The following is a 72089-nucleotide window of genomic DNA, read 5'->3' on the forward strand; positions in this document are numbered from 1 at the left end:
TATCATACTAAATATTAAAATGCTATAGGAGGGGAGGAGCCAACATGGCAGAACAGCATGGAAGTTTTTTGTGTGTCTCACATCCATGAAATACAGCCAGACCAACACTAAACCATCCTGCACACCTAGAAAACTGATTGGGGGATTAACACAACAATCTGCACAACCTGAACGACAGAATTCAGCAGGTATGTGGCATGGAGAAGTGAACTTGGGGAGCGAGAAGCCACGGCGGGCATGGAGGTTCTTTTGCTGGCGGAGAGAGGATGGAGATGGGGGGAGGGGAGAACACAAGTCTCACCACCTGCTTAGTTTCTGGACTATGAAGCGCTTCGTAGTCTGACTTCTAGGGGAAAACGAAATAATTTCAGTCCTATTTCAATCTGTTAGTAGGTCCATCTATTCAATTTTCTTTTTTTTCTCTTTTTCACTTCATTTCTTTTTCTTTATCCAGAAAGAGAAAAACGTTCATTTTTATTTTTAATTTTTATTAAAATGTTTTTCTTTAATTTTTATACTATATTTTTTACTTTTGTGTAAATTTTTTCAAATTCTATTTTACTTCCATCATTTTACTTTAGTCTACTTCAGTGCATTCAATTTTTCAAATTTTCAAATGATTTCCTTTTTTTCTTTTTCTTTTTTCTCTTTTTCATTTCTTTTCTTTTTCTTGAATGCAGAAAGAGAAAGCTTCATTTTTACTTTCAATTTATATTAAAAATATTTTTATTAAAATTTTTTACTATATTTTTTATTTTTATGTAAATTTATTCAAATTCTATTTTACTTCCATCATTTGATTTTAGTCTACTACAGTGTATTCACTTTTTCAAATTTTTAAACGATTTCCTTTTTTTTCTCTTTTTTCTCTTTTTCATTTTTCTTTTTCTTGAATACAGAAATAGAAAAACTTAGTTTTTATTTTTAATTTTTATTAAAAATATTTTTCTTTAATTTTTACTACTATATTCTTTACTTTTGTGTAAATTATTTCAAATTCTATTTTACTCACATCATCTCATTTTAGTCTACTTCAGTGTATTGATTTTTTCAAATTCTCAAATGATTTCCTTTCCCCCCCTTTTTTTCTCTAATGTGTCAAACGACTTTCAACACCAAGACCAAAACACACCTAGGATCTAGCATCATTTATTCTATTTGTGTGTGTGTGTTTAATTTTTTAATTTTAATATTTTTTATTTTAATTTTTTTAATTTTCATTTTTCTACCTAATTAATTCCTTTTCTCCCTTCAAAATGACAAAATGAAGGAATTCACCCCAAAAGAAAGAGCACGGAGAAATGACAGCCAGGGATTTAACCAACACAGATACAAGCAAGATGTCTGAATTAGGATTTAGACTCACGATAATAAGAATATTAGCTGGAGTCAAAAATAGATTAGAATCCCTTTCTGCAGAGATAAAAGAAGTAAAAACTAGTCAGAATGAAATAAAAAATGCTATAACTGAGCTGCAATCGTGGATGGATGCCACGGCGACAAGGATGGATGAGGCAGAACAGAGAATCAGCAATATACAGGACAAACTAATAGAGAATAATGAAGCAGTAAAAAAGAGGGAGATTAAGGCAAAAGAGCACGATTTGAGAATTAGAGAAATCAGTGACTCATTAAAAAGGAACATCAGAATCATAGGGATCCCAGAAGAGGAAGAGAGAGGGGGGTAGAAGGGTTATGTGAGCAAATCATAGCAGAAAACTTTCCTAACCTGGGGAAAGACACAGACATCAAAATCCAGGAAGAACAGAGGACCCCCATTAGATTTAACAAAAACCGGCCATCAACAAGGCATATCATAGTGAAATTCACAAAATACTCAGGCAAGGAGAGAATCATGAAAGCAGCAAGGGAAAAAAAGCCCCTAACCTACAAGGGAAGACAGATCATGTTTGCAGCAGACCTAGCCACAGAAACTTGTCAGGCCAGAAAAGAGTGGCAGGATATATTCAATGTGATGAATCAGAAAAATATGCAGCCAAGAATTCTTTATCCATCAAGGCTGTCATTCAAAATAAAAGGAGAGATAAAAAGTTTCCCAGAAAAACAAAAATTAAAGGAGTTTGTGACCAATAAACCAGCCCTGCAAGAAATTTTAAGGGGGACTCTCTGAGGAGAGAAAAGATGAAAAAAAATACCAAAGCAACAAAGACTAGAAAGGACCAGAGAATAGCACCAGAAACTCCAACTCTACAAGAATCATAATGACAATAAATTCATATCTTTCAGTACTCACTATAAACATCAATGGACTCAATGCTCCAATCAAAAGAGATAGGGTAACAGAATGGATAAGAAAACAGGATCCATTTATATGCTGTTTACAAGAGACCCACTTTAGACCTAAAGACACCTTCAGATTGAAAATAAGGGGATGGAGAACCATCTATCATGCTAATGGTCAACAAAAGAAAGCCAGAGTAGCCGTACTTATATCAGACAATCTATACTTTAAAATAAAGACTGTATCAAGAGATGTAAAAGGGCATTATATCATAATCAAGGGGTCTATCCACCAAGAAGACCTAACAATTGTAAACATTTATGTGCCAAATGTGGATGCACCCAAATATATAAATCAATTAATCACAACCATAAAGAAACTCACCGATAGTAATACCATAATAGTAGGAGACTTCAACACCCCACTCACAGCAATGGACAGATCATCTAATCAAAAAATCAACAAGTAAACAATGGCTTTAAATGACACAGTGGAACAGATGGGCTCAACAGATATATTCAGAACATTTCATCCTAAAGCAGCAGAATATACATTCTTTTCCAGTGCACATGGAACATTCTCCAGAATAGAGCATATACTGTGACAAAAATCAGCCCTAAGAAGGTACAAAAAGATCAAGATCATACTATGCATATTTTCAGACCACAATGCTATGAAACTCGAAATCAACCACAAGAAAAAATTTGGAAAGGTAACAAATACTTGGATTCTGAAGAACATCCTACTGAAGAATGAATGGGCTCACCAAGAAGTTAAAGAGGAAATTAAAACATATATGGAAGCCAATGAAAATGATAACACCACAACCCAAAACATCTGGGATGCAGCAAAGGCGGTGATAAGAGGAAAGTATATAGCAATCCAGGCCTTCCTAAAGAAGGAAGAAAGATCTCAGATATACAACCTAACCTTATGCCTTAAGGAGCTGGAAAAAGAACAGCAAACAAAACCCAAAAGCAGAAGACAAGAAATAATAAAGATTAGAGGAGAAATTAATGCTATTGAAACCAAAATAACAGTACAACAGATCAATGAAACCAGAAGCTGGTTCTTTGAAACAATTAACAAAATTAATAAACCACTAGCCAGTTTGATCAAAAAGAAAAAGGAAAGGACCCAAATAAGTAAAAAAAGGAATGAAAGAGGAGAGATCACAACCAACACAGAAGAAATAAAAACAATAATAAGAGAATTTTATGAGCAATTATACACCAATAAAATGGGTAATTGGGAGGAAATGGACAAATTCCTAGAAACATACACAAATTCCTAGAAACTGAAACAGGAAGAAATAGCAAATTTGAACAGACCCATAACCAGTAAGGCAATCGAATTAGTAATCAAAAATGTGCCAAAAACCAAGAGTCCAGGGTCAGATGGCTTTCCATGGGAATTCTACCAAACATTTAAGGAAGAGTTAACACCTATTTTCTTGAAGGTGTTCCAAAAAATAGAAATGGAAGGACAATTTCCAAACACTTTCTATGTAGCCAGCATTACCTTGATTCCAAAATCAGACAGAGACCCCACTAAAAAGGAGAACTACAGGGGCACCTGGGTGGCTCAGTCGGTTGAACATCCGACTTCAGCTCAGGTCATGATGTCATGGTTCATGGGTTCAAGCCCCGCTTCAGGCTCTGTTCTGACAGTTCAAATCCCGGAGCCTGCTTCAGATTCTGTGTCTCTCTGCCCCTCCCCCGCTCATCCTCTCTCTCTCTCTCTCTCTCTCTCTCTCTCTCTCTCTCTCAAAAATAAATAAATGTAAAAAATTTTAAAAAGTTTTTAAAAAATAAGTAAAAAGGAGAACTATAGACCAATTTCCCTGATGAACATGGATGCAAAAATCTTCAACAAGATATTAGCCAACTGGATCCAACAATACATTAAAAAAATTATTCACCATGACCAAGTGGGATTTATACCTGGGATGCAGGGCTGGTTCAATATCCACAAAACAATTAACGTGATTCATCACATCAATAAAAGAAAGGACAAGAACCATATGATCCTCTCAATAGATGCAGAGAAAGCATATGACAAAATACAGCATCCTTTCTTAATAAAAACCCTCCAGAAAGTAGCGATAGAAGGAGCATACCTCAAGATCATAAAAGCCATATATGAGCAACCCAATGCTAATATCCTCCTCAATGGGGAAAAACTGAGAGCTTTCCCCCTAAGGTCAGGAACAAGACAGGGATGTCCACTCTCACCACTGTTATTCAACATAGTATTAGAAGTCTTAGCCTCAGCAATCAGAGAACACAAAGAAATAAAAGGCATACAAATGGGCCAGGAGGAGGTCGAACTTTCAGTTTTTGCAGATGACATGACACTCTATATGGAAAACCCAAAAGATTCCACCAAAAAACTGCTAGAACTGATTCATGAATTCAGCAAAGTTGCAGCATATAAAATCAACACACAGAAATCGGTTGCATTCCTATACACCAACAGTGAAGCAACAGAAAGAGAAATCAAGGAATCAATCCCATTTACAGTTGCACCAAAAACCATAAAATACCTAGGAATAAAATTAACCAAAGAGGTGAAAACCCTATACACTGAAAAGTATAGAAAGCTTATGAAAGAAATTGAATAAGACAAAAAAAAATGGAAAAAGGTTCCATGATCCTGGATAGGAAGAACAAATATTGTTAAAATGTCAATACTACCCAAGGCAATCTACATATTCAATGAAGTCCCTATCAAAATAACACCAGCATTCTTCACAGAGTTAGAACAAATAATCCTAAAATTTGTATTTTACCAGAAAAGACACCGAATAGCCAAAGCAATCTTGAAAAAGAAAACCAAAGCAGGAGGCATCACAATCCCAGACTTCAAGCTATACTACAAAGCTGTAACCATCAAGACAGTATGGTACTGGCACAAGAACAGACACTCAGATCAATGGAACAGAACAGAGAACCCAGAAATGGACCCACAAACGTATGGCCAACTAATCTTTGACAAAGCAGGAAAGAATATCCAATGGAATAGAGACAGTCTCTTCAGCAAGTGGTGCTGGGAAAACTGGACAGCGACATGCAAAAAAATGAACCTGGACCACTTTCTTACACCATACACAAAAATAAACTCAAAATGGATGAAAGACCTAAATGTAAGACAGGAAACCATCAAAATCTTCAAGGAGAAAGCAGGCAAAAACCTCTTTGATCTTGGCCACAGCAACTTCTTACTCAACACGTCTCCAGAGGCAAGGGAAACAAAAGCAAAAATGAACTACTGGGACTTCATCAAAATAAAAAGCTTCTGCACAGTGAAGGAAACAATCAGAAAAACTAAAAGGCAACCGACAGAAAGGGAGAAGATATTTGCAAATGACATATCAGATAAAGGGTTAGTATCCAAAATCTACAAAGAACTTATCAAACTCAACACCCAAAAAAACAAATAATCCAGTGAAGAAATGGGCAAAAGACATGAATAGACACTTCTCCAAAGAAGACATCCAGATGGTCAACCGATACATGAGAAAATGCTCAACATCACTCATCATCAGGGAAATACAAGCCAAAACCACAATGAGATACCACCTCACACCTGTCAGAATAGCTAACATTCACAACTCAGGCAACAACAGATGTTGACGAGGATGTGGAGAAAGAGGATCTCTTTTGCATCGTTGGTGGGAATGCAAGCTGGTTCAGCCACTCTGCAAAACAGTATGGAGGTTCCTCAAAAAACTAAAAATAGAACTACCCTATGACTCAGCAATTGCACTACTAGGCATTTATCAAGGGATATAGGGGTGCTGTTTCAAAGGGACACATGCATCCCAATGTTTATAGCAGCACTATCAATAATAGCCAAAATATGGAAAGAGCCCAAATGTCCATCGAAGGATGAATGGAGAATGAAGATGTGGTATATATACAATGGAGTACTACTCAGCAATAAAAAATAATGAAATCTTGCCATTTGCAGCTATGTGGATGGAACTGGAGGGTATTATGGTAAGTGAAATTAATCAGTCAGAGAAAGACAAAAATCATATGACTTCACTCAAATGAGGACTTTAAGAGAAAAACAGATGAACACCAGGGAAGGGAAACAAAAATAATATAAAAACAGGGAGGGGGACAAAACACAAGAGACTCATAAATATGGAGAACAAACTGAGGGTTACTGGAGGGGGTGTGGGAGTGGGGATGGACTAAATGGATAAGGGGCAGTAAGGAATCTACTCCTGAAATCATTGTTGCACTTTATGCTAACTAATTTGGACATAAATTTTTTAAAAATCAAAAATTAAATTAAAAAAAATAAATTAAGAATATCCAAGGTCTTAAAAAAATGCTATAGGAATTCCCTTCAAAGATCAGGGCATCCATTAAAGCCCTTATTATTCTAATTGTTCTGAAAGTATTAACTAACACAGTAAGCCAAAGAAAAATATGAGATTGAAATGTCAAAAATGAAGTTTAATTTATTGTTTGCAGATGATATACCCATGCAATACAAGAAATATACCCATGTAATACAAGAGACAACTATAGATTTAAAAGAACTAAGTAGGAACTTCATTGTGTTCATCAGATAAAAATGAAATATGCAAAATTCAAAACATTCCTATTTCAAATACAAATATGTAGTAAAAATAAATGAGAAAATGTAATGGCAAAAGGATACCATTCACATACACAGACATACACACATTTTAAATACAGAGTAATAAATTTAACTATAATTATGCAAGATCCATATGTAGAAAGCTTGAAATTTTACCAAAGGACACAAAATAATACCTACATAATTGGAGAGATATACCTTGTTCCTGGATGGGATGTGAAGCGAGAGAACTTTCATGCGCTAAATTACTAAATTACTATAACTTCTTTGAAAAACTGACAAGTATGCACTAAATTTTAACATATGCATATCCTTATCACTCAGAAGTTCCACTCTTAGATGTATATACAACAGAAACAAAATATATTTACAAGAATGCTCCTAGAACAACAATCCAAATGTCCCTCAACATTAGTATGGATAAACTATGGAATACTACACAGTGATGAAAATGAACAAATGAGTGTTCCATGAAACACCATGGATATTGATCCATGAACAATGAGTATTCCATGAAACACCATGAATCTCACAAACATGATATGAAGTGAGAAAAGCCAGACCCAAAAGAATATGTACCATAAGATTCCATTTACATGAAAGTGAAAAAGCAAGTGAATTAATCAATAATTCTAGAAATCAGGATAACATTTACTTTGGGGAGGAAGGAAGGAGTAGTGATAGAGAGGAATACATGAGGGGGGCTTTGGGTGTGCTGGTGATGTTCCATTTCTTAAACAAGTGGGTGGTGGCATAATGATATTTTCACTTTTATAACTCACCAAACTATGTCTGTGACTTGTTCTCTGTTCTGTGCATATATTATAACAAATGTTTATTTTTTTTAATTTTTAAAATGTTTATAACTCACCAAAATATATGCCTATGACTTGTTCTCTGTTCTATGTATATATTATACTATAATAAATGTTTAATTTAAAAACATTTTTTTAAATGTTTATTTTTATAAAATTAAAAAATTTTTTACTTTTGAAATGGTTATCCATGGTGGATAGAGGGAACACAGTAGAGGGAATGGAGACTGAAATTAGACCTTCAAAAATACACCTTTTTGGGGGGGATTTTTAACTCTGGATTTTTGTAATATCATACATAATTATAAAGTTAAATTAAAATTTAAGAAGTTATAAGTATAAAATGAAATAAAATTGAAAGAAATAACCCTGCATATACAGTTTATGCTATAACAATACATACAAGAACTATTTCTAGTTATTTTAAAATGTAATTTGGCTCCTCATTCCTATTCTGGCATATTTTAAGGACTGAATTAATTTTTAAAACCCTTAATATGTTTTTAGTAATCTTACTATTGGTGATAGTTTGGTGTCATTAAGGGATAAAGGAAATATGTGCTTTTATTAGTGTTGTTAAGAAGCAGGACTTCATGTGGATCCTGAGAAACTCAACAGAAACCCATGGAGGAGAAGGAAAAAAAAAAAAAGAGGTTAGAGTGGGAGAGAGCCAAAGCATAAGAGACTCTTAAAAACTGAGAACAAACAGAGGGTTGATGGGGGGTGGAAGGGAGGGGAGGGTGGGTGATGGGTATTGAGGAGGGCACCTTTTGGGATGAGCACTGGGTGTTGTATGGAAACCAATTTGACAAAAAATTTCAGATATTGAAAAAAAAAGATAAAAAAAAATTAAGATATGTGTATATTATATTTTAGCCCATTTAATTTATATCCCATTTATATTCTATTTAAATAGATAACATTTAAGAGATAAAAAAAAAAAGAAGCAGGACTTTTGGCATAGACAAAAGGAGATACAGACATAAGATTGATGATGCCAAGTAAAAACCTTCCAGTCCTGGATTCTGATCTAGAAAGATCCTATAAACCCATGATGGATTTTACATTTAAAAAAATATTTTCTAGTTCTGCTCACTGAAAAAGCCTAGAAACAGTGACCAGCCCAATAGCAATAATATCAATGAGCAGCCTCAGCACTCAGCTTGTCATGTCTAAATACCATTTCCCACTAAAAGGAACCAAGGCTTACAAACTCCCAGTTATAAAATAAATAAGTCACAGGAATAAAAAGTATAGCATAGAGAACACAGTTAATAATATCATAGGGGCACCTGGGTGGCTCAGTTGGTTAAGCATCCAACTTCAATTCAGGTCATGATCTCATGGTTCGTGAGTTCGAGTCCTGCATTGGGCTCTGTGCTGACAGCTCAGAGCCTGGACCCTGCTTCAGATTCTGTCTCTCTCTCTCTCTATGCCCATCTCCCATCCACCACTCATGCTCTGTCTCCCTCTGTGTCTCAAAAATAAATATTTAAAAAAATTTTCAAATAATAGTGTAATAACTCTATATAGTGACAGATGATAACTATACTTATTATAGTGAGCATTTCATAATGTATTTAGTTGCCAAGTCACTATATTGTACACCTGAAATGAATATAATATTGTATGTCAATTATACTTCATTTAATTAATTAATTACCAACCATGTTCTAGAAAAAAGAAAGAAAAAGAAACTAAAGCTCCTTGGAGAAATTACAGATTCTATGTCTGAGACAGGAAATTTTCAAATTGAGCCTGGATCATCTTGTCATACCAGATAGCAAGGAGCTACCCAAAACAAATAGGTCATGTCAAAGGACTCGGGAGTTGATGTGAAGTGATGCCTGGGTAGCTCAGTTGGTTAAGTGTCTGGCTTCGGCTCAGATCATGATCTCATGGTTGGCAAGTTTGAGTTCGAGCCCTACATGGGGCTCTGTGCTGACAGCTCAGAGCCTGGAGTCTGCTTTGGATTCTGTCTCCCTCTCTCTCTGCCCCTCCCCCACCTGCGCTCTCTCTCTCTCTCTGTCTCTCTCTCTCTCTCTCAAAAAAAAATTAATATTTTTTAAAAATTTAAAAAAAGAGTCAATGTGAAGAGGCTCTGACTAGCCAAAGTTTGAACAATTTCATCATCAATAAAAATGATAACTGCAACAGATTGAAACAAATTTATTAAAAATATGAATTCATAATGATAATAAAACAACTCATTGTTGGTGGATGCTAGCATACCAACTAATTATTTTGAAAACTGGTAAATAAAAGAATGGGGCACCTGGGTGGCTTAGTCGGTTGAGCGTCCAGCTTCAGCTCAGGTCATGATCTCACAGTTCATGGGTTTGAGCCCCATGTCAGGCTCTATGCTGACAGCTTGGAGCCTGCTTCAGATTCTGTGCCTCATCCTCTCTTTGCCCCTCCCCTGTGCTCTTTCTCTCTCTCTCTCTCTCCCTCAAAAATAAATAAACATTAAAAAAAAGAATGAAGAATCTACCTTGCTCTTCTTATAAATATATACCTCATTGAAACTGAATAGTTGATGAGGGGAAATTGGTCTTTATGGAGGTATTCCAACTAATAAATGAGAAAGGAATATTAATAGTAATAGGATATCACCATTTCACAACACTTACAGATGTAGGTGATGAGTGTCAGTGGCTGCTGATATCACAAAAAGAGAAGGACATTATATGCTTCCTGATGGAAATTTGTAACCCCACCTATGGGGTATTCTTGTGAAAAGATCAAACCTGATTTTGATCAAATATCTAACTCTAACTACACATTTATAGGAAACAGAGGACAGATAAGTAATTTTAAGAGACACTACTAGGATGCAGTGAGCAAAATCCAGACTAGGAGACTCTACAGAACAAGTGATCTTGCTTCTTAAATAAAGGAATTATAAATGAGAGAGAAAGAGAGAGAGACAAAAAGATTAAATGAGATTTAAGAAACATATCAAATAAATGCAATGTATGGGCCTTCTTTGGATCTTTATTCAAACAGTTGAAAGAAAATTTATAAGAAAATCAAGAAGATTGATACACTGGCTATATTATTTGATGAAAACTGTTAAATTTTTAGATATAATAATGGTACTAAGAATATGATTTTTATAAAGAGCTTATATCTTTTAGAAATATACACTGAAATATTTAAGATGAAATAAGAAGATGTCTTGGACTTGCTTCAAAATAATCCTGGGTAGGAGAGTGGGATTATACAGATGAAACAAAATTGACCATGAACTGATATTTGTTGAACCAGGGTGATGAATTCATGGGAGTTCATTATGTTTTCTATTTTGGTAAATGTTTGAAGTTTTTCATAATGAAAGACATTTTTTAATGGTACAGGGAAAAAAAGTTTATTAAAATTGCCCGATCTCCCCAATTATTCTATAAACCTCAGAGTGCCCAGATACTTAAAGATATAATTAATTACAGTCGTAATAAGTGTTTCTTTTGAAAAATGGAGTTTGATAAGAGCTTATGTCAAGGGGGCTCTTCACTTAGTTATTTATAATATGATTGTTAGTGGATCCATATTTTTCATTTGTTCCATTTCAGTTGGTAATTTTACTTATATCAATTTATTCATTATGGAAAAAATGAGTCAAATGTCTCAATAAAAGGAGACAAACAACAAAGAGAAATAAGTAAAATATATAGTTCATTAGTTTTGCCTTTAAGAGCTGAAGAATAGTTTGTAAGCATCATCTTAAAGGAGCTCTAAGTGATGTTCAATCCCTTTAGATCTCATCTAGAGAGTTATGTTTTGTCTTGGATGCCACATTTTAAGAAAGATATCAACAACCATGGTACAGCTAGAGGAGAATGACCACAACTGTGAGGTGATCTAGAAATCCTGTCAAATCAAAAGACATTGAAGGTACCTGGAATGTTTAACCTGGACAAGAAAAATCTTGAGTGTACGTGCAAATGGCATTCAAATATATGAAATGACAGGCAAGCAGTTGGTGGATAGATTTATGTCACTCAGGAAAGCTAATAATACATTAAAGTTGCAGAATAGTAGGTTTTGTCTCCACTGTAGAGAACTTTCTAACTATGAGAGATATCTAGCAGTGGACTTTGTGCCCTAGATGATATAAAGATGTCCCCAGAGGTGGGCAAACAGACAGGACAACACAACATCCCAGGTCTCTCCCAGACGTAAGGTTCTGAGTTTAAGCTGTTCAACACAAGTCTGCATAAAATCAAATAGGAAGCTTCCTTAGTTTAAAACCAGTTTTCTTTAACCAGACAGGTACATATTTATTCAATAAACACAAATACAGAGGAGATATTTTTGGGTAAAAAATCAATGCTTTTAAAGATAAAACCCATCAATGTTACTTGTGTCAAATGCCTAGAGTAAATTAAGTTTACAACTTCAGCAGGCTGTCATGTGAAAGTGTGGCAGCAACTAACAAATTGAGTTACCATAGTACTATATCACTCACAAAAGTGTTATTGATAGTGACAGAGGGATACTGAATTTAAATTATTCATTTTTATTGATTGAACAGCACATCTTAACTAGGAAACAAGAAGAAAAGAGCTGAGATGTTAGACTTGAATTTTGCCTTCCATTGAGAATGACCCCAAAAATGAATATGTGTATATAAATTTGGGCCCTGTAAAAAGCATCAATTAACTGAAGTTTCCTCAGGATACCCTTGCACAGCTGACTTCTCTACTAATGCCCACCTGAGTGGGGACCTAAATACCCAGAACTCTGTGCTTCAATTTCCCTTCCTTCTTGCATTCCCACCTTATCCTGTTTCCCTGGCACCTTAGTGGCCTGGTTTCATTCCTTATTTCAAAACCATGTACTGAATACTTTTTCTGTGCTAAACGCCATGCTGGGCATCGGGTATGCACCAATGAGTATGGCTTTCCCTCAAGGAAGACACAGTCCAATAAATGGAAAGAGACACATAAAACAGGCTGCAATAAAGTGTTGCCCATTTCTCCCTCACCATTCAAAATCCAGTGTCCTCAGCTCTGTCATCCTTATATCTAAGGAGATTCTTACCCTTTGAGGAATTGTGGGTTCCAACTGAGAATTCTATATAAGCTTTGGACTGTCTAGGAAAAAAATTCATAGACTATATATATATAAATATATATATAGTCTATTAATTATATATATATATGAATATATATAAACATATATAGTCTATGAATTTTATTTCCTATATATATAGTCTATGAATTTTTTTCCTAGAGAGAGAGTCATATATATATGTATGTAATTACTTGGGGGGTGGAGTTCAGAGATCCTTGGAAGCTTAAATGAGAAGCCCTAGAGTTAAAGCCCCTGCCCTAAGATGTTCATGATCATTAAGTACTATTTTCCTAATTCTGGAGCATTTTAATTGTCATGGGGAATTTCTGGAATATAAATTATTGAGGCAAAAGAATTAAGTGACAATGGGAATTTTAGGATTCTTAAAAGGCCAGGAAAAGTGAGGAAACCATTATTATCCCCACCAAATTACTCCTTGCAGGTGGCCTCAATTCAGAGATGTACTGTGCCTAGGTTTTGTTCACTGTTATGAACTGAATGTGTCCCCTCCAAATTCATACACTGAAGCTCTTAATCCCCAGTGTGACTATATTTGGATATGGGCCTTTAAGGAAGTAGTTAAGACTAAATGAGGTCTTAAAGCTGGGGCCCTGATCAGACAGGATTAGTGTCCTTATAAGAAGAAATACCAGAGGGCTTGGCTATACTCTCTTCCTGCCCTCTCCCAAACACACACAAGAAAGAGGTCATGTGAGCACACAGCAAGAAGGCTGCCACCTACAAGACAAGAGTCCTTAGAATGAAACTTACCTTGCTGACACCTTGATCTTGGACTTGCCAGAATCCAGAACTGTGAGAAATAAATGTCTGTTGATTAAGCCACCCAGTCTGTGGTAGACTAGAAGACTAATACATTTACCAAAGAAAAAGTCTTTCATCTAAGTTCTTTGTAGCACTCTCAAGCATCTGTCACCTCCAAAATCTCCCTTGTTTAATTTTTTAATTAAACAAAGACAGGAGCATTATTCCATCCTCCTCAGAAAAACAACAACACAATTTATACCCATGAATTTTATAATTGCAGACATGTCTATCTTAATTGATTTGAGGTCTTTTTTAATTAAAACATGTATGGTTGTTGGTAGAGCTTGAAAATTAAGCAGCTACCATTGGGGCCTCAGGTAAGGAAATTTCTCTGTAGCAGAGGAGCAAGTAGCCCCAAGTAAACAGCAAATCCCTGGCTTGCTATACCCACTACCTTTTTTTAGCTTAAAGCCTTGCTACTCAAAGTGTGGTCGATGGACTTGGAGTACCAGCATCACCTGGGAGTTTGTAAGAAAGCAGAATCCCTGGCCCATCCCAGACCCACTAAATCAGAATTTGCATTTTAACGAGATACCCAGGTGATTCGTGAGCATTAAAGTTTGAAAAGCACTTTCTTAAAGAACAACTTAGCCTTTATTGTAATAGCACTGAGTGGACTCTCAGGTCTATGGGATTTGGACTGTCAGGCAAATGGGTTTAAAGACCCAGGTCCTTCCGCTGGGGTAGTCTCAGCATCCACCAGAGTGCCTGGAGCCTAAGAAACTGCAATAAATATTTGTTCATTGATCCATCAAAAAAAGTATTTGTTGAACATCTATGTGTGAGGCACTATGCAAGGCACTGTAGATACATTATTGAGAAAGTCCTCATAGAGCTTATAATCTAGCACAGTGTTTCTCAAAGAGATGTCAACTTACTATCCCTATCAAAATTATAGGAGTGGGTATATGTTTAAAATAAGCAAATTCCTGGGACCCACCCCACATCAGCTAATCACAATCTGAATGGACATGGCCCCAGCAGTCAGCATTTAACAGGCACCTCAGGTGATTCTTACTCCCACTGATGTCTGAGAACAATTGACTTAATGGATTTTGGAAGATTAATGAATAATTTCATTCATTCAACAATTTATTGAGTCCCTACTATGTACAAGGCACTGTTTTAGATACTAGAGATATAGTAATGAATGAAATCCCCTGTTTTCATGGAGTGCACACTCTAAATGGAGGAGGCAGGGGCGCCTGGGTGGCGCAGTCGGTTAAGCGTCCGACTTCAGCCAGGTCACGATCTCGCGGTCCGTGAGTTCGAGCCCCGCGTCGGGCTCTGGGCTGATGGCTCGGAGCCTGGAGCCTGTTTCCGAGATTCTGTGTCTCCCTCTCTCTCTGCCCCTCCCCTGTTCATGCTCTGTCTCTCTCTGTCCCAAAAATGAATAAACGTTGAAAAAAATTTAAAAAAAAAAAAAATAAAAAAAAAATAAAAAAAAAATAAATGGAGGAGGCAGATAATAAACACATATGTCAATTCGTGATAAGTGCTATGAAGAAAACTAAAGCTAGGGCTAGTTAGTGATGGAAGTGCTATTATATACAGGGTGGTACAGAAAGGTCTCTTTGTAAAGGCAGTAATTCAGTCAAGACTTTAATGAAGTGAGTGAATGAGCCATGCAGATATCTGGGAAAGAGTTTTCCAGGTAGAAGGAATAATGTGGGTAAAGACCCTGTGGTAGGAGTGTGCCTCATATATTCAAAAATAGAAAAGAGACCAGTGAGAAAATTATTGGAGAAGATTCACAGAGGTAATATAGATATGGGAGTATGGACAAGTCCTGTTGGACTTTGTAGGCCATTCTAAGGGTGTTGTTGGCTTTTTATAGTCTGAGAAATAGGGAGCCACTGGAGAGTTTTAAGCAGAGAAGCAAAATGATATGATTTATGTTTTCATAAAATTAACTGTGTTTTATAAAAATTAAATGCTGTGTAGGGGCGCCTGGGTGGCTAAATTGGTTAAGTGTCCAACGTCGGCTCAGGTCATGATCTCACAGTTTGTGAGTTCAAGCCTTGTGTCAGGCTCTGTGCTCACAGCTCCCCACTCATTCTGTCTCTCTCTGTCTTAAAAGTAAATAAAACATTAAAAAATTTTTTTCAAATGCTATGTAGAGAACAGAATATAGGAGGTATATTAGGGTAAAGCTAGGCTACTGTCACAAAGAGATTTAATCTATGGTAGCTTAAAGAACAAAGGAATTTGTTTTTCTCTTACTTATCCCTAATGTAAATGGTTCAGGTCCATAGAGCTAGTCTATTGCTCATGGTAATTCATGGGACCTTTTCAAGTTGTTGCTGTGCCATTACCTAGGGCCTTGTCATGGTCTGCAAGCTCAAAGCCAGATTGTCAAGATATCTAAGTTCCAGCAGACAGAAAAACGAAAATGAGCTCATAGAGGAGACAAGCCTAAATGTCAGAAACCCTTGACTCAGAAATGGAATATGTCATTTCTGACATTCTGTTGATGAGAACTTAGTCATATGGCTACTCCAAACTGCAAGCGATATTGGGATATGTAGTCCAGCAGGACAGCTGTGCAGTCAGTTGTACTCCTGAGGATATATAAAGAGAGTTAAATGGGTTTTGATGGACAGCTAGCAGTGTCTACCATAGAGGACAAGGGCAAAAGAAAGGAGATGTTGCAGTCATCCAAAAAAAGATGATTGTGGCCTGGACTAAGATGGTGGCAGTGGAAGTGCGGAGGAGTGGTTGGCTTATGGATATACTACTTTTTAAAGGATTTGCTGATAGACTGAATATGGGTGTGAAAGTCAAGGATGACTCCAAGCATTTTTATCTGAATAACTTGAAGAAAGGAGTTGAATGAATGATCAGATAAAAAATATTCCACCAATGGGGTACCTGGATGGCTCAGTTGGTTAAACATCTGACTCTGGTTTCAGCTCAGGTTATGATCTCACAGTTTGTGAATTAGAGCCCCGCATGAGGCTTTGTGCTGGTAGTGTGGAGCCTCCTTGGGATTCTCTCATTCCCTCTCTCTCTCTCTCTCTGCTCCTGCCCTGTTCGTGCTCTCTCTCTCTCAAAATAAATAAACATTAAGAAAATATTCCACCTGAGCCAAACATTTCTCTCTTCTCCCCATCTTCCCAAACCCATTATATCTTAGTGTGAATAAGATTCAAGTCCTTCTTTGAAAGCCACATTTGAACTTTCAATTCTACTATTTTCTACGTGTGTGATATTAAGTAAATCATTTCATTCTACTAGGTCTTAGTTTCCTTCTCTATAAAATATAAATAATAATAGCACCTCCCTCATCAATTTAGTATGAATATTAAATAAGATAATGTACATAAAGTACATAGCATAGTGCAGGACACACAGGAAACACTTTGTAAAAAGCAGCCCAAGACTTGTTACAAGAATTAAATGGGACTATGTAAACACGTAACAATTCTTGACACATGGTAAGTACTTAATAAGTGGCAGTTGTTATTATTAAAAAGGTAGAGTTACCAAAGACAAATTTAATGACTTCTCAAATTATTCCAGAGATGTCAGTGAGAAGAGTATGTTCTCTTACCACAGTGCAAAAATTAAATAAGCATGCTGTATAGAGTTGTTGGACTGTTAGAAATATTTCTCTTAGACCCTGGCTTGTAAGTATTGGCCATAGTTTCTCCCTATCTCTGGTATACAGGACACTGACATCCTCCATCTACTAGTGTCAGAGAATAATATAAATGATCTTTATTCAAACCATATGTTGCTGCAGTTTCATTAACTAGTCATAATGTCTGTGCATTCCAGAGGAACAAAGCATCCATCCATTGGAAACTAAATTCAAGCCAGTGTACATGAGTGCCTGCATTTGACAGTATAAAGAGACTTACATAAACCAAACAGAGCAGGGAGAGCTGTGATAGCCACTGGTCTCCTTTTCCTCCTTGGTCCTCAGGGTCATTGAATTCAAGAAAGAAATATATTTCTGATCAGAAATGAGATTTCTGTTATGATCCATCTATTATAATCTGTATATCTAGGTATCATCCTACACAGTTTGCAAAACACTCACATACATTGATACTTTCAACAATTCTACAAGCTATTAACTCTATTTTACAGAGGAAGAAAAATAAAAGTTAATAGGTAAAATAACTTGCCCCCATCCACACAGCTAGCAAGCAATTTAATTATTTTATTACAAGGTAGGGAGCTGTTACAACTTGGATTTAATATCTTTATAGTGAAATTCTAAATTTGCATCAACATACTTATGTTTTCCTACAATTGACAAGGTTTCCTAGTATAGGTGCCAACCCACGCTAGAATCTGTGAATCCTGAGCACCCCCTCCTCATCTTAGTGAGACTTACAGCATTTGAGTTTGTTAGCTTATTTGGGTTTTTTTTTTCCGTGCATTACTAAAAGCTGAGCTATACCTGAGCAAAATGTTTCAGAAGGCAATGTTTGTTCCATACCAACTGACCAGATTGTCTTCTATGGTATACTTGCCTTCTGTTTGACTTGTATTAGAACTGTGAGTTCATGTCTTCTAAGAAACACTGTGCAAATTACTCTTTTCTTCTGAGTCTCAGTTTCCTCAACTGTAAAATTGCGATAATAGTGGCAATCTACTACACAGGGCTGTTGCAGGAAATGAAGTAATGTCTGTAAAACACCAGGTACATACTAGTCACCCAATAAATGATGATGTTGTGATGGGGTAGTAGTGATTATAAGGGTAGTACTAATTATAATTATAGCTTCCAGATCATTCCCCTGCTACTTCCCATAAAAACATTTATCCCAGTTCTCCTCAAAGCCCTATCTGCTTGCCTAAACTACTAACTCACCTCCTAACCTACTGAGGATAATTCAGTGTGTTACTTCCACTAGATAACATATATGCATTTTAACAAAATGCTTGAAAAATACTTGTCATACTTTTCCCAAAAAATAACCAAACCAAAAGTGCTGTACCCCAAAGAAAGCGATTCGGGGGCTAGTTTTAGTTTGGCTCTACCCCCCTTCTGCAGGCAGACCCTTATTCTATCTGGTATAGATCCAGGCCTGACTGGTTGTGTTTGGCTCCCCATGCAAAAGAAAAAGGGAATAAAGCGTTTTGCTAGGTATTCCAGAAATTGACTTTTAAGCCAAGCTATTTGAAAATGCTATTTTGAAAACAAAACAAACAGAAGAATAAAACCAAACAAGGCTTTGTCATTCCAATCTCCCTAGCTCCCTGCCTCCCTGAGTCCTAAGCCCTCTACCCCCCAACAGAAACACACACACACACACACACACACACACACACACGAAACAAATATATAGAGACCCAGGTAAGTTGTGTAAAAGATCATAATGTTCTGTCACAGTGGGGCCAAGGGTAAATGTTGTGCTGCACTGTAGTCAAATGCATTTGTTAAGAAATAATGCACGAGAAGGGGAGCACAGGTGTTGTCAGAAATGTGAAAAAAATACCTCTGTGCTTCTCAAAATTGATAAACATAAAAAGGCTGAATACAGGACAAAATCAGTCAGAACCTTCTTTTTCTGATAATATTTGATTTGCCATAGCCATTTCTGAACACCCTTATGGTGCACAGGAAGTGATAAAATCTTTTAGATGTAAGTTGATCTTTTCCAGAGGAGCAGAATAGCCTGGCTAGGGTATCTGGCTGCTGTGGATTTTTATATTTTAATCCAACATTGATAAAGATTTTTTGTATAAGACAAAGGGCTGTGTCGTATGTTCATCCAAGTGAAATTGACAATACAGAATGCGACCTTATTCCTCAATTTATAATCTCTTTCACTGGGGGAGGTTTTTATCCTTGGTAACTTTTCAATGAACCCAAAGCTGAAGCCTCTTGGCTATGGGGCAGTACAAGTCTTCTAAACAAGAAATGGTTTTATCCAAGATGGAAAATTTCCATGGATCCTGGCTAAAGTCTGCTTTTTAAATCAAAGGTATAAGACAAACAATAGGACAATTAGTTCAGAAAACTTTAAGTACAAACCAGGGTCAGCCTCACTAGAAGTGGCTGTCTATGTTTATAATTCCCCATTAGCCTGGCATGTGGTATTAAAATTCATTCTCTTGGAGTAAAGCACAGAAGTGCTGGTTAAAAGGTATTGCCCCAAAAAAGAAGTATGTATATATTGGTTCATCAAGAAGGAGCCTGATCTTGATAGAGCCACAGCGTTTGAACATTACCAATGGATGTAAGTCTGACAGAGGTCCTGGATTCTGGAGTTTGGGGGTGGGGGAGGTGGAGCAAGTGCTGAAAAGACTTGTGGTATGACATAAAATTACATCATCAATTAAACAATTTTGCCAAGAGTCAGCTCTTTTGGCCTTCCCCATTTCTAAGCATCTTCTTACTTTACATTAGACCCTGAATGACTATGAATGATAACCACTAATTATTACCTTGATAGGGTTTTAATCAGCCTTATCTGATAACTATGGAAAGCAGAGAATACATTTCCTCACTTCTGATGTTGCTTTCCACGACTTCCCCCTCACTTTTTCTCAGGAAGATGGAAGTCATTGAAGTGGTCAGAAAAAGCCTGTTGCATTTGTCCCAGCCCCTTTATCTACTCTTGGTCTTGGGAGTAAGCTATCTACACAGAATGTATGTTCTGTTCTGCCCTTCCATGCAGAAAGTGTTATAGGAACATAAATATGCACAGAGAGGGGAAGGGCAATGTGATGGTCTAGTGCTACCTCTGTGTAAACAAGACTGGGATGCAGTATTAAGAAGCTCACTTATCCACAGATATAAGCACATTTTTAAATATCAGCTTAATTGGGATTAAATGGGTTATTTTCACTTCCCATCTGCCTTTCTATTTTTTTCCTAAGTATCTATTGATTTAGAATTCAAGGTTTTATTCATTGAACTTCCTTCAATCCAAACACCTGACACATTAGACCAAGACCATAGAGAAGTAGACTAGAATTAGAATTAGCAGACTAAAATAACATGAGAAGGATCTCTGGGTGGAGCCAGGGCACATGGTTATAGATCTTGGACTTCAGTATATAGACAAGATATTTTGAAGTTGGCAGTTTGTAGAGGCTTACATTAGGCCAAGAGTCTAGTTTTTATAATTATGCAATTGGATTTTAAATACACAAGGCCAAAATTAACTACTTAGTGAGAAATTTCTCCAAATTGGATTGACGTTCATAGATCATGGACTCCCGATATTTGGGTAGACTGGCACCCCTAGCAAAGCTAAAACCAAGATACCTTCCATCTATTATTTTATTTTCATATAACATTGAGTTCACCACAATATATACCAATTCTGAGTACTAGATATGGACAATATAATTTTGTACAGAATAACTTCTTTAGGTATTAGCCAGTGTATTAGCTATCGCTGCATAACAAATTACCCCAAAACTTAGTGGCTTAAAACGAAAACATTTATCTCACAACCTCTGTACGTCAGGAATCAGATATAGCTTAGCTGGATCTTCGATGTTAGGGTCCTTCACAGGCTCCAAAGTATTTTCCAAGGTTGAAATCACCTCAAGGTTCACCTCAAGGGGGAGGATCCACTTCCAAGCTCACTCACATGGCTGTTGTCAGAATTCAGTTCTTCAGACTGTTGGACTGAGGTCCTCATTCCTTGCCACATGGGCCTCTTCCTAGGGCTGCTCACAACATGGCAGCTATCAGTTCACACAAGTGAAAAGAGCCAGAGAGGGAGAAAGTACTAGAAACATGAAGTCACAGTTTTTTGTAACTTCATTATTAAAGTGATACCCCATCACTATGACATATTCTGTTTGTTGGAAGTAAGACACTAGGTCCAGCCCACATACAAGGAAAAGGATTCCAAAAAGGGTGAATTGTAGGAAGTAGGGATCAATGTGAGCCACAAGGTAGCTATCATAGCTTGTTTTTTAATTGAAAATTATGGGGCCAGTGATATGATTATCTCGTAGGTTCTATTAATTCTTTGAACTCTGTGTAACATCAGAGACTTGGCAATGAACTAATACAAACTTTGGGGCCCAGAAGTGACCATACCCATTCCAGTAAGTAATAGCACAGGCTAAAATTGCTGAAGATCAATCCCAATTGGACACAGGTCTTGGGAACCTTTCTAGTTAGGATTGAGCAGAATGAGGAGATAGGGAGGATACATTTTGGTCCTTAATTTCTTTGAACTTTTACTCATAAGAGCAAGAAAGCTTTATTTTGAACTTTAATTTTTTGGATTTTAAGAAATTTGGACTTTCTCTGGACTTCCACTGAAAAGTGCAAGGGAATTTAATATTTGGACTTAAATGTCCCCTTATAATTGTGATAATCGCAGGCTGTACTCAAATGAGTGGCATCTTACTGTTGCACATTATTATTACAGTGTCTTAATGTTGTCCTTTGATCACACTGTATATCATCTGATAGATGACTTAAGACAATGTAGCTGGACATCATTTGAAAAGGTTAATAGAATAGAGAATGAATTTTTATCATTGGGCATGGCATGATCTTGATATTAATTTAATTAAATATAGTCTTCAGACACATTTCAGAGCCTTCTGAGTGTACTACCATGTACATTCCCCATCAGCAGCAGACCAGTGATTGTTGGAGAAGTAGCTTCATCAAGGTGGGAATAGGACTGTCATAAACTTCTGACCTCCCCACTCTACAGAGATTGCTCAACAGTTAAACTTAGTGAGTTAAGAGAAGAATAAACTGGGTAGTATCAGGGGAGACTCTTCTTCCCACTCCAGATGTTTCTTTCCATATGTTGCGATATACCTATAGGGAGGAGGAGACTGAGAAATAATTTAACTGGTTGTAAAGCCTGGGACAAGGAAATGTGGATGCATAGTTCTGTCCAAACATCTTCTTCTTGGGATATGGAAGACTACAAAGGAGCTGTGATCTGCTCTGTTTTCTGCCAAACAGTGAGAGGGGCCTGGCCCTGTAGAGGGTACTGAAATGGCACAGGCTGTGAGAGAGGGGGTAAGTCTCTCTAACACAGGATCACAGTAATGGAAAGCCCACTTGCTCATAGATCTATATAGGGTGTACTTCACCCTAGACTTTAAGGTGATAATTTAGGTTATCTTTGGATTACTTTTAATTTCTCGTTGTTCAGAACTCAAGTAAAGTACTATAATCTTGACTGGCCTCCCATTTGCTCACAAACAGAAGTGGTCTGTCTATGAAGGGAAATTTGCTTCACAAGATGGCATGGGATGGAGAATTCCAATGGAGAATGGGTGGGAGTACCCTACACAGACAACATGAAAATCTTGGGAGGTTATCACCCAAAGCAAGGAGTAGGACCCTCAAAGGGGCCTTAACCATTTGGCTGAGGGCCAGCTGAGAATAACAGAACTATTCTCAGAACTTTACTTTGGAACTCAAAAATCCCTTTAAGCCCCACAAATTCTTATTTAAAAAAATTCTCCTGATTCAACAAGGTCTGAAGGCTGAAGCAGAATTGAGCAACTGTGATAAATAGCAATATGATCAGTGGCTTATTTGCTCTCACAAATTCCTATTGCCTCTGGGGATTTTCCTGATGCTGGGGGACATGAATTTGCAAATAATGTCTTTCTCTGGGTCTGGAAGAGTTTCTGTCATTTTCTTCATTTTTGTTGACATTTCCCCAATAATTTATGAGCTTCCCTTGATATGTGGAAAGATCGATAGCTATGTGTGTCTTTGTAACTAAGTGACAAAATAATACTAACATGCTCCAGTAAAAAGCACCACATTTCTCTTGTCGTGGCCAATATTTGAAGTTGGCAAAACATAGAGGTGACTCTATCTGTGCATATCTATGTCTCCTCAGATATTCTGAAGCATGGATTCCTTTCTAAATGCCAAGGAGCAGTAGTTTTTCAAAAGAGCTAAGATACAGCATTAGGGGTGTCAAGGAGCTTTCTCAGGAACTGCCATGGAAATGGCAACTCCAACTGTACCCAGGGCATCTTTGTTTTAATCTGTTTTATACATTGAGTTGAAATATTCCATTTAAACACAGAGTCATACAATTTAAAAGAGTTTGAAAATCCAACAGCAAAAATACAAACAACCCAATTAAAATGGGAAAAGGACTTGAATAGACATTTCCTCAAAGAAGATACACAAATAGCCAATAAACACAGGAAAAGATGCTTATCATCACTAATTATTAGGGAAATGCAAGTGAAGACCACAGTGAGATACTATATCAGGATGGATATAAATAAAAAAGTAGAAAATAACAAGTGTTGGTGAGGATGTGGAGAAATTGGTACCCTTGTGTATTACTGGTAGGAATATAAATGGTGCAACTGCTGTGAAAATGATATGGTTGCTCCTGAAAAGAAATTAAACATAAAATTACTACATAATTCAGCAACTCCACTTCTGGATATATACCCAAAAGAATTAGAAGCAGGGGCTCAAACAGATATTTCTACACCCATAGACATAGCAACATTATTCACAATAGCCAATGATAAATGGATAAACAAAATGTAATATATATCTACAATGGAATATTATCCAGCCTTTAAAAGGAAGGAAATTCTGATACCTGCTACAACAGAGATAGACCTTGAAGACATTATACTAAGTAAAATAAGCCAGACACAAAAGGGCAAATACTGTATGATTTTACTTATATGAGATAACTATACTAATCAAATTCATAAAGACAGAAAGTAGAATGGTAGTTGCCAGGGGCTGGTGGGAAAGTGGAATGGGGAAATATTGTTTAATGGGTATGGAATTTTAGTTTGGGAAGATGGAAAAATTCTTGAAATGGATAATTGGTGATGGTTGCACAACAGCGTGAATGTACTTAATGTCACCAAATGATACACTTCAAATGGTTCAAATAGAAAATTTTATCCAACTTTTAAAAGTTTAAAAAATCACTGTTCTATGACACTTTATCAGTTTGTTGATAATGAGAAGAAATCTTTCAAAGTGTATGAGGTAACCTACCTTTCTTCAAATGGTGCCAGTATTCCCTTTAGGATGAAAAAAATTTATGGATATTCTATTCTCTAAATATAAGCACTGCCTGGCATGAATCAAATACAAACACATTGGGAGCTCAGCACAGATTCAAGGATTAAATCCACCCCAGAAGAGAGCTCAGGAAATGGGATACAGAATATGTATGAGTGTAGAGAAAGGCCTAGAGCTTCAAGGGCTGGTTGGTGCCTAGCCACACACTGGGGGTCAAAATTATTGACCTGTGTTTTCAGTAGCTTCCATAATGGCTTACTAAAGGTATACATCAATAGACAAGGTTCTAAGACCAAGTTAGGGGAGAAGAAAAGTTGAAATTTAGGGAATAAAGCAGATTCAATTGGATGCAGTTAAATCCAGATGTCAAAGTTGGACTAAAAGACCTAAAAACTGGGGCACACAAAGAAGATAGTCAACACAGAGAGCAAAGAATGATTGAAATGTAGGCCCAAGTGTAGTGTGGCAAAGTTGGAGTGGTAGGAACAGTAGTCTTGAACCATCATTGACTATCAGGACACAGCACTCCAAACACTATGCCATTAGTGAAGCTTACTTAACCTCTCCCAAAAATTCTGAACCAGGTAAGGTGAGACAGTGACAAGAGAAACTATTCAGAATTTCTTTAAAATACCACCCCTAATGTTGGAGAGAAATACTCAAGGCCCAGAAGACCAGTGGAGAGGAGGGGGAGGTACCATTTCCAAAATAGTCAATTCACATATGGATGATCAAGCATGAAACACAGCACTAAGTTGAGTCATCCATGGGGTTTCAATTGTCATCAAGAACTAGGCATCCACTGGTGTCCACTTTGAAGAAAGTAAGTGCTTACAGGCACACCAGGAATTTCTATGTCAACAATAGCTAAATCATTTTAAAAATCATTTATATATTTTCTTCAAATCTTAGTAACATCCTTGACTTTTCTCTTTCTCTCATACCCCACATCCAGTCTGTCAGCAAACTGCCTTCAAAATAAATGCAGAATTTGTCTCCTCTTCATCTCCTCTACCAAGCCACCATTATCTCTTGCCATGTAAACTCCAACAGCTGGTCTCCCTGCCTCCACTTCCCCTTCCTATGATCTGCTCTAAACAAAGTGACCAGAGGGAGCCATTTAAAATGTAAATCAAATCATTTGCAGATGTACAAAAAGGCAGTACAAAGCAGACTAGGAGTGTAAGTCCAGAGCTAGACTGCCATAATTCAAACTCCAGATCCATAACGTTCTAGCTGTATGACCTTACCAAGAAACTTAATCTCTTTGTATAACTTTCTGTCTTCCTTACAACAAAGGTAATATTAGCAGCTATATGGTAGATTTGTTTGAAGATTATATGAAATTGATACACCCAACACACCTAGCATAGTGCCTGGAACCATAAATATTAGCTATTGTTATGTCACATAACTGCCCAAAACCTTCCAAACAATACCCATCATGCTTAAAATAAAAATCACAAGTCTGTACTATAGCTTAAAAGACCCCATGTGAACCACTAGCCTTTACATACTTCCCTGATTTCACTTTCTATCATTCTTTTCCTTGCTCAACTAATTCTATTCACATTGGCCTCCTTGCTGTTACTAGAACACCCTAGACATTTGTAATTTCATTTGTACATTCAACAAATATTCACAGCGACTACTGTGTAACAGGAACTGCTCTAGGTACTTAAAATACATAATGAACAAAACAGATGAAAATCCATACCCTTTACAAACAAATCTATGCCTTTCTCCACTCCCATCTTTGTCTCCTAAATCCTATTTCCCTAGATAAATCAAACATAAGTGAAAGTTGACCAGGAGAATTGTGGGGCCAGGTAGGAGCAAAAGACAAAAGTGAGAGAGAAGTGGGAGCCTAGTTTATCACATGAGTGTTAGGTTTCCAAACATTGGTTTATTAAGGAGTCCTGAGACCTCAGGGCCAGTCACCTAATAATATCTCTCAGTCCCAAGCCATACCAATCTGCCCAGTAAGCCGGTCCCATCCTCCCTGAGCAAGGCCCATGCACATAAAATTAATTGCACTCATGTCCCCACATGAAATATTGAAGGACTTCAAACCGACATTGTAAGAAAATGACTTGTTTTGCTAACACAATAAATATGGCATGGTCCAATAGGTCATTGTTTAGGTAGATATTTAGGAGATTATTTTAAAACATATGACTAAATTGTTGAGACATGGATAGTGGATTATTTTTATTAATGCATACTGGATGGAAGAAAATCCACAATTTTTTTAGTTTGTTACTAAACTAATTTCTGAGTTTCAAGACTTCTTTGTATTCTGTAAGGTGAACAAGAACACAAATTATTAAGCCAGTCCAACAGGAGACTAGAACACTCCTGGCCCTGACCCAAGGACCTCCTGCACACGGCACAGACTTCCCACTCAAGCTCCTCTGCACAGTGCTTAGCCAATTAGCAGAGTGATAAGGCAAAGTGAGGACACTTCATGAAGTCCCTAGGTTTTCAGGGCCTGTGCATGCTACAGGAGACAGGCTGCAGGACCTAACTACCTGAGGTCTCTGGGTGAAAATAAAAGGTTGGACAGCCAACCCAGCACTGACAAACCTGGTTTAAAAAAGCCCTGATGGTCATATGTCCTAATCATTCCTCTCTCTTTCCTTATTTAGCATTGGGCCTAGCTGGCTACTAGGCCTCATCTCCTACCCTAAGGCAGCAGGGAACAAATCGTTTGTGAGTCAAGGTTGCTGTTTACAGGAATCTGGTAGTAAATCTTTCTTTGAAGCAAAAATGACTGCAAAATTCTTCAGCACATCTGCACTAGGTCTATGGATTTTCTGTTTTCCCACTGTGTATATTTTTAATTCTACAGATACCACATGGATACATTCTTGTAAAAATGTAATTGGTACACATAAAGTTAAAGGTCCCCTTGACCACCGCCTCCCTATTCTATTCCCCTACCTAGAGACAACCACTATGATCAATTTGCTCTATATCACTCAAAGCCTTTTCCTATTCATCTTTGTTCTTGTATATATCTTAATTTACAAAGTTGTTTTGAGGGATTTTTCTTTGAAAGAAATAGTGCCAAACTATTATAGTGTATTTTCTGCTTGTTTTATCTCCTTAACAATATGCCTTAGAGATTTTCCCTGTTAGTAGGTACAGAGTTATCATATTCTTTTTAACTGTTTACATAATATTCCATAATAAGGTGGTACCATTGTTTATTTAATCAGTTACCTTTGAGGCAGCTCCCATGCTTTCTTTATTTGGGCTACTCTTAAAATTTCTGAAAGATGTCTGCTATAGAGGGAATGTTTGTGTCCCCCCAAAATTCATATGTTGAAATCCATCTCCCAATGTGGGGCCTTTGCAAGGTGATTAGATCCTGAAGGTAGAGCCTCCGTGAATGGAATTAATGCCCTTGTACAAAAGACACCAGAGAGCTCCCTTGCCTCTTAGACCACATGAAGACACAGTGAGAAGACACCTATCTATAAACCAGGCAGTGGGCCCTCACTAGACACTGAGTCTGCCAGTGCTGTACCTTGGATTTCTCAGCCTCTAGAACTGTGAAAAATAAATATCTGTTGTTTATAAGCCACCCAGTGTATGGTATTCTTTTATAGTAGCCTGGATGGACTAAGACAATGTCCCATTGCAGAAAATAACATATTTTCCTTTGTTGTGTAACCACTTTAACTTGTTTTATTTTACTTTTCACTTTTCCCCTACTAATTCCCTATTTGGGAGACTGTTGCTTTGCCTTAGACTGAGGAACTATGAAATAGATTGCTCTTATTTTCCCTTTCACCAGAATGGTAAACTTTTTCTATCCCTGCCATAACAATATGATTTATTCACAGCCACTTCTTACTCCATTTCCTGTTTACTCTCCAAAGCCTAAGTCAGTCTATTTCCCCTTCCTGAAGTTTCTAAGACAACTTATTTCCAGAAGCAATTACCTAGAACTTCTAAAAAATATACCACCTTCCAGGAATGTTATTCAAAATATTTAGCAACCAAATGAACTAGGCACAGACCAATCTTCCTGGATGCCTGAACAGGGCAAACACTACTAGTCTTGGTGTCATGCTGACACCAAATGGCTGAATGCCAGGCTTTCTTGCAACTCCTTTATGAGATTGTCTCCCAAACCATGTCTCTGCCTCCAAATCACATTTTTGTTCCCCAAACTTCACTCATCCATTCGATACACATTTATCAAGATGCTACCGTATTCCTTGTATTTAGGCATTGTATTAGAGTAGGGTTTCTCAACCCCAGAACTATTAATATTTCAGGCAGTATAGTGGTTGTGGGAGACTATCCTGTGCCTTGTAAGATGTTTGGCAAAATTCCTGGCCTCTATCCACTAGATTCCAGGAGCAACTGCCTTCTCCTCAGTTGTGACAACCAAAAATGACTGCAGACATTGCCAAGTGTCCCCTGGGGGTACAAAATCACTCATGGTTGAGAACCATTATATTAGATGTGGAGGAGATATAAGACAAAAAGACAAAAATCTCTGTCCTTGGTTAGATCACAGTCTCATTTAACATTTTATTTAATATACTGGTCAGACAGCCTAAAACGTTTCTGTTGTTAGAGTTATGTGACCTAAATATCCAATATTTATTCAAAGGTCTATAGAAGCAACTTTATATTGGCAGCCATGGCCCAAGGTAAAGTAGTAGTTAATGAAAGAAATGGGTCAATGCTTATGAGCTCCATAAATAGAAATTGCAATCACAATTGTACCTTTTTTAAGGCAATAGCTGAGTCCTGAAGCATTGTGGACAAATGCAACTACATTTCCCCACTGACAGAATTTAATAGCCCAGAATCACTTTTTTATCTCCACTTGGTCCTAAATGGATATAGTCTCCTTAGACTTTAGGTATTGATTAAGAACATGTGTGTAAAGCAACTAGCTCAGTTCTAAGTGCTTGTAGTGGATTATAGCATTCATTCATCACAACAAGCCTATGAGGTAGGTGCTGTTATAAATCTCAGTTTTAAAGATGAGGGAATGGAAGTGCAGACAAGTTAAGTAAGTGGCCTAAGGTCATACAACCATTACACAGTAGACCCAGAACCTACATTTTCAACTACTACATGGCACTGCCTCAATAAAGATGAAGAAGAGAAAGAATAATGAGGAAAAGAAAGAGAAAGAGGAATAAAGAATTAAACTTACCCCAGCCTCCTCCCGTGGATTTGAATATGGTCCAAGTAGCAAGAGAAGCAGGTTCTGTATTGCAAATGCTCCAGACCACTTTGGAACTTGATTATGACCACCTCAGCATCAGGTGCCACAGATACAAAGTCAAGAAAAATCCCTGGCAAGTCTTAAAGTTGTGTCCTCAGAGGCAATATGAAGTTGGCAGGAACTACTTGCCTCACTCAAGATCAGAGAAGCAAGGGAACAAAGTCCAAATTCTTTGACAATGTCTCACTACCCTATTCGCTGCACTATATTCCAAAGAAAAAGAGTTGCTTGCTATGGAAGAGGATACTCAAGGTCAGAAGAGCAGGAGGCCCAGACACTAGAATACCAAATAGCCATTAGTGAGTATATCCACCAAAGGAGTCTTCAGATAGAGGCTCTGAATGGTTCACCACTGAAGATAAGCATCTCCACTGTACTTGAATGTTTCTCTTCTTTTTCTTTTTGCCTCCACAACACAGAATCTTCACTGACTCGATTTTCATTCTTTGCCAAGTCCACCCAAATTCACTGTCCTAGGTAAGTTAAAAGACATATATATACAGTCAGTTTTGCTATAACATGATATATGTATTCTTTAAAAATTGCTGCACTATGCAAAATTACACAATAAAAACCACAGGGCTTATGAGGAAAATGGGACTAGAGGAACAACAATAAAAATATCAGCAACATGTTAAAAACCAGGTAAGAAAGGCAGCACAGTTTTGCACATGCTAATGGTTAAGAAATACATAAATACTACGATAAAAATGGCACTTTAACTTGAATAAACCTAAAGTTTGCTTGTGGATGTGGGCATGGCAGATTATGAGTTATTGTGAAGTGGTGAAAGGAGTGTTATCTGAAATCAGATGAAAAGTTGTAAAACTAAATGTGAATGGCTGTGGCTAGTATATATTTGACGTGTGTGTTTTGTGTATTACCCTACAGCTCAGTTCAGCTGGGTGCTGTTTTCTGCATTCACCTGGCGTTTCTTACTGATGGAATCATGCTCAAGCAAACACAAAATTCATGTCATGCTCAGATTGTCCACTGATATATCAATCACATTGGAACAAACAGACGTTACAGCAGAATGGACTTACAATTATTTAGCTAGTAAGAAGATGGAAGACAGTGGCAGAATGGAGTATTATCAAGGACAATAAGCATCCAGTTAAAATTCCAAGCTACTTTTCCATGCTACTGTAAACGCATACACCTACAACTAAAAGAAAATATATTTTTATATTTTCCCTTTTGTTCCAAGATCCTAAGACAAAATACTGTGAGGGTTACAGGTCCTATTTATCTCCTAGTGTGAAGGCACTATCCTGGACCTGCTGCCTTCCCCAAAGAGACAGGACAGGTAAGTAGGAGTCTTTGGAGGATTATCGGAATTTTAAAATTTTTTTTAATGTTTATTTATTTTTGAGAGCCAGAGAGTGACAGAGCATGAGCGGGGGAGGGGCTGAGAGCGAGGGAGTCAGAATCCCAAGCAGGCTCCAGGCTCTGAGCTGTCAGCACAGAGCCCAACACGGGGCTCGAACTCATGGACCACGAGATCATGACCTGAGCTGAAGTCACATGCTTAACTGACTGAGCCACCCAGGTGCCCCTATCGGACTTTTATAGAACCTTCACCTCAACCAGTACTTAACAGGCACAACTGAACTAAATAGAGACAGAAACAGCCCCCAGTGTCCATTTTTAATTATTTCCCTTGATTTTGTGCTTTTGCATATCCGATTCCCTCCTCCTAGAATATTTCCCCTTGTAATCGTTTTCAAAATATGTCCACAAATTTTTGATACTTCCCCACTTGAGGATGTGAAGTCTAATTCCTCTCCCCTTGAGTATGACCTGGACTTAATGACTCACTTCTAACAAACAAATAAAGAGATGGTATGTCACTTCTGATATTAGGTTATAAAAAATACTGTGGGTTCCATCTTGATTTTCTGACCCTCCCCTTGGGATCATTTGCTATGAGGAAAGCCAGCTGCCATGCTTTAAGTTTCCCTAGAGAGAGGGCCATGTGGCAAGGAAAAAAACAGCCCACAAGAAACTGAGGCCTGCCAACAGTCATGTGAGTAAGCTTGGAAGCAGATTCTGCAATCCCAGCTGGGCCTTGAGATGACTACACCTTGGCTGACAGTTTAATTGCAACCTCTTGACAGACTGAGCCAGACCCATTCATTTAAGCCACTCCCAGATTCTTGACTCTGAAATACTGTGTGAGATATTAATATTTGTTGTTTTAAACTGCTATGTTTGGGATAACTAATTAATGATAGCTATCTATTAGCAATAGATAACTAATACAACTCTTCCCCACTTGGTTCATTTTCATTTGTTCTTCAAGCAGCAACTGAAGTGTAACCTAGTCCATGAAATCATTCTGACGACGTTCTGCTACAGAGCCCACTCAGTAATCTTTTTCAAGTCTTACTTATTATATATTTTCAGTCTTTAAACTTCCATCTGGTTAGTGTTTATATTTTTTATTTCTTTGCTGAGGCTTTCTATTTTTCTATTTTTTTCAAGGATTTTGCCCTTGTTAGTGTATTTTTATAATAGCTTTGCTTTAATTTTTTCTGATAATTCCAACATCTGTCATCAAGGATGGCATCTGTTGATTGTCTTTTCTCATGTGAGTTAAGACTTTAATTCTTCATTTGCCTAATAATTTTGGATTGTATCCTGGATAATTTAGATGTTGCCTTATCAGGTCTTGGAAATTGTTTAAATCCTATGAATAATGTTGATACTGATGTTTTTGTTTTAGCAGGCAGTCAACCTGGTTAGGTTCAAGTGAAAGTTCTGATCCAACATCTGTGGGTTGTGGTTCCAAAGTTTATTCCATTTTCAAAGTCTTTACAGCACTATCCAGGTATATTTCACATGTTCACCATTAAGTGAATAGTCTGAGACCTGGGTGGTGGTCTATCTGTTCAGTTCTTAAAGAGTTTAGTCTGCTAAATAGGACCTAATCCACACATGTTCACTCAGGGATGAGCTCTGTAGTTCATAAACAACTTTATAAGGTCACTTTCCCAAGCTTCTCCTTTTCTATGATCTCCTCGGCACTTTTCAGAACCTGAGGCTATTTTTGTGTAGTCTTCTGGCCTGAAAGCTAAGGCTTTAGTTACCCTACTCTACAATGCACTTTTGCAATTGTACCCTTGTTTGGGTCCAAGCAATAGGAGACAGAGAGAGGAAAAAAAGCAATGGAAGTTAGCCCAACCCTCTGTGAACCACAGATCCAACAAAAAGGGAGGAAAATTCCCTATCCTCAAAGTTTTAGTCCCTACAGGCTCCAATTATCAGCTGCTGCCACTATTGCCACAGAATGGGAGCCAGAACACAAGAAAACAGAAAAGAGTAGAAAAAAAGGAGGACTTCCACACTAAGTGTTAGGAGTTCCCTTTTCCATTATTTTTTTTTTAATTTTATTTATTTTGAGAGAGAGAGCATGCACAGGGGAGGGGCAGAGATAGAGGGAGAGAGAGAATCCTAACAGTGAAGAGCCTGATGCAGGGCTCAAACTCAAAAATTGTGAGATCATGACCTGAGCTGAAATCAAGAGTTGGACGCTTAACTGATTGAGCCACCCAGGTGCCATCCCCTTTTCCATTCTTGAGCCAGAATTAGATTGCTTCTCCTAGAGCTCTCTCTGTCTGCTCCCTGATGGCTGCTTAATAGGATTCTAGTGTGCTGAGTTCAGGCCAGGGTATAGCAGAATTTTTAAATGACATACTTATCACCAGTTCAGTTAACACTTTGATTTGTTTTTCTCCCCCAATCTGCTACTATTTACCTTTCATACTGTTCAATGATCCATTCATTCTGTTCAGATTTTATAGCTATAATACAATGGTGAAGACAAGGTAGAGTATGCTTATTTCATCTAACCCATAACTGGAATCCCATGATACTATATTATAATTACCTAATCTTGTTTTTCTGTTTCTCCCTCCAAGCTCCTTAGAACAGAGATTTTGTATATCACCCCATAACTAGAACATAGCCTGAAATAACATTGGTGATTAATAAATTTTTCAGTAATCACTGAATGATTGAAGGCCCAATCCCAGAAAAGTACCCATTCCTAGAGTCCAAAAGCAAGGACACCAGCTTGGCAGCATAAGCATGGAGCAGAGCTTGTACCAGTGACAAAGAATTACAGTGCCCTTTTTAGTAGTGTAAGTCATTTCCACAGAGGGCCTCTTATGGCAATGCTCCCATCTTTGCCATCTAATCCATTATTACTTGCAGGACAGAGGTTTCACATGTAGTAGTAAAGGGATGGGTATATATACATAAATGACCATCAATCAAAACATTTCAATGAACAAACCAACTTGTTCTATGCTAGGCACAGGAAGAATAGAAAAGGAGGAGGAATTGCCCCTACTTCTCAAGGAACTTACAGTTACAATACAGTTACAAAGACTCATATGGAAAAACAAAACAAAAATCAAGATATGACATCAGGAAATATGTAATTGTGAAGAGCACTGTAGTAGTTCAAAGGAGGTGCAGATCAGTGCACACTGGCTCAGCTACAGCAGAAGAAGAGGCAGGACTTGAGACGAGTCTTCAACTATGGATTAGAGTGTAGTAAGTGGAGGGTTTTTTAAAAATATTAAGCAACACAAGCAAAGATATGAATATGGGGAAGGGCATGAAAAATAGATGGGCCTGACTAGACAAAAGATTATATTTGATGAACCATAAGAAGACTCAGTGGTCTATACTTATTGCTACATTCTGGCCATGGTGTCAAATAATATTAAAATCCCAGGGCTAAGAGGGATCTTCACTTATTCAACCCCATCCAATGCCTAAGACTCTTATTGTTTTGTGCATCCAATTCCCCTCACCCTTCTCCTAATACACACACACACACACACACACACACACACCACTCTCTTTCTGACCACATTGGTCCATTTAGAATCAGTGTATCTCTTTTGAGAAGTATCAGAAAATATTTTCTATCTCTACTGGGGTCGCCAGGACGTCACATGGAGAGAGCCTAAATGCAAAATAAAGGAAAGCAAAGACAAACAGGGCCCCCTCCAAAAAATGGCAAGAAAGAGTCTGATGATATCAATTGATCCCTTGAACCAGCCCTCCCTGAAATCACTTCCCTATTATATCACACAATAGACTCTATTTTTAAGCCTTTTGAATTGGGTTTCTGCTCATGTGCCACAAAAAGAGTCTTGACTAACACAAGCCTTCTCCACACTCTGTTCACCAACTGGTTAAGCAGCCCAATGGTTTGGAGTCTTCAGATTGTAGGGCAAACATTTCTTTTTGAGGCAGCCTATAACATCTTTAGACAGCCCTCTTAAAATATTACTCCTTTTATTGAATTAAAATTTGCCTTCCTGTTACTTCATCTTCTTGGTTCTAGTACTCATCTCTGGAACCAAATAGAACAAGGGTAATCCCTCTGGCACACTCCTTTGAGGACAGCTTTTGTGTCTTCCTTGAGATTGCTCACACTCAGTTCCTTCAACAGTTCCTCATGGCATAGTTTGTATGACTGCAGGTACTCTTACCAGCTTGGTAACACTGCTCTGAATGGGTTCCAGTTTGTAAAAGGTATTGTCCAAGACTAAGTGAAACATTCTAATTTGATGAATACACATTACGATGGGATTATCGATTCTCTCACATTCTATCATCATAGTGGTTCTCAACTTTGGTTTCCCATTTGAATCACCTGGGGAGCTTTAAACCTACTTATTTCTAGGCCCTACCACCACAGATTCCTATGCAGTTGATCTGGATTGAAACCTGTGAAGCCAAGTGTGTGAACCACCATATTAGGGTGTCATGAAAAAAATGCATAGACATGGGCAAAATAAGTGAAAAGGGTTAAATGGTACAAACTTTTAGTTATAAAATAAATAAGTCACAGGGATAAAAAGTACAACATAGGAAATACAGTAAAAAATATTGTAATAACTTGCATGGCAACAGATGGTAACTACACTTATTGTGGTGAATGAGTAATGTATAAAATTCTAACTATATATTAGTTATAGAATGTACTAATATTAATATATTAGTATTAGTATAATATTTTATATATAGAATTATTGAATCACTATGAATCACTATCACTTGAAACTAATATAACACTGTATGTCAAATATACTTAAATAAAAAACAGAATAAGACATTTGAAACAAACAAGCATATAGACACATCTCACAGCTAACTTACATTTGAGCTCATTGAACATTAAAGCCCCTAAGACTTTTTTAATATGAGCTCTGCTAAGCCACATTCCATATTTGGGTAATCAGTTTCTTGGACTTTCCCCATAGTCTTTTGTGCTACATTTTTAAATTTCATCTTGCAGATTCAGCCCATCTACCAAATATGTCAAAATTTGCAGAATCATAATTCTGGCTTACATTGTGTATACTATGCCTTTGTAAATCTTATGAGCCTGTTTTTTTATAACTTCAACCAAGTCATGAATAAAAATGTTTAATAGGACAAGGTTAAGGACAGTACTCTATAACTTATTACTAGAAATCATCATATTAAGTGTCCAAATCTGTACCCATACCTTTTTGTTATATTACTTCAACAAACTATACTAATTGACATAACTGTATGAATGATGCCACAGATCTTCATACTTTCCACAAATACATCATGAGAAATCTTGCTAAATGCCTGGATTACAGCCACATATATATTGTAGGCTACATTCTCCAGAGCCATCACTCAACTAATTAAATAAGCAAATGAAATTTGTATTATATGACTTCTCAGCAAATCCATGTTGACTCCTACTGATCAGAGCTAACTCTTCTTAGGATTATAAACTATCTTCTAATTGCAACCTCTAGAATTATTGTCTAAGATTGACATAAAGTTTGCCAGCCTGTGTTTCATACAATCAATCCATCATTACTTCCTTTCCAAAACCTACAATTTCATTTGGCCATTTCATGTCTTCCTGAAAATTGGTCCAGCTTCTTCAAGTTTTATTATCTGCAGAAGAATCCAGAAATTAATGTCTATGATTATGTCTGATGTGTGACTTTCACAGAGAGCCCGAGACACTGAAGTAACCAGCCTCTCCTTCAGTCCAACTTTCTGCTGCAAAATTGAGTACTACAGACATTAGAAATCATCAAAACACCCCATTAGGGAACCAAAGAAAGGCACCTTCCCCATCTTAGCTCAATAGTCTTCTCCTTCTTTGTTCATTATATTCACTATCATTGTGTTTCTCCAGTAGGGGTTGCCAAAGTGTGTGTGTTGGCAGGGGGCTGATTTCTATGTCATCAACTTTTATCTATGGCTGTACTGTAACTTTGAGAGTTTTGCTGCTTTATCATTCTCTTTGAGCTGGGAGCAAAGAGAGAACCCACATTATTATTTAGTAGAGGCTGCAATTGAAGCGTCTGGGCAGCAAGCAGAATAAGGAGCAGCAGAATATTCCTTTGTTCTCACACAGCTGCTTGCCTTTTACCTCTATATTTTATATGCTTAGATCTTACCTGTCAAACGCTTTCATGTCTCTCTTCCTCCCTCTCTCATGTTCCCTCTTTCCTTTCCTCCACCTTCTGTTTCTCAAATACATTGCTATATTATGTTCTCATGGCAAGGCTGGGCCTCTCAAGTTGATCTGAATTCATTATTTTTGCCAGTTTTATCCCAATTTGATGGAATTTCTTGATCACACATTGAAAGGCAGCTAAGATGAAAAGAGGCACTCTCATGAGCATAACTGGTCCTAACAGAACTGGTCAACAAGCAAAGTCTTAGATGTCACTGTCCTCAGCTCATGCTACCAGGCATGGGAAAGGGAGGGCATATTAGAGGAAATACACACTTTTCCCCTGAATCTTGTTTTGCAGGTCAAGTGCTGACCTAGGAGTTATGCCTCTTTTGATACATTTTCTGCAGTTCTTGGGAAGGAGGCTCTGGTGTAGAAGTATGAGCACTGGCCTTGGTTACCTCAGCTCCATCACTGATTTATGTGTGTCTTGGTATACCCATTCAACTTTTCTAAACCTATTATTTTATCCCTGGGTTGGGATAATAACAATAACAACACCAAAAATAATAACAACAATAATATTGATCCCTATGAGATTGATAGGAGGATTTGAGTGACATGAAAGAATTCTATAAGCTTTGATCTTCATGAACTAAGAAGAGTGGGTTACTGAGTCTCAAGGCCCTCATATGAGCTATGTGTATATAAAATATTATCAATTATAATAATGATAGTTAAAATGTATGAGTGTATCTGACAGCCCCTCTTCTAAGCACTACACACACACACACACATACACATACACACACGTGTGTACATGTGTAACCACATACATAAAAACTAGGGTTCTTCCAGACACCATGCCACCTACCTGTGCCATCTCAGCTCACACAACAGAGGCACCGTGGTGCACAAAAAAACAGCACAAAGTAAGGCATCAGGAGTTCTGAGCTATAACACTCAATAAACCATGAATTCACTCTGCAGACTTAAGCAAGTCACCCCCACCAGTGATAAACTAGACAATGCCTACAAACCCTTCCTCTTATATGCTAAGACTAATAGTAAAGGGGACATAGCACTAATGGCAATGCAGGAAGAATCCCTGTTTCAATGCCTCATTGTGCATACTGGTGGGGAAGGATTGGTCCTCACACCAATTACCAGGGCTGTCCCAGCCTTTATGTTCAGCCAGCACAGTATGCTGGTGTCTCTCCTGATGAGGATGGAAAGGATGATGAAGATGAGTATCAGCTGTTTGGTGAAGTCTGGAGTCTTAGTGCCTTCAAAGGAATGGCAGGAGATGACCCTGGCCTTGATTCCAACAGAATTCTTCTTGCTAGTTTTATCCAGATTCAAACCCACCTTAATCCTTATCCCATCAAATACCTTATAAAAGGTCTCAAATGCCAGTCTCCAACCCCAGAACCCAAGCAGTCCAGGCACCATCACCAAGAGCAATGGCAACTTCTACTTCTGCTCAACCACTGCTGCAAAAGGCTAACAAGGGAAGGCTACACTTCATTGTAACCCTAAGAAGAGTCTCTATCTTTCTCTAAGAAGGCTCCAAAGGATAAATATTTTCTAAGTGGCCACCCAGGTGGTATGAGAAAGCCTCTTACTCAAATTGCTCTCTTCCATAACCTAATGTCTTTATGCATGAAATTCCACTGTATATCATTTCTTTGAGAGAAGCATGCTGTTAATATGCCTATAATATATGAGAAAGGTAACACATTAATCCATTAACACATTAACCTATACTTTATCAGGTAAATTTGACATACAACAGGTCCCAAAGGGATTGGGATACAAGACAAGGAATTCCTGATAATAATGATTATGAAGAATATAAAGAGATCTCCAGAGATAGAGGACACTCCTTGAATTGCAAGCATGGCCAGAAATCCATGACAGGATGTGGAATATGGGAAAGGGTGGGCATATTACAGGAAACACACACTTTTCTAACAATAAAATCTCATTTTTTTAAAAATATTTCTTTGCTTATTTATTTTTGACAGAGACACAAAGTGTGAGCAGAAGAGGGGCTGAGAGAGGGGGAGATACAGAATCCAAAGGAGGCTCCAGGCTCTGAGCTGCTAGCACAGGGCCCTACACGGGGCTCGAACTCATGAACATTGAGATCATGACCCGAGCTGAAGTCGGATGCTCAACTGACTGAGCCACCTAGGCACCCCTTCATTTTCTACTTATAAATCTCAGGACTGGTAAATAGAAGGGTAGAGATCCTTGCCAGTTTCAAACAGATAAAGCAAGACCATAACACATGAATTTGACTAAGATAACTGACTTTATCAGGAGGTGCAATTGAATCAGTGGAGGATACACAAATTCAAGTCCCTCCCGTTCTCTGAACCTCATTTTCCCCATATACAAAATGAGGAGTTTGGATAACCCAAGCCTAAGATCTCATCTAACTCTAACATCCTATAATTAAATTCTCAAGAACTTGCCAGTATACTATTAAAGCAAAAAGAAGAGATTCAGGATCCATTGGTACTTGTACTTTGAGACAGATTATTTTTTCAGTCAATATTTATTGAATGCTTAATATATGCCAAGACTATGTTAGGCACTACACAAGGCCCTTCACAGGCATCATCTCATTTAATCTCCCCAATACCTTAGGAGACAAACACTATTATTAGTCCTATAATGAAACTGAGACTCAGAGAGGTTAAATGAATTTTGTAAGATCACACAGTTGGTAAATGATAGAATTCAAACCTGACACTAGCCACTCTTTAGCAAAATTATGATAGAACACATATCACCATACCCTTAGAATGACCAAGCATAAGCAAAATGAAGAAAATGGCTGTGTGATGCCATGGAAAACATAAGCTTTGGATTCAGACAGATGTGGCTGTAACTTCTGACTCTGTTAATTTACTTACTCTAAGCTTAGGTTTCCTTATCTTTAAAATGAGAATAAAAGGGTTGATATCAGAACTAAATCTCAATGAATAACATAAAAATGTAAAGCACTTGGTACATGGTAAATAATAAGAGAATTCTTTCCCACTGTAAAGCCTTACCAATTAAGTTTATGAACCAAAGGAAGGATGCAAGCATAATTATACTCTTTTCCAGGTTCTACAGGTTGTGTGGTTCTAAAATACCACCAAGAATGAGGTAGAAAACCTGCCTTAATTTGCAAAACAACTTAGGGCCCATGCATCTGATAAAAAGCAGCTAGGCTAGGCATCTATTCTTTAGTCTCTAAGCTACATACTCATTCTGCATTTGAGTAACTAGTGGGGATGAACTCTAAGAAGCCAAAAGCAATGTAACACCAAGGGCAGCGTGCCACTGCTTCAGCTCTTCCAAGCTAACTCACTTTGATACCTAAATTTCTGTTGTCAAAGAAATAGGATTCTCTGAGTCCTAGGCAGATTGTGAGCGTAGTTAGGATGATCCTACCCAGGTGGTGGAAAAAAGGTACAGAGAGGAGAGTGAGATTATTGAGCCCAGGCTGTGGCAGGAGCCAGAGGTAGTGAAATAGAGTTACAGTACCCCATATTCCTGAAAACTCCCTTTCCTAAGGCATATAAAGAATAGAACACTGGTGGTGAATACTACTAGCTCCTAGCTTGCTGAACATACTCAGAGTAAATAACAAGAATCTTTAATCTTTACTGAGCTCCTGAAGCTCAGAACAATGTCATGAGGGAGACTGGGAAGAAATTATAACCTTACTTCACATATGAGGAATCTAAGACTCAGAGACAATATGTAAGTTACCCTCAGTCCTCAGACATTAAAGGATAGAAATAGTATTCAACCCCAAATATGTTTAGATACCATTGTAGAGTTCATCACATGGGAAGAAAGAGAGTCATGAGGAATGAACCAGCATACAACCCTATAATCTGTGGCTTCTTGTTAGCAGAAGCTATGCAGAGAGACCTATAGGGATGCTGATGCTGCATTTACAAATGGGACCAAGAATAACAAATCCAGTTTAGGGAAGTAGGAACTTTGATGCTTACGCTACAAGTCTCCACTATGCTCTGATGCCCCAAATAAAACTAGCAGAATTTTGCAGAACTAGCAGAGCTGGTGATAAACAGAAGAAAATTTCATTCCTTTGTAAGAACTCTTCTAGGAGGAAAAACAGGCGTGGAAATAGTAAACAGTGAAGAAAGCAGAGATTACAATATACTTAGGCTTTAGAATTTAAATAAAAATCCTATGTTCATTTACATTTCACATGGAAACATAAGATGGTCTCAACCAAATATTTATATGGTCATAAGAGGTCTGTCAGTTGCCACAATAATGCTGCATAGCAAACCACCCCTAAACTCAGAAATGTGAAACAACAGACATTTATTTTTACCCACATGTCACTCACCTAGGTTAGGCCTACGTGGGCTTGGCACCAGACTTTGGGATGGATCCAGGTATGCTCCACATATCTCTCATTTTCCCTGGAATAGCGGGATCCGTGGGTCATGTTCACTTCATGGTAATGGCAGAAGGGCAAAAGATAAGTCTAACAACAAAATACATTCTATGCCTCTGCCCTTGTCATGTCTCCTTAGCCAGATGACTAAGCACAAAGTCAAGGGGTGATGGACCATACTCCAACCATTACTAGGCCAAAGCAAATCACAAGGCCAAGCTCAATATTAAAATGGTATGGAGGTATATTCCTCCCACAGAGATTGAGGAGTAAGGTCAAGGGAGTGAACAATAAATGTAACACAGTCAATAAAAGTTTTAGATGTGGGGCAGCATTTATTTAACTTAAAAAGGCAACACAGCATACTTATGAAAAGCTTAGGCTGTGACATTAGGCATACTTGAATTGAAATCCCACTTTTCCACTTAGTATACTAGCTTTTTGCACCCAATCACCATCTTTTATGTGCCAATATGGGGAATAGGGGGAGAGGAGGCAATCAAAATTAGAAGAATGTTTGTTGTACTTAAGGTATCACCCCAATAAAATGTTAAAATTGCTGTAACCAAGAAGAAAAAAATGTTTATGTATCCAAAGGTTCCAGTTAATTAAGAGGTGCCTGGCTGGCTCAGTTGGTAGAGCATTGCCACTATTTATTTCAGGATCATGAATTCAAGCTTCACATTAGGGGTAGAATTTACTTTTAAAAATGTAGAATGATTTGATATTATTAGGGTGTCTGGCTGGTTCAGTCAGTAGAGCATGTGACTCTTGATCTCAGGTTTGTAAGTTCAAGTCCCATGTTGGGTGTAGAGATTTACTTAAAAATAAAATCTTAAAAAAATGTTTTTAAAAAGGTCCCAATTTGGGGCGCCTGGGTGGCGCAGTCGGTTAAGCGTCCGACTTCAGCCAGGTCACGATCTCGCGGTCCGTGAGTTCGAGCCCCGCGTCGGGCTCTGGGCTGATGGCTCAGAGCCTGGAGCCTGTTTCTGATTCTGTGTCTCCCTCTCTCTCTGCCCCTCCCCCGTTTATGCTCTGTCTCTCTCTGTCCCAAAAATAAATAAACGTTGAAAAAAAAATTAAAAAAAAAATAAATAAAAAATAAAAAGGTCCCAATTAATTAAGTCTTAACTGTTTTATTTTTTACTTTGCTTTGATTTCAAAGAGAAAATGAATCATTTCCTGCAACAAACCAAAATTACTCTAGGGGCGCCTGGGTGGCTCAGTCAGTTAAGCAATCAACTCTTGGATTTGGCTCAGGTCATGATCTCATGGTTCATGAGCTCAAGCCCTGCATCTGGCTCCATACTAACAGTGTGGAGCCTGCTTGGGATATACTACTATCCATATTCTAGTCTGGCCACTGGGTGTCACACAGGCAGGAAATATTCAAATAGCACTGCAAAAGTTTGTTTGTTTGTTTGTTTGTTTTAAGCAGGCTTTACACCCAGAACAGAGCCCAACATGGGGCTTGAACTCAAGACCATGAGATCAAAACCTGAGCTGAGATCAAGGTCATATGATTAACCAACTGAGCCACCCAGGCACCCCATCACTACAAAAGTTTTAAAAACTAAACTGATATAGGAACTTCAGCCCACAGAAGGAGTGTTGGAAATTGTGGTCTTAACTAAACCAGATTATCTGATTAAAAATGAAAATATCAACATGCTCAACAGTATTTAAGCAAGTCCTAGGGTCTCAAAAATGTAATATTCAAAATGTCCATGATACAATCCAAAATTACTAGACATACAAATGACTACAAAATCTTGACTTACATAGGAAAAGATAATCAAGAGGTCAGTCATGGAATGACACAGATGTTGGGATTATCTGATAAAGTCTTTAATTCACCTATTATAAAAATGCTCAAGTGAAAATGAACACTTTTTAAATTTGTTTAATGTTTATTTAGTTTTGAGAGAGAGAGAGAGAGGCAGAGCTTGACTGAGGAAGGAGCAGAGAGACAGAAGGAGACACATAATTGAAAGCAGGCTCCAGGCTCTGAGCCATCAGCACAGAGCAAGACATGGGGCTCGAACTCATGAACCATGAGATCATGACCTGAGCCAAAGTGAGACGTTCAAATGACTGAGCCACACAGGTGTCCCAATAATGAATACTCTTGAAACAAATAGTAAAATCCAACATTATCTGTAAAGAAAAAAAGATGTATAAAAGAATCAAGTGAAAATATTAAAATCAAAAAATAACTTAAGGACTCATTAAATAGTCTCATTAAGTAGACAGGACAGAGGAAAGAATCTGTGAATTTGAAATAGAATCAAAAAATATTACCCATGCTGAAATGTAGAAACAAACAAACAAGGTTTAAAAAAAATGAACAGAGTCTCAGAGAACTGTGCAGCAACAACAAAAGATTTAACAATAGTGTCTTCAGAGTCTTAAAAGGAGAAGAAAAATAATGTAGTGCTGAAAAAATATTTGAAGAAATAATAGCTGAAAACATCTCAAGCTTAGCAAAAGAAAAAAACCCTACAGATTCAAGAAGCTGAGGGAACCTCAAATTGGATAAACCTAATAAAATGAATGAAATGAAATGAATGTCAAGATCATGCATCATGGTTGAACTTCTAAAAAATAAAGACAAAGAAAAAAATCCTGAAAGCAACCAGAGAGAAATAGGGATGGGGGAGTGTTACAAAGGACTGTAGGTTTTTCATTAAAGACCATGAAGGGCAAGGAAGTTGCATGATATTTTTAAAGTGCTGAAAGAAAAGAAATATTATCCCAGAATTCTATGTCCAGTGAAAACATCCTTCAGGAGTGAAAGTAAAATAAAATCATTTTCAAACAAAAGAATCTAAATTCATAAACAGTTTACTTGTTCTTAATCGCAAAAGGAAATTCTTCAGATAGAAAGGAAATAATACCAAGAGAAAACTTGGAACTTCAGGAATAAAGGAGCATAAAAAGAATTGTATCTGAATAAGTATAATAGAAATGAGCAGAAGAAATATTTGAAGTAATAGCTGATATTTTCCTAAAATGAATGTTTGACCCCAAGCCATAGATACAAGAAGCCCAGAAAATACCAAATATAACAAATACCATAAAATCTACAACTCAGTGGGAATGCAAGCTGGTGCAGCGACTCTGGAAAACAGTATGGAGATTCCTCAAAAAATTAAAAATAGAACTACCCTATGACCCAGCAACTGCACTACTATGTATTTATCCAAGGGATACAGGTGTGCTGTTTTTAAGGGACACATGCACCCCAATATTTATAGCAGCACTATCAACAATAGACAAAGTATGGAAAGAACCCAAATGTCCATCGATGGATGAATGGATAAAGAAGAAGTGGTATATATATACAATGGAGTATTACTTGGCAATAAAAAGGAAAGAAATCTTGCCATTTGCAACTACATGGATGGAACCAGAGGGTATTATGCTAAGCGAAATTAGTCAGAGAAAGACACATATCATGTGACTTCACTCATATGAGGACTTTAAGAGACAAAACAGATGAACATAAGGGAAGGGAAACAAAAATAATATAAAAACATGGAGGAGGACAAAACATGAGACTCTTAAATATGGAGAACAAGCAGAGGGTTACTGGACGGGGTGTGGGAGGGGAATGGGCTAAATGGGAATGGGTAAGGGGCACTAAGGAATCTACTCCTGAAATCATTGTTGCACTATATGCTAACTAATTTGGATGTAAATTAAAAATTTTTTTTTAATCTACAACTCAGTACATCATATTCAAACTGAAGAAAACCTAAAGACTATAGGAAAATTTTGAAGGAAATCAGAGGGGAAAACCCACCTTACTTACAGAAGAACAAGGGTAAGAATTACATTGGACTTCTCAGAAACCATGTAAACTGAAATATTTAAAGTGTTGAAAGAAAGAAAAACACCACCCAGAGTACTATATTCAGCAAAATTATATTTCAAAAGACCTTCAGACAAAAACTGAAGGAATGTGTTCCCAGTAGACCTGCCTTACAAGAAATGCTAAAGAAGTTCTTTAGAGAGGAGGAAAATTATATAGGTCATAAAAAGAAGAGCATCAGAGAAGGAATAAATGAAAGTTTAAAAAAATCTTTTATCTTGTATTAGTCTTAACTGATCTAACAGATAACTCTTCAAAGTAGTGATAGCAACAATGTATTAGAGAGATTGTAGCATATGGATATGTGAAATAAATGACAGTAAAATAATACGGGACAGGAGGGAGGATTTGGGAATACTGCTATAAGGTATCTGCACTACTCATGAAATGGCACGGTGTTATTTGGAAGTGGACTTAGATAATTTTTAAATGCATATTGGAGACTGTATTAGAATTTCCAAAAGAAGAATCATTTATATGCTGAGAAAATTGAATTATATAAAATGCTCAATTAAAACCAGAGAAGCCAGAAAAATGGGAGAAGATAAAAAAGAAACAGAGCAAATGCAATGAACAAAAGCAGTTGCAGAGCACCTGGGTGGTTCAGCTGGTTAAGCCTCTGACTCTTGATTCAGCTCAGGTCTTGGTCTCATATTTTGTGAGATAGAGCCCTGCATTGGGTTGTGTACAGCACAGAGCCTGCTTGGGATACTCTCTCTCCTCTCTCTGCCCCTCACCCTCAAAATAAATAAACTTAAAAAAAATTTTAATAAGAAAAGAAAGAAAGCAGTTGCAAATATAGTAGATATTAATCTATCATATGATATCAATAATCATTTTAAATTTGAATGGTCTCAATACACAAATTATAATACAGAGACTTTCAAAGTAAATAAAACAATAAGACCCAACTACATGTTGTCTATAAGAAATTCACTTTAAATATAAAGACACGGGTGTATTAAAAGTAAAGGATGGAGAAAGATATACCATGCTAACACTAATCAAAAGAAGGTCGAAGTAGCTATGTTAATTTCAGACATAGCAGACTTCAGAAAAAAATAGAAATTATCAGAGGTGAGAAGATGATACATAATGATAAAGGGGTCAATTCTCCAAGAAGATATAATGATTTTTGAAATGTATGCACTTAACAAGAGAACATCAAAATATATTAGGCAAAAACTGATAAAACTGTAAGGAGAAATGGACAAATTGTCTCCTCTATCAATAATTGACAGATCCAGCAAGCAGTAAATTAGTAAGGATATAGTTGACCTGAGCAGCATCATCAATTGTGTCTAATTGACATTATAGAATAATTCAACCAACAACAGCAGAATACGCATGCTTCTCAAGTTGAAATGAACATTCACTAATTTAGACCACATCATATAACATAAAACACACCTTAACACATTTAAAAGACTAGAAATCATACAGAGTATGCTCTCAGACCGCAGTGGAATTGAACTAGAAATCAATAACAGAAAGATAGCTGGAAAAATGCCAAAATAATTGGAGATAAAACAACAGACTTCTTTTGCTTTTGAGAGAGAGAGAAAGAGAGTGAGTGGGGGCAGGAGAGAGAGAGAGAGAGAGAGAGAGTGAGTGGGGGCAGGAGAGAGAGAGAGAGAGAGAGAGAGAGAGAGAGAGAGAGAGAGAATCCCAAGAAGGCTCTGTGCAGAGCATGGAGCTTGATCCTATCACCCTGGAATCATGACCTGAGCTGAAATCAAGAGTCATTTAACTGACTGAGCCACTCAGGCACCCCACAATAGACTTCTAGATAATATATAGATCAAAGAAGCCTCAAGAAAAATTTTCAAATATTGTGAACTAAATTAATATGAATATACAACTTAGAAAATTTTGTGGAATGAAGCAAGAGCAATGCTAAGAGGAAAATTTGTTAGAAAAGAAGATGTAAAATCAATAATCTAAGCTTACATATTAGGAAACTATAGAAAGAAGAGCATATAAGCCTAAAGCAAGCAGAAGAAAATTAATTAAAAATAGAGAGGATATAAATGAAATTAAAAACAGAAATTTTTTTTTTCAACGTTTATTTATTTTTTTGGGGACAGAGAGAGACAGAGCATGAACGGGGGAGGGGCAGAGAGAGAGGGAGACACAGAATCAGAAGCAGGCTCCAGGCTCTGAGCCATCAGCCCAGAGCCCGACGCGGGGCTCGAACTCACTGACCGCGAGATCGTGACCTGGCTGAAGTCGGACGCTTAACAGACTGCGCCACCCAGGCGCCCCTAAAAACAGAAATTTAATAGAGAATATCAATGAATCAAAAAAGCTGATTGTTTGAAAAGAATAATAAAATGATAATCATCTGTCAGGCTAACCAAGAAAAATATAAGAGAGAAGACACAAATACTCATCAGAAATGAAAAAGAGGAGGGGTGCCTGGGTGGCTCAGTCAGTTAAGCGTCCAACTTCCGCTCAGGTCATGATCTCCTGGTACACGAGTTCAGGCCCCACATCAGGCTCTGTGCTGACAGCTTGGAGCCTGGAGACTGCTTTGGATTCTGTGTCTCCTGCTCTCTCTGCCCCTACCCTGCTCTCTCTCTCTCTCTCTCTCTCTCTCTCTCAAAAATAAATAAACATTTAAAAATTTTTTTAAAGAAATGAAAAAGAGGACATCACTACTTTTCCCATGGTCATTAAAAGGAAAATAAAGGATATTATGAACAACTCTATGCTTACAAATTTGATAACTTAGATGAAATAGACCCATTCCTTACAAGACACAACTACCAAAAGTCACATAAGGATAAATGATGCTTATTTAAAAATATTAAGTCAAATTAATAATCTTCCAAAAAAGAAAGCACAAGGCCCAGATGTTTTCACAGGTAAATTCTATCAAAATTTAAGGAAGAAATTATAATAACTTTCCACCAGAAAATAGAAGTAGAGTACACTTCCTAATTCTTTCTATGAGGCCAGCATTACCCCAATACCAAAACCAGAAAAAGATAGTACATGAAAGGAAAACTATAGACCAACATCTCTAATGAACATACATGCAAAAATACTCAACAAAATAATAGCAAATTGAATCCAACAATGTATAAAATAAATTATGCACTGTCAACAATTAGAATTTACTCCAATTATGTTCAAATTCAAAAATCAATTAATGTGATCAACAGAAAAGGAGAAAAATCATACTCTCATAATCAATAGATCCAAAAAGAAATTGACAAAATCCAAATTTCACTCATGATTTTAAAAAGCCCTCAGCAAACTAGGAATACAGGAAGATCCTTTAACCTACTAAAGAACATCTATCAAAAAAATATTTATGGATAACATCATACTTAATAATGAGAAACTAGGTGTTTTCCCACTAAGACTGAGAACAAGACAAGATTGTCCCCTTTTTCCACTCCTTTTCAACATTATGCTAGAAGATACTGGAAGTCCTAGCTAATGCAATAAGACAATAAAAGAAACAAAAGGTTTACAAATTGGGAAGGAAGAAATAAAACTATCTTCATTCACGGATGACATGATTGCCTATATAGAAAATCTCAAATAGATAAAATACCTCCTGGAACTAACAAGTGATTATAGCAAGGTTGCTGGCTATGTGGTTAATATGCAAAAGTCAACTGCTTTCCTATATACCAGCACTGACAATTTGGAATTTGAAATAAAAATCACAATGCTATTTACATTACCATCCCCCAAAATTAAATCTTCAGTTACAATTCTCACAAAATATGTAATGGGACTATATGACAAAAACTATAAAATTCTGATGAAAGATATCAAATACTTATGACATTCCATGTTATGGATAAGGAGACAATATTTTTAAGATGGCAATTCTTCCCAACCTGATCTATAGCTTTAACACAATCCCATTCAAAATCACAGCACGTTATTTTGTAGATATCAACAAATGGATTTGAGAATATATATGGAAAAGTAGAAGATCCAGAATAACCAACAATATGAAGGAGAACAAAGTTGGACGACTGACAGTGTTCAATTCCATGACTTACTATAAAGCTACAGTAATCAAGACAGTGTAGTATTGGTGAAAAAAAAAAAAAAAAACAGACAAATAGATCAATAGAACAAAATGAAGAACCCAGAAACAGACCCACACAAACATAGTAAACTAATCTTTGACTAAAGAGCAAATGCAATTCAAATGAGAAAAGATGGTCTTTTCAACAAATGGTGATGTAACAATTAGATATTCAAATGCAAAAAAATGAATCTAGACACAGACCTTACATCTTTCACAAAAATTAACTCAACATGGATCTAAGTGTAAAACGAAAAATTACAACAATACTAAAAGATAGAAAAAAATCTAGGTGACCTTGAGTTTGATTATTACTTTTTAGATACAACACCAAAATCAATGTCTATGAAAAAAATTGATAAGTTGGAACTTTATTAAAATTAAAAATGTGTTCTTTGCAACAGGCACTATTAAGATAATGAAAAAACAAGCCACAGACTGGGATAAAATATTCACAAAACATATATCTGCTAAAGATAGTTGTATCCAAAACATACAAAAAAAGAAAACTTTTAAAACTCAACAACAAGAAAATAAACCAGTAAATGGGCAAGAGATCTAAAGAGATATCTCATCAAAAAAGATATACAGGTGGCAAATAAGCACATGAAAAGATGCTCAATACGATAAGTCATAAGGGAATTACAAATTACAACAATGAGATACCACTACACACTTAGAATATCTAAAACCCAAAAACCAATGATATTATATGCTGGCAAGGATGCAGAACAAGACGAATGCTCACTCATTGCTAACGGCAATAGAAAATCGTACATTTACTTTGGAGGACAGTTTAACAGTTTCTTACACAATTAAACATACTCTTACCATATGATTGGCAATTGTACTCCTAGGTATTTACCCAATTGGGTGTAAACTATGTCCAAACACACACACACACACACACACACACACACACACACAAACGAAAAAGCACACATATGTCTGTAGCAGCTTTATTCTTGATCACCAAAAAGTGGAAGGAACCAAGATGTCTTTCAATAGGTGAACAGATAAACAACTTTGTTACGTCCAGACAATGGAATATTACCCAAGCAATGAAAATAAATAAGCTATCAAGCCACAAAAAGACATGGAAGAACTTTAAATACATATTGCTAAGTGGAAGAAGCCAGTCTGAAAGGCCATATATTATATAAGATTCCAACTGCATGACATTATGGAAAAGGCAAAACTATAGAGGCAGTAAAAACATCAGTGGTTGCCAGAGGTTTGGGAGTACAGAGACACAAATGGATGGAGCATAAGAAATTTTTAGGGTGGTGAAACTATTCTGTATGATACTGTAATGGTGAATACATGACATTATGCATTCGTCAAAACCCATAGTACTATGCAACACAAAGAGCAAACTTTAATGGAAACTATGGACTTTACTTAATAATAATGTATCAATATTGGTTTGTTAATTGTAACAAATGTATCACATTAAAAGAAGATGTTAATAATAGGGGAAACTGTGCTGGAGTAGAGGGTGGTAATATGAGAATGCTCTGTACTATCTGTTCAATTTTTCTGTAAATCTAAAACTGTTCTTTAAAAAGTTTATTAATTACCAGAAATGTTAAAATTTAAAGATGGATTTTGTACTACATAGAGAAAAACTGAAAATATTATATACAATAGTAGATTAAAATAGAATACTAAAAATGGGATACCTGGGTCGCTCAGTCTGTTAAGCGTCTGACTTTGGTTCAGGTCATGATCTTATGGTTCATGAGTTCGAGCCCTCCATTGGGCTCTACACTGCCAGTGCGAGCCTTCTTGGGATTCTTTCTGTCTCCCTCTCTCTGCTTCTCCCCGACTTGTGCTTTATCTCTCTCTCAAAATAAATAAAAATAAAACTTAAAAAATAAAAATAAAAAGTAGAATACTAAAAATGTTTAACTCAAAATAAGGCAGGATGAGAGAAATAGAGGAATAAAACACAGGAGAAACAGAACACAAATATGGCAGACCTAAATCTAAACATATCAACAATTACATTAAATATAGTCTAAACATGCCAGTTAAAAAACAGAACAACAATAGACTCTAGGGAAAGAACAGACAACCTGGACCCTGCATCCTAGTCCTCAATATTCACAGTCTAATTGAGAAGTGCAAACCAGAACCAGAGAAAATGATAAATGAACCTCATACTCATGGTGCTCCAATCACATTGAGGACATCTTTCAGTTTTTCGAACACACTAAAATCATTTCTGCTTCAGGGATTCTGTACTTGCTGTTCTCTCTGCCTGGAGCACTATTTGCATGACTGATTCCTCATCTTTTAGGGCTCAGTTTAAATGTCACCTCCTCAGAGAAGCCTTCTGTGGCCAGTCTATGTGAAGTAATTAGCCTGCCTCTCCCCTCTATCCCTTTGCCTTGCTTTTATGCATAGTCTTTATCACTATCTGAAATTATCTTCCTTGTTGGTTTATTTTTTGTCATCTCTTCCACTAGGATGTCAGGTTCATGAAGGCAGGGAATCATGTCTGTTTTGTTCACTGCCATATCCCAGCATGTAGTAGATGTTGAGGAATATCTACTGAGCGAGGAAACAGGGAACATTTAAAACATATTGAAAGTACATATTATATCAGCATAAAATTTAAGCATAGAATGTGGAGCATAAAAATTTGTGAATCAGTTGGGGTGAACTGGGGAAGTCTTCTTTTAAAAAGTAAACTTTGTTAAAGGTTTTGAAAATGGGCAGATGTGGATTTGCAGAGATGGGGGATAAGACATTCCAGACCATGGCAATTTCACAGGCATGCAGATTAGAGATGTAAACATAGTTCAAGAGCAGGGTCTCAATTGGTCTCATATCTAGGCAGGTAGAGTTAAGTTATGCTTTCTTTACCATTCTCCACTCACAAACCAATTATACTGATTGATTTGTACTGGTACAAAATCTTCTGATAAAGGACATCAGCCATATCTCTTCTTGGATTCCTATTGAATGAGAAGAGAACCTAGCTGAAGATATGTTTCTGAAAAGACTGTAGGGCTCTTGGGAAAGAATCCACCAACCAGCAAAAAGATGTCAAGGCACAGAGTCAGATTTAGCAACAGGGGCTGAGAATAAGGGGTAAGCAGAGTTTACAGTTATAGGATAGTTGTTGTCTAAATCCATCTCAACCCAACTATTCTGACTGGGCAAATATGTGTTCTGAGGTATTAGGATTCTGAGTAAAAGGCAAATGAGCTAACTAAACTTTTTAACACCTCAGGACCCAAATAACCATGCTATGAGATTCCCCGAAGGGAGCATAATGCAGGAAAGAGAATGATTGCCCCTTCTGACTTTGCAGTTGATTGCCTAGGTCTCATTGTTCTATGAGGATTGAGAGCGTCGATAGCCAGAATAATCAGCAGGATACAGCAGGCTGGCAAGGCAGTGGCAGCAGCACTGACAGTATGGGGCACAGTATCAGCAGCAGTGATGGTGGTCTGGCTAATTCAGAACTCATGTAAGATAACCCCTGGGGACTCCCATAAATACTTTGGCAGTGTCTTTTTGAGAGGGAGAGGCTTAAAATTACTGTGTGAGTAGATAGGGGCCAGAGCCAGGGTTGGCTGGTTACAGCCATAAATCAGACAGGCTAGCACAATGAAACGTGATACAAAAATAACCTTCACACTAGAATGACTATACATTATTTACTCTCTGACAAGAGCAGTTGTTTTCTCGGTGCCATTAACTGATTTGATGGTATTAAAAACCTAATAATTAAAATGACAAACTCACATGGACAAGTCAATTAAAGTCTGCTTTGGTTAATCAATTTCCTTCTTAATGTATGTTACTGCACTTCTAGAAAACCTGCTTATACTTGGGCATATTTAGTGAACATGTTCATCATGTTCCAGGACAGAAATGACACATTTTAAAATAGGAGTCCTAGAACCAAATACAAACTCAGTACAAACTCAGGGAAAGAACTTTAAAAATGAGATAAATAGAAGTCCTAGCCACAGCAATCAGACAGACAAAAGAAAAGGCATCCAAATAGATTAGGAAGAAGTAAAACTATTTGCAGATGACATGACACTATACATAGAAAACCTGAAAGACTGCTAGAACTGATAAATTCAGTAAAGTTACAGTATATAAAATCAGTGTACAGAAATATGTTGTATTTCTATACACCAATAATGAAGCAGCAGAAAAATTAAGAAAACAATTCCATTTACAACTTCACCAAAAATAATGATACCTAGCAATAAACCTAACCAAAGAGGTGAAAGACCTATACTCTGAAAACTATAAAACACTGATGAAAGAAATTGAAGATGACACAAAGAAATGGAAAGACATTCCATGCTCACGGATTGGAAGAACAAATATTGTTAAAATGTCTATATTACCCAAGGAAATCTACACAGTTAATACAATCCCTATCAAAATACCAACAGCATTTTTCACAGAACTAGAATAAATAATTCTAAATTTTTTATGGAACTGCAAAAACACCCCAATTAACCAAATCAATCTTGAAAAAGAAAAGCAACACTGGAGGCATCACAATTCCAGACTTCAAGCTGTGATACAAAGCTGTAGTGATCAAGACAGTGGCATAAAAATAGACACATAGATCAATGGAACAGACTAGAAAACACAGAAATAAACCCACAACTATACAGTCAATTAATCTTCAACAAAGCAGGAAAGAATATCCAACGGAAAAAAGACAGTCTCTAACAAATGATGTTTGGAAATCTTGATAGCAACATGCAAAAGAAAGAACTGGGCCACTTTCTTACACCATACACAAAAGTAAATTCAAAATGGATTAAAGACCTAAATGTGAGACCTGAAGCCATAAAAATCCTAGAAAAGAACACAGGCAGTAACTTCTTTGACATCAACCATAGCAATTCTTTTCTAGATATGTCTCCTTAGGCAAGGGAAACAAAAGCAAAATAAACTATTGGGATTACATCAAAGTAAAAATCTTCTACACAGCAAAGGAAACAATCAGCAAAACTAAAAGGCAACCTACTGAATGGGAGAAGATATTTGCAAGTAACATATCCAATAAAGAATTCATATACAAATTATATAAAGAACTTATAAAACCCAATATCCAAAAAACAAATAATCTAATTAAAAGTGGGCAGAAAACATGAACAGAATTTCTCCAAAGAAGACATCCAGATAGCCAACAGACACATGAAAAGATGCTCAATATCACTCATCATAAGGGAAATGCAAATCAAAACTACAATGAGTTATCAGGACAACTAAAATAAAAAACACAAGAAACAACAGGTGTTGGTGAGGATGTGGAGAAAAAGAAACCCTCTTTCGCTGTTAGTGGGAATACATCCACTCTGGAAAACAGTATGGAGGTTCCTCAAGAAGTTAAAAATAGAATTACCCTACAATACAGCAATCACACTACTGGGTATTTATCCACACAATACAAAAACACTAATTCAAAAAGATACATGCACCCCTATGTTTATAGCAGCACTATTTACAATATCCAAGATATGGAAGCAGCCCAAGTGTCCATTGATAGAGGAACTGATAAAGAATATGTGGCATGTATATATGATGGAATATTATTCAACTATAAAATGAATGAAATGTTGCCATTTGCAATAGCATGGATGGAGCTAGACAGAATAATGCTAAGTGAAATAAACCAGACCAAGAAAGGCAAACACCATATGATTTCACTCATATGTGGAACTTCATAAACAAAACAAATGAGCAAAATGGTGAAAAAAGAGACAAATCAAGAGACAGGCTCTTAATTATAGAGAATAAACTGATGGTTATAAGAAGGGAAGGAAGTAGGAGATGGATTAAATAGGTGATGGGGATTAAGGAGTGCACTTGTGATGAGAACGGGGTGAGGTATGGAATTACTGAATCACCACATTAAAAAAAAGAATTTGAATGTTTGTCTTAAATTTTTTTTAAGTTTATTTTGAGAGAGAGAATAGGAGTGGGACAGAGAGGAGAGGGAGGAGAATCTCAAGCAGGCTTCACACTATCAGCACAGAGCCCAATGCAAGGCTCATACTCATGAACTGTGAGATCATGAGCTGAGCTCAAATCTCAAATCAAGAGTTGGATGCTGAACTGACTGAGCCACCCAGGCGCCTCTAAAAAATTTTTCTTTTAAATGGGATAAATATAAGAACTCAGTTGGAATATCACAAGAAATGTCATCTCATTTGTTGGGCTCTTGGAGATAGGAAAACACTTCCCAAAAAGCTTTTCTACAGAATAATATAGTCCACTTTGGGTCAGCTCTTGAAATAATAGGAATAATAGCCAACAGTTACCTGTTGGTCTTACTATGAGCCAGATACTACTCTAAGTATTTATATGTAAAAACCACATCCAATCCTCCCAAAATTCCTATTAGTCAAGCACTTATTATCCCTGTTTTTCAACTGAGCAAAATAAGGCTCAGGAAGTTTACATATTGAGTGGCAGAGCCAGTTTTCCATCCCACAAAGTCTGATATCAAAGATAAAGTTCTTACCTTTGAATCCTTTCTGAGCATACTTAATACTTACATCCCACCCCTAGTTTCCCAGAGTCCACCAGAGTGGTACTCCATCACAGCCTACCCTTCTGGGCAATCCTCAAACAACATAGAAAATAGGCTAAACAAAAATGTACCTGTTCATGAACTTTTCTGTTCAGTCCACTCTCTCTACAGGCAAGTAAGTATGTTGTTTGATTGGAAACCTATGCTCTTTCACTCTAAGCAAATGGGTTAGTAGCAAAATTATCCTCCCAGAACCAGTTTAAGGTACTTAGTCTGGCTCATAAGACAAAACTGTTCTATTCCACATCTGGATATGATCCCCATGGCTAGCTATTAGTTGGAGACTCATTTTAAGTTGGTTCTCCAACATAGAGATGACTCTTACCATGTCATCCATATTCTCTATTATGGTCCAAGGTTCAGTCTTACAGAGAAATAGGCCATAAGGGTAAATAAATCTTGCATATATTTTTTTTTATTTAAGAAAGAGAGAGAGCCAGGGAAGGGGGCAAAGGGAGAGAGAGAGAATCTTATGTAGGCTCCATGCTCAGCACAGAGCCTGACACTGGGCTTGATCCCATGACCCTGGGATCATTACCTGAGCTGAAATCAGGAGTCAGATACTCAACTGACTGAGCCACCCAGGCACCCCTCTCAAAGATAAATTTTAACCAATTTTTCAAACCTGTTTCTTCTATTTCTCCCGCTTTGTATCATTTCATATTTCACACCTGATGAACTAACCATTGTTTTTAATTTCTGTTTTTATACAGATAAACCTAATTTACAATTCCCACTCTGCTACTTTCTAGCTCCATGTTAAATCTAGGGCAAGTTACTTAACCTTTCTTTGATTTAATTTTCTCAGCTCTAAAATGGGTACACAGATTTCTTTTCACAAGGGATTTAGTGAGGAGAAAATGCCCGTATGTGTGAAAACATTTTGGAAAAAAGATACAAAATAATATATTATCATTTTGTTTTAAATTTCATACATTATCAGAAGAACAACTATTTGAAATCAAAAGTGACTATAAAATAATCTTATAAGTCCAAGGAGACAGGATTTTTACAGTTTCCAATTGTCTATCTATGAACCTCCGATGCTCAGTATTAATGATCTGTATAGACTGTCATTTTCTTGGCATTCAAAAATGGCCAGAGCTCAACCAATCTTCAAGTACAATCTCTAGTAACTACACAAACAATTTCAGTCCTCATAAATTCCTTTCCTAGTATCATCCATCATTTTAACCAACACCTAAACATTCAGGTTCTTTAAGAACAACGTCTAAAGCTACGTTATAGGCCCAAATTTCCAGAGAGTGGGTTCAAATTTTAATTAAAATAGACCATGGGGAATCATTAATGAGCCAATTAGCTTCTCCAGAACACTTCCAAACATATTATTAGTCTCTCTCTAACCCTCAGGCATTCTGGAATACCAAAGCCCAGACCAGCACAAAGAAGTATGATTTCAAAAATGGGAAATTCAAAATGAGAAATTATAGAAGGAAATTGAATCCACTACACAAATTTTCAGCAAGAAATTAATATATGCCACATTTGCAAAAAGTATAAAACAACCACTCCCCCAAGTACCCATATTTTAAATTAAACCTTTATTAAATATTGATATCAGTTGAGTCCCCATCAATATTACACATGTCCTGCAATATTGTAATCATACATATTTCATTAACTACATATCCACAGCTTTCTAATAAGATTTCCATTTGGACTTCCTGTCATTGGAGCATATATTAGCATATAGGCACTTGGAGTCCATGAGGAAGGGAAGGAAAAACATAATAACTAAAATGTGCTTTCATTCTCACTGTCAGCAGGAACTGTAGCTTGAGACACATAATTGAAAAGCAATACTGGCTTGAAATACTGCCTTAGACAAGAAAAAATACAGTGGCAGATTCAGAACAGAGAAACGAAAGCATAACATATTGTTTACCACAGATAATTGCAGGCTTTCAATATTTTTTAATTTATCAGATATCATTTCACCAAATTTCCTGTCTTTATTTGCATGAAATAAAGAACTCTTACATTCGCTTCTGCAAATACTCATTATCTGGTAGAATTTTGAAATCTAGAGCACACAGTAAGAGGTACAGACAGGCAGCCCTCAAGTTACAAACCAATGACTCATGGTGTTCTGTTAATACTTGCTTAATTTCTGACACTTGCCTTTCAAGCCATCTCTTCAAATTGAATGAATACTGCATACACTTAAACTTCACCTTTTTTTCTATACCATTTTTCAGGTCATGCTTGTCTTAACTTGACCAAGTAGAGCAGGGCAGGATCACCGTGAAATGTCAGTGCCAAAATAGATTTGCAAAAGCAAAACCAAGGATAGCCTGGGATCTGTTGGCCTGGAAAACATGGGCAGGCAGCCACAATCTGGCCTTTGAGCCAAAGAGAATTGGGAGCAGAGTTAGGATCAAATATAGGGTCATCCCAGCAGGGAATGACAGATCCAAGTGGATGAATGTGAGTTAACATCCTTGGACAAAACTGAGGCCAAAGCTTTAAAAGGCCTGACAACTAGGGTAGATACAGACAGATACTATGTACAGCATTTCCTTGTTATCAGGCACCTTTTTTTTTTTTTTAACATTTATTTATTTTTGAGACAGAGACAGAGCATGAACAGGGGAGGGGCAGAGAGAGAGGGAGACACAGAATCGGAAGCAGGCTCCAGGCTCTGGGCCATCAGCCCAGAGCCTGACACGGGGCTCGAACTCACGGACCGCAAGATCGTGACCTGAGCTGAAGTCGGATGCTCAACTGACTGAGCCACTCAGGCGCCCCTATCAGGCACCTTTTGAAGGCATTGGACCCCAATCCCTTAGACAAGCCTCTATCAGTATGAAGAGCACAAATCTCTGCACATTAAACCACCATAAGACCTAGCATGCAATAAATGCTTAGAAATTATCTAAATAGTGTGATAAAATACAAGTCCATGGTCCTTTGTATCCAATTTCAAAATACAAAGGGCTCTGAAATGGAAAGATATTCATAACTCATTTGCCATCAAAATCTGACATGAACAATTATGAGATTATTTATAGTCTATATCTATCCTTCTTAGAGTGAATATTTATACAATTTGCTGCAGAAATATTACTATGTCTGATTGTGGAGCACTGACCACACTCCACTGAGGGTATCATAGAATGTTAGGTACACATATTGGATTACCTCACTAAAATCTGAAGAATTCTGAATTTCAAATCACAATTGGTCCTAAGAATCAGATAAGGATTGTAGACCTGTATTTTTTTAAATTTTTTTAATGTTTATTTATTTTTGAGACAGAGAGAGACAGAGCATGAACGGGGGAGGGTCAGAGAGAGGGGGAGACACAGAATCCGAAGCAGGCTCCAGGCTCTGAGCTGTCAGCACAGAGCCCGACATGGGGCTCGAACTCACGGACTGTGAGATCATGACCTGAGCCAAAGTCGGACACTTAACCGACTGAGCCACCCAGGCGCCCCTGTAGACCTGTATTAAAAGCAGTTGTCTCTGAGTAGTGGAATCATATACTTTGTTTTTTTTTTTAAGTTTTCTGTATTTTCAATATTTTCTATAGTATATATATTATTTTTATGATTATAAAAATATCTTAATAAAATCCCAGAGATAGCAGGACATCTCTTTACCCATATTTTTAACAGTTAATTCACTACATACACTTAAACAAAACATAGTTTTCTAAACGTTATGCTATAAATCAGGTTTTTTATCAGTAGAAACTTTCTCTCACTTTATTTCAAATGAGGAGCATTGCATGTTTATTTTTCTTCCCCAAACATTATTTTTTTAAGTGAGTAACTTCAGGCAAAAATGCTTGTTTAGAGAGAATTTATATAGTGAGTAACAATGCTTTTCAAGTTCTTCTGCCAAGGCAGAAGAAAATAAACACTTACTCCTGGGGCCTGAGGCCATAAAGCCCATTTCTTGGTTCTCCATTGTAACCTAGGTGCTCATTTGAAGTCATGGCAGGAATGAAATGAGTAAAAAATGAATAAGCTAATAACTAAATTTCTTTCTAGAGCACTGTCTAAAAACAATCCTGCTTGTAATACATTAAGGATCAAAGAAGTTCTTCAGGGACACACACACTTTATTTACGTGTCTCTCTAGATGTTAATTAGTAATCCTAGAATCAAGAATTCTCTCAGTGGTCAACCTAGGATTTCCCAAATGGCCTAGAAGTTTTAAGCAAAAGTGATGAAGAACATATGGAGAAGGGAATGCCAATGGTTTGAGTTTTTGAACACTTATCTCTCTAGCCAAATCAAGCTTCATAGATTAGAAACCTAAAGTAGACTCTTGGAGCCAGGTGTGGTCTGCCTGGGAGGTGTGTGTGTGTGTGTGTGTGTGTGTGTGTCTGTGTGTGTGTTTTAAATTTTTTAAATGATGCAAATTGGCTGGAAGCCAAAGGTTCAGGGCCTGAAAGAAACAGGCAAAAATTGAAAGTAATTAGTTTCCATGTAAATAAAACAGAACTGAAATAGACATGATTTCTTCCTTCCATTGTCTCTGGAATCCTAGAAGGTCTGTTGAAAATGATGTGGGCTATATCAATCATATTCTTTATTGACGAGGCGAGATTAAGGATTTGACAAGGCTAGATTAAGGATATCTGTAAGTAGGCTTAAGGAGAAGCATCTTCTCCTTAAAGGAAAGGGAACGTTTGTTTATGCCCATTCTTCTTTAACTGTGAAAGAGGAATCAGATGCATCTTGTGGGCCATAATGTTCAGCAAAGAAGTGTCTTACACTGAAACCTGACAACACACTGAAGACCTGGACAATACGTTGACAACATAATACTCCATACTCTTGGCAGCACAATACTCTTCTGCTTGAAGGCACTGCTGTTTATGAAAAGGGTCTAGTTTGTAAGTAGGCAGAGCTACTACTGTGAAGTAAGGAGGTATGGGGGAGTTCCTTCTGCCCATTCATTCATTCAAAAAAATTTATTGAGGGGTTATCACTGTCCAGGCTCTCACCTGAGAGATACAAAACTGAGTATAGCAAAAGAAGAACACCGAAAATTACCACTCACTTGTGATATAATCTCAGTATATAACAGGAAGGAACTAAAATGTCCCACCCTACCCCTGCCCCCAACTTCACTTCCAGCTAGAAGATGCCTAAATATCCAATGGTAGTACTTCATCTCATCAGCTAAAGGTTGGGTTCCCTACTTCATGGGCCCTTTGTGCTGCATTTGCCATTTCCTCATCATGTTGTAGAAGTTCTCCATCCCTTTCAAGAGAAGGTTTTGACAAGATGAGATAGAAGAAAGTTGAAAGTGTCTGGGAACCTGTCAGGGAGGGTAGGAGTGTAGGAAAGGCAGGCCCGTCAGGGGAAAACAAAAAGAATGAAGTCAGCCGGAATGGCAAAAAAACACCATGAACAAACTGCTAGCTTTAACAATTTTACCAAAGATTAACTTTGCAATAGATACCAGAGCCAGGAAATGGATTAGGGAAGTAGGGAACCTCAGCAAAGGAGCAGAAGAGACAGACACATATGTGGAGGAAACTGTGAGCCAAATGCATATGCTCAGGATTCACCTACTTTTCTTTATGGTAACTGTAATTCATACCACTGAGAGATCTAAGTCTTTCCTCCCTGTCCCACTCCTCTACACTCCTGGACAGGTTCCCAGACTCACCAAGATCTCTTTTCTAGCCTGAAGACTACTTGACTGTGTGATTATAAAACAGGAAGGCACATGGGGCCCTTTAATGAAATCAAGCCCACAAACAATGTCTATGAAAGGCTTCCTGCACAGAATTAGGGTAAGACATAAAGTGTCACTTGTCATAAATCTATGCAATTATAGAAGAGATTAACCCACATGTGGAGCTTGATGTTGATGGAACAAACTCTCAATCTCTCCATCTCTCTCTCTCCCTCTCTCTCTCTCTCTCTCTCTCTCTCTCACACACACACACACACACACACACACACACCTCATACATCCTCTACTGTCATTCTCATAAAAATATATCTAAAAACACCAGCATGTCACTGTCCAGACTACATCCTCAAGGCTCTTGCATCCTGAAGCATCTGAAATTTATCTTTGACAAATAATTAGAAAATATTTCCACCAAAGACCAATTATTTTTAAATCAAAAAACTTCTACATTCAAGCTTTAGTCCGGACCCTGACTCTGGGCACAACCTCAACATCTAATTTTAATTAGCAATATTACAAACATGTAATTAAACAGGTAAGGGGATATCAATGTGAAAGTACAGGTGACATAGAACAAACACATCCTCAATGATAGAAAAACTCCAGAGCTCCTCTTCTTCCCAGAAGGTCATCTTCACATTACAGAGGATAGTGCAATTTGCTTTCTTCAGGGAAAGGAACACACATGACAGGCCAGTTTCAGAGCATACCAGTGACTTCAATGAGGGCCTCCTCCAAAGAAGACTCTCATCAAGTTTCCATGCCACTCAGCCCCAGTGAAAAAGCTTAAGGCAAAATCCAACAAGTTCAGTCAGTTTCAACTTCACAAAAGCAGAAAAATACCCAGCTATAATTGCCTTTATGTGATAGTACCTTTAAATATGCTTAGGGTATCTTTTTTTTTTTTACAAGACCTCTCTGTTTTCATCTGATCTGCTCACTGCAATATAACACACACATAAAACAGTGCAACTGTGTTTGTTTTAATAAGGCCATTTTGAGCAGCTGTTTAATGATCCATGGTGTTAAATGAAAACTACAGGTGTTCCTAATGCAAACCTTATGGCCCAGGGCCCCCCTTACTACTGCTTCACAATTAGCAGCCAACTGCTCTTAGACTGCGCAAAGAATTGCCACCATCATCATTACATTATTTCTTAATTTCATTTCTGCCTAAGTGTCTTCCCCCAAAGGAAAAACCTGCTTGGCATGGGAAAGCACAATAGTGACAAAACTAAAAGGGAAGGAGAACACAAACCACTCCCTGTCCAACCACAGGCAGGCCTCAGTTAAGGGGGAAAGAGCCGTCTGAAAGACTCAGACACTTGAGAAATACTCCAGAATGGCTTCATGGACAAACTGAGCAAAGTCTTCTTGAATCTGCTGGTGTTCATGAGGATCCCACTAACTCTTTCCTCTTCATGATTTTCCAAGATTTATTACTCTGCTAAACCTAATACTAGAAAGCCACATAGCTGCACCCTATCACTCTTGCTTCTGCTTTTACACAACTATAATTTTAACCTTAACAACTTCAGCTTTCATTGAGGATACATATAATAAGCAATAAAGCAGAAAAGCTTCTGTATCTCATGTGAAATTGCTAATCTATAGCATCATTCATTACATAGCTCAATACCCCAACACAAAGATGCCTGAGACAAATTTAATCAGAGCTCAAGAACAAGTTTATCTTTCCATATCAATGGGTACTCTTTCTTCTATAAAAGTAATAGTTCTCAACTCTGGCTGCACATTAGAGTCATATAATAGTAAACATATTTACATGCCAGCTCCATCCTAGACCAGTTAAATTTGGATTTCTAGAAGCAGGTGCTGGACAGGACTGTTAAGTTGTGCAGCATCAGGGGTCACCATTTACAATGTGCTTGGCCAAGCTCCAGGATTACACTCTGCAGCCAAGATTGAGAACCATTGCCCCAGAAAATGAGAGTTTTATAACTCACTGCCTCTGCCTCTTCATTTTGGTTACTAAGAAGCTCAAAACTAATTGCATTGAATTGCAGTTTTCCTCTGCCAGACTTTTTCAATATAATTTTCCCTCTGAATCCCCTTGCTTTCGTGGTTTTACCAGTACTTTAAGCTACCAAATATTCTTTTTGTAGGTTAAAATAAAACAAACAAATAAATAAAGTAAGAATTTGTTGGGAGGAAAAAGTAGATCAACATATGGATCTCTAATAATCACTTCAAACATAAGATGGCCAAAAATGAACGCCTGGTTTCCCTCATACTAGCTTTTCCCTAATTCTTCCCCATTTCAGTAAAGGATGCCCTATTTTCTCGGTTGCTCAAAAGTCATCCTTGACTCTTCTCCTTCTCTTTCATCCCACATCTTGCAAACATCAGCAAGTCTTTTTAGTTATGTCTTCAAAATATATGTAAAATCTGGGGCAACTGGGTGGCTCAGTCGATTAAACATCCGACTTTGGCTCAGGTCATGATCTCATGGTTCATGAGTTCTAGCCTCACGTCAGGCTCTGTGCTGACAGCTCAGAGCCTGGAGCCTGCTTCGGATTCTGTGTCTCCCTCTCTCTCTCTGTCCCTCTCTCAAAACTAAATGAACAACAAAAATAAATAAAAAATATATATGTAAAGTCTCACCGTTTCCACTGCTACCAGTTTTTTTGGTTTTGGGTTTTCTTCATTTTTGGGTTTGGGTTTGTGGTTTTGTTTTTGTATTTGGTAGCCTCAAACAATCCCAGAATCTCTGAGACTTTTGAAAATAAATATTTCTTGCTCAAGTTACATGAGGGATGCAGTTCAACTGAACTCTGCTGGGTTTCAGCGGGATGAACTTAGTTCCATGTGTCTAAGAAGGACCCTGAAGATCCATGCAATTCTCATAGTGGAGAACAGAAGATCATGGGCAGCAGAGCCAAACCACAAGTATACCTGAAGCTCTGCTCTGACAGGATATAGGTTACATCTTCTCAAATTTAATTGGCCAAGTCAAGTCACATGGCCAAGCCCAAAGTTAAAGGAGAAGGAAAATATCTTAGCCTACAGGAAATCATGGCAAGGAAGAAACAAATACTTATGAGCAAATATACAATTACCACAGTCCCCTAATGGCTAAACAGTTTCCACCCTTGGTGCCTTTGTTTTTTTCTCAACACAGCAACCAGAAGATTCTTATTAAAATTCAAAACTGATAATGTGATTCCCTTGCTTAAAACCTTCCAATGGCTTCCCATCTCATTTAGAATCAAATATAAATGATCTGTTTGTTTGTTTGTTTGTTTGTTTAAAATTCCCTTCATGATCTGGCTTCTGCCTACCTCTATGGTCTCCTCTCTTAGTACTCTACTCTTCACAAAATCTGCACTAGCCACACTGATCCTAAAATATACCTTCCCCCAGGGCTATATCCTCTACCTGGAATGTTCTTCCACTTGGTCTTTGCAGTCTGGCTCCTTCTTTCATTAAAAACTAAGTTTAAGTATTACCTCCTCAGAGAATCCATCTCTGAAAACATAATCTAAGGTTGCTCCCCCCAGTCGCTCTATCACATACTCCTATTTTAATTACCTGAATGCCATGTATTACTATCAGAAATTATCTATGTTATTTTATTTACATGATAATAGCCCTCCCTACTCAAGTTTAAGCTATTTGAGGGCAGAGGCCTCATCTGCTTCATTCACTGTTTTATCTTACAGCACATAGAACAGCATCTGAAAAATAATAGGTGCTCAATAAATGCTTGTTGGATAACTCACTCCCCAAGTAATGCTTATACTTGTAAATCTTCAAGTAAGTATAATAATTATGGTGGTTTCTTCAAGCATAGGACTGGGATTGGACTATGTAACCTTTCAAGTCTCATCAAATCTTAAGATTCTTTGGTTTTCTAGCCAAGTTCCTACATTTGTACAGCAATTTTCCATTTGCAAAGATCTTCACAATCATTACCACTTTGAGTCTCACAAGAAGCCTGTGGGATTTCCAGGGCAAGGTATTAATACAAGTGAAGAAACTGCTTCATACATTGGGTGAGGATAAGGGAGAGGCAAAAACTGAGAACACTATTACTGACTGACACTTTAGTGCATGGACAGATGTAAACAGTATGATCTAAGCTCTTCAGGTTCCATACCTTCCCCCTCCAATCCCTTTAAGACATCCAGACACTGATATTGGTGTTGTATACCAGCCCCAGCCATCTTTTTTTTCCTTCAGAATCCAGACTTCCCTATCCTCTACTCCTCCACTCAGCTGGATCTGGTCAGAGAAATCCATGACAGGACTATGATCTTTTCCCAAAGCAGTCTGTGTTCTTCTCCTTGTGAAGGGAAACAATATCCAGAAGTAAAGGAGGTGAGATTCTCTGGCTGGCATAATGCATTGAAATGTGTCCAGACCATGGTGAGGGGTGTGTCTCACCATTCCCCTGTCCACAAGTAAGCAGAGAGAGAAACAGATGGGCCAATTTTACCATCTTACAAAAAACAGTGTTTTCACAATATGGTCATCAATATGGTATTTGTTGGGGGACTTGATGGCCAAAAAATTGTTTTAGGAAGACAACAATAAACCCGGTTATGGGCAAGTAGCATGGTTTTTGATAGATACTATTCATTAAAGTGTGGACCAACAAATGAGCCAGACTTCTGCAGTATGTAACTGTTCTTGGAACAAACTTTAGGTAGAGACCTAGCCTACTGAAGCATGCCCAAATCCTCTACCTCCCATCTGCCAGTGCTTGGAAGTCTTCACGGAGAGCCTTGCCTCTGTTGGTTCTGCTAACAGAGTTGGTGCTTGATTCTGGCCTCTGAAGAACCCTGCCTTACTCTAGGTAAGATCACCCACACTGGCTTTGTCTATTCTTACTTAAGAGGTTAAATTCAGAGAAGAGGGAAACGGTCCTGCTCAGTGAAACAGTAAGATATCAGTGTAATTCAGAAAACATTTTAATCATAGGTTTGGGGAACCTATGCTTAATGAAAGGTAAAGAGTAATGCAGATGATCACCATATGGCCCTGTTTAGAAAATAGGAAATGCATAATGATGGCAGACTTCAACAATGCTTAAGTTAATTCCCAATTTCCTAACCCCAACTACCACCACCACCCCTTAGGTAGATCCCAGTATAGTTTCCTCAGTTCCAAATAAAAACTCTCACTTAAGGTTATCTTAGCAGGGATGATAACCCCTTGATCTTGGCTCAAGTCATGATCTCACAGTTCGTGAGATCAAGCCCCACATCAGGCTCTGTGCTGACAGCACAGATCCTGATTGGAATTGTCTCTCTCTCTCTCTCTCTCTCTCTCATCTCTCTCTCTCATCTCTCTCTCTCTCTCTCTTCTCTCTCTCTCTCTCTCGTCTCTCTCTCTCTCTCTCTCTCTCTCTCTCTCTCTCTCTGCCCCTACCCTACTCGTGTTTTCTGTCTCTCTCAAAATAAATAAATAAACTTTAAAAAAATTAAATAACGTTATCTTAACAAGTATAATATGTTAGGGTAAAGTTATATGACAAGCAAAAAAATAAGAAAAGTATAACTAGAACATAAAATTATATATGTATGCAGAGGAATAAAAGTTTGGAAAAATAAAGATCAGGAGTCTGATCATGCCACATGTTGCATGGAAGGCTGAAGAATGTGGACATTCACTTAATGGTAATTCCTGACTTGGCTGGGGGAAGTTGGTGGGTGATAATGAACACAACAGAGAAGGAGCTACTTGTGAATCCTAGCTTTGACATTACTCACAGGTAAAATAAGCTGTTTAACTATAGGAATTTGAGCCGCACCAACAAGTCCCCATACCTCGTCTATACCCTCCTCTATGCCATCACACCCAAAATCCCAATAATAATGTAACAACAACAACAATATTAGTCACTAACCTTTACTAGCCCTTATTATATTCCAGAATCTGTTTAAGCACATCATGTAGGTTTTTACTCATTCCTCTAATTCAAGACATTAAAACTTCCTGATAAAATGGATAAGTTTCTAGAAATAAATAATCATTATCAACCACTAATCTCTAAATATTCACTAGATCATCATATTAATGAAGGGTGGTATGCAGAGAAATAACATGATGAAAAAAGTTTCTGGAAGGTTCATTTGACAGCTGTACAGAGACTCAATTAGGACTAGAAAGACCCTAGAGCCCTGCACATGAGTTAAGAGGCTGTTTTATAGGAAATATTGTTGCCAAATAAAAGATTAAGTTTTAATTGATATATGCTATAAGTTTTATAAATTTAGAAATATATATGTGTGCATATGTATCTATGCATACACATGCATACATACACACATTTTATGTATATACTAGAAAACAAACCCAATCAGATGGGCCCTTTTAGGCAGTAAATTTACAGCTGTGGGTACACAAAGGGAGGCCCAGAATTAAGTTTTGGAATTGGCACTAGAGAGCCCAATTGCTCTGCTCAAGAAAACTTGCAATACCTGTATATTCTTCCTGAATTGACAGGAACAAAAAGTAAAGAAAAGGGAAGAAGCCATGAAGAAAGATCAAGGAGGCTAAGCAATGTGGTAGGAGGCTAGAGCTTGGGCTAAGGGACTTTGAAGGACAAGAATAGCTACCACTCCATTTGAAGTCATTTGCATGCCTGTGGTAAAAATCCCTCCATATTACCCAAGCTTCATTAAAATCTGCCACATCCACTTTCCTTGAGTGAGTGGGGTTTTGGAAAATTAAGGAAAGGGGCTATGTTCTGAGTTTGAGTCAACATACTGTAGAACAGAAACTGCACGTACAGCAGACTGAAATAAAACAGACTCAAAGTGGCAAGCGCTCAGAGCTACAAGTGGCTACAATGGCATTCACAGCTGGTGGAGGGCTTTGGACTTTTCACAATCACTGGGATAGAGGTTCCAGCCAATCTTTTTTAGATTCTAAGGATGATAGGAGTGACTCTAGCTGATATCTATATTGCATGTGTATAGGGTTTTCTTAAAATGAAAGGCAAAAGCAACAGGAACTAGGAAGTTTTACAACATAATTTGGTTGCCATAAGCCTCTGAGCTGAGCTATTTTTTATTTTTCTTTTCATTTACTTGTGTGTGTGTGTGTATGTGTGTGTGTGTGTGTGTGTGTGTTTTCCCCTTTTGCTCAAAGCAGGAAATTGGAGAAAAAAAAAAGGTCCAGTAATTCCAATCCTAGGTAGATCATGCCTGCAATCTGCAATCTCTAGGTAAGCTTTATGAAGAAAGAAAACTGATCAAGGTGGAAGAATATTGCAAGCCATATGCCAGTGTCAGGCAGGGAAGTTTGCAGCTGCGCTATCAATTAGAACATTCTAATACCCGGTTATGAAGACTGACACTTAGAAAGTAATTAAGTATTAGATATTTTTAGGTAATTGCTGCTGCAGGAACGTACAACCTGTGCATTTGGGAGATCGAAGACTTGATACTGGCTTCTTCCTTGGAGGCTGCACTATCTTAATTGTCCCTAATCATTTTCAACACCTATGGTGTTTTGTGATTGCCTCAAGCATAGCAATTGGTCAAATGTGAACCAAGGGAGAACCACCACTTCTTCTTTTTTTGCTAAGTATCATGAAAATCAGCGGGAGCATATTGGAATATTAAACTAAATCACAATGACAGAAATAGCCCATTGACATGCTAGATTCCCATTAAGGGCATACACTCCTACAGTTAATTTCCTATGGCTAGTAGGGGATTCTGGGAGGCAATAATCACTCTGTCAAGATGCTGAGATTGTCAGAGATCTCTCTTTCTAGCTGGGGGAAAAAAGGAAAATCTTAGCTGATCATTATTTTAGTTAACACTTTGGCATTGTGTGTCCCTACCATGTGATCAAGCCCTAGGCCACACATTGTGGGTGAGACAGAAGGGGCCTCAATAACAACAACAAACAATCCACAGCAGCCTTTTTTCATGAAATCATAAAGTTGCAAAGACCTTCTAAAAACTACGATGCCTAAGATTCACCTTTTACCAGAGTTTTTGGTCGGGGAGGGGGAGGTTGGATGCCGATATATTTTATATGTATTTTAGAGCTCCCCAGATGATTCTAATGTCAACCTGGGTGGAGAACCACTTATTCATCCAATGCCTTTATTTTATATGTGTGAGAACTGAGACCCACAAGGTCACACATTTGTGACAAATCTACAGTAGAATCAAGCCTCTGAACTCCCAGTGAGTGCTCTTTCCTCCCTCATGCAATGCTGCTTCCTGTCAAAGGAACCAAGATTGATAGAAAGTAAGGAATTTGCTCAAGGTCACACAGCTTTTAAGTGGCAGAACTGGGACCTGAACCCAGGCAGTCTGATTCCACAGTCTGTGCATTTAGCCATTATGCTGTCTACATCCCAAAACAAAGCCAATCAACAAGATCAGGTCAAATGATACTGACACCAGCAGTGCTGGAGGAATGTAGAGAAGGGGCCTGTTCGAACTGAACCTGTTGATCCAGGTAGGATTGGAGAAATTGATTTGCCACATTGGGGAGAATTGTTGTGGGAGTGATGTCAGTGAAGGAGTGAAGGAATGGAGATGGGAATCCAAAAGGTATGCATATAAGGGAAACAGGTCATCATTCTTTGAAAATAATTTCAAACTTAAGAGTTGCAAGAATGGTACAGAGAATGCCTTTATACTTTTTACCCAGGTTAATCTCATTCTCTCCCTGCCATATACACAACTTTGAGATGCAGATAGCAGAGTGGCCAAAAGCATAGAATGTATATATACATACATACATGTGTGTGTACATAATTTATTAAATATAATTAATTCATATATCTTATATAGAACTATATATATATATATATATATATATTTACTCAATATATGTGTATTTATTTTCAGAACCATGTGAAGGCAGATGACATACATCAATCCCCTTTGCCCCCTAATACTCCAGTTTGTGTCTCTCCTAAGGACAAAGATATTCTCTTAGATAATCATAGTATAGTTGTCAAATTCAGGAAATTTAACATTGTTACAATATTTTTATCTGCTGTCCATCTTCTTATTTTATCAATTGTCCCAATAATGTCCTTTATGGCATTTTGGTTCCTCCGGTATAGGAAGCAACCCAGCATCGTGTTTGCATTTTGTTGTCATATCTCTTTAGTTTCTCTTAATCCCCAACAGTTCCTCAGGCTCTCTTTGTCTTTATGACACTGACATTTTTGAAGAGCAGAGGCCAATTATTTTATAGACTGTTCCGCAGTTTTGGTTTGTCTGATGTTTCCTTATGATTACATTCAGGTTTATGCATTCTCAGCCAGAAAACTACATATGCACTGTGTCCTATTCAGAGCATCACATTTGGAGGCTATCTGTGATCTTGATTTTGATTGTCTGGTCAACGAATTGTCCAGTTTTTCCACTGTATAGTTACTCTTTCTCGCTTCATAACTACAAAGCAATCTATGAGGAGGCACTTTGAGACTATGCATATATCTAGCTCCTCATCAAACCTCCCCACCAAAGTTAGCATCTGTTGATGATTCTTGCCGAAACCATTCTATACTATAAGGGCAGCAAAATGATGATTTCCCAGCTCTACCACCCCTTCTACATATATCATTGGCATAAGGAGCCCTTTCTCCCCAATTTATTTGTTTTTTTATCTATTTATTAATCATAAATAGATGCACACTTTAATGGTTCCTACACCTGGCTCTGCCATTCACAATAGGGGCTGGCTAAAATATTATGGTAGAAGCCTGTGGAGGTTCCAAATATATACAGAAGGGTTTGGACACTTTAAGAGAGAAAGAAGGCATGCACATCTGGTGATAAAAGGAAAAAAAACTAGTAAACCTATAGGAAGTCCTACTAGTGGGTTAAATTTTATATAACACACATTAAATGCAGTCAGCTATTCATAGTAATAAATCTGAAATCCAAACAAAAGCACTTTGCTATTTGCTTGAAAGCACTGTTCCTATTTACATGTAGCATCTCAATTTTCAACCATTAGCCCAGCAAGGATTGTTTGAAAAACCTAGTTTTGTAAAAAAAAAAAAAAAAAAAAAAAAAAAAAAACCATTCAGCTAAATACATCATGACAGTTAGATTTCTCACAGCTCCAGAAATAGATATAGGTTCTTGAGGTGGGTTGGCAGAGAGTGAGGGATTGGACTACAGGAGGTAGTAATTAATCTGATAAAAATCGCTCAAACTGTGAAAAAATTAAT

General features: G+C 37.4%; 1 long non-coding RNA gene across 2 annotated transcripts; it reads right to left on the reverse strand.

Annotated features, from left to right (window-relative positions):
- Positions 1-23768: 23768 nt before the first annotated feature.
- On the reverse strand, positions 23769-41860 carry LOC123594828. Of its 2 annotated transcripts, none has more exons than XR_006710895.1 (3): positions 41666-41860; positions 29733-30277; positions 23769-23888 (listed from the first exon to the last, which is right to left on the reverse strand). It is a non-coding gene; the product is annotated as an uncharacterized LOC123594828 (long non-coding RNA). The 2 variants fall into 2 exon arrangements; XR_006710894.1 differs by lacking the exon at positions 41666-41860 and adding an exon at positions 30851-30977.
- Between the last annotated feature and the right edge of the window lie 30229 nt (positions 41861-72089).

This window comes from Leopardus geoffroyi, chromosome X (assembly GCF_018350155.1).
Source record: "Leopardus geoffroyi isolate Oge1 chromosome X, O.geoffroyi_Oge1_pat1.0, whole genome shotgun sequence".
NCBI classification, from domain to species: Eukaryota; Metazoa; Chordata; class Mammalia; order Carnivora; family Felidae; genus Leopardus; species Leopardus geoffroyi.